The 66,190-nt window shown below is 47.2% G+C and overlaps 2 protein-coding genes across 2 annotated transcripts; one reads left to right on the top strand and one right to left on the bottom strand.

Annotated features, from left to right (window-relative positions):
* The first annotated feature begins 7,387 nt into the window (after window positions 1–7,387).
* LOC142774407 (uncharacterized) lies at window positions 7,388–15,474 on the top strand. The gene is made up of 5 exons (XM_075874770.1): window positions 7,388–7,504; window positions 8,437–8,584; window positions 9,650–9,832; window positions 13,925–14,041; window positions 15,070–15,474. The coding sequence occupies exons 1-5, from the start codon at window positions 7,425–7,427 to the stop codon at window positions 15,226–15,228; spliced, it is 687 nt and encodes a 228-aa protein (XP_075730885.1). The 5' UTR covers window positions 7,388–7,424; the 3' UTR covers window positions 15,229–15,474.
* Window positions 15,475–23,150: 7,676 nt separating this feature from the next.
* Window positions 23,151–51,459, bottom strand: LOC142774405 (uncharacterized). The gene is made up of 7 exons (XM_075874769.1): window positions 51,119–51,459; window positions 45,642–45,792; window positions 43,373–43,497; window positions 34,512–34,659; window positions 29,392–29,562; window positions 25,764–25,886; window positions 23,151–23,385 (listed from the first exon to the last, which is right to left on the bottom strand). Exons 1-7 carry the CDS (start codon window positions 51,277–51,279, stop codon window positions 23,209–23,211), a joined length of 1,056 nt encoding a protein of 351 aa, XP_075730884.1. The 5' UTR covers window positions 51,280–51,459; the 3' UTR covers window positions 23,151–23,208.
* Window positions 51,460–66,190: the final 14,731 nt, after the last annotated feature.

Below are 66,190 nucleotides of genomic sequence, written 5' to 3'. Positions count from 1 at the left end.
AGGCTGGCCATGGGCAGCGTTAAAAAGCAAGGGAGATAGAACACTTCATTGTGGGACGCGGAGGGAAACGCGTCTGTCTTCGCTCGTTACATTTCCAAGCTTAACACAAACACAGCGGTCTCTGAGAAATTAATGTACGAACAGAAGAGCATTTCCCGACACACCCATGGCTTGGAGCCCGTTCACGATGCCTGCCTGAAGCACACAATCATATGCCTTGGCAACGTCCATGAAGACGGCGAGTGTCGAGAGTCCGCAGACGTGGTGGTGCTCGATGTGGCTTGATAGGTGCAAAACACTGTCCTGGGCACTCAGTCGTGGGCAAAATCCGTTCATACACGATGGCCATCGTCTTCCTTGTTCAAGGTACCAAGTTGATCGTGTACATATTAATCTTTCCATCAACTTAGATACTGTGATGGTTAAGAGACGTTCGTCACTGTGTTTGTTGATAGCGGACGAGAAATGATTAACATGAACTTTTTATTTCATGGCATATGTGGAACGGCTGACGACGCACGGATACGCTACCGTGTGCAGCGCCGTTGAGTCGGACGTCGCGGCCAACCCTGCAGTCAGGGTCGCAACTCCGGAGGTCCAGGATCAGGCCACGGCTCACGAGGACCACACCCGGTAGGCCTCGCCCACAAACCTGCTTCCGGCCACTGCACCCAGGCAGGAGCCGTTTGGCAAGTCTCGGCCTTGGACCTTGAACAGACACACCGGAGCTCGACCTGGCCGACACGTACGGGTCTCACGTCCGGCTCAGGAACGCTGCCATGAACTCGTCCTCTCGAGCGGCGCACCGCTTCCTCTGCCTCCGTGGCCTCAACCCTCGAGCTCTCTCTTCCGCACGTTCCTTATTCTTGGCCAGGGCACCGCCAGGTACCCTCGGGTGCACATTAGCTCATGAGTTCGCGGCCCACGTCCGAGTCTGGCGCGTCGCTCGGTACGGCTCGGCACCGCTCGGTGATCCTTGATTCAGCCAGAACTCCCCTGGCACCTGGATCCTCGGCCACCCTGAACCTCGCCCGGCTCCGTGCTCCTCTGTGCGCACTCCCGCGTCTCGCCCGGCAGAACATCTCACTCGTCCCTTGCCGAAATGCGACGCTCTGGTGACACCGGCGCTTGGTGGCATGGGTGAGGCCATGGAGCAGTCAACCCGCATCGGAGACGCGATGCTCCATGCGGGGCATAGCCAGCCAGTCCAGCGAAGAGCGTGCGCCGTGACGCGATGCTCGACGCAACCGTGACCATTAGCCAGGCCACGTTCATCGCTGTGTCGAACGGCTGACCGTGGAGACGCCTCGCCGAGATCTGCGATGCCCTCGGCAAGGAAGAGAACAGCAGGCCAGGCCGCGCCCCGAGATGCAGTACTCGTGCCGGCAATGTCGCCCCAGCTGTGGTGGTTGGACGGCAGCAGCGTGGACGGCCGCGTTCCCTGGCCGGAACCTGGCTCGCCTGCGTCCGACGCTTCGGCCCGCTGTCTCCCGTCTGCCGCGGCTTCGGCTCGTCCCCAGCCACAAAGCCCACTGCCACGTGATGGTCGCCCGTGGCCCAATCGTGGCACGCCACCTCTATGGGCCACCACAGGTCATCAGCTGATTCACTGACACTCACGCGCACATTACACGCGCCTTGCCCCGCACTTCCGTCGTTGTTGTTTTCTTCACTGATCAATCAATCAATCAACTTTTATTTCTCATAGAGAAATATGGGGGTGACGGAAAAAAATCATAATAACCCCCCGCTCAAGAAAGTTGTTTCAGTCAAACAACTTTTCTCACAATACACAGTGATGAGGAAGAACAGTCCCGTAGACTCACGACTCTCGAGCAGTGGTGACGGAGATGCCTGGACCAGGGCGGCCTCGGGCCTCGTTTCCGAGCTCTCTGGTCCCTTATTCCTTTTTTCCTCAGCGCTCACCCATGCCAGCAAAGCCTCTCCACTCAGCCCCATCTCCTTTCCTAGCTCAACTAGCTTTCTCTTGTCAGTAATTCTCGTCGGCCACACACAAACAACGTGACGCTCTCAGATGTAACGCGAGAACTTAATCCTGGCAGCCTGGCCATTTATTGTGATGGTTAAGGGACGTTCGTCACTATGTTTGTTGATAGCGGACGAGAAAGGATTAACATGAACTTTTTATTTCATGGCATGGGTGGAACGGCTGACGACGCACGGATACGCTGCCGTGTGCAGCGCCGTTGAGTCGGACGTCGCGGCCAACCCAGCAGTCAGGGTCGCAACTCCGGAGGTCCAGGATCAGGCCACGGCTCACGAGGACCACACCCGGTAGGCCTCGCCCACGAACCTGCTCCCGGCCACTGCACCTAGGCAGAAGCCGTTCGGCAGGTCTCGGCCTTGGACCTTGAACAGACACACCAGAGCTCGACCTGGCCGACACGTACGGGTCTCACGCCAGGCTCAGGAACGCTGCCATGAACTCGTCCTCTCGAGCGGCGCACCGCTTCCTCTGCCTTCGTGGCCTCAACCCTCGAGCTCTCTTTTCCGCACGTTCCTTCTTCTTGGCCAGGGCACCGCCAGGTACCCTCGGGTGCACATTCTAGCTCATGAGTTCGCGGCCTACGTCCGAGTCTGGCGCGTCGCTCGGTACGGCTCGGCACTGCTCGGTCGATTCAGCCAGAACTCCCCTGGCACCTGGATCCTCGGCCACCCTGAACCTCGCCCGGCTCCGTGCTCCTCTGTGCGCACTCCGGCGTCTCGCCCGGCAGAACATCTCGCTCGTCCCTTGCCGAAAAGTGACGCTCTGGTGACACCGGCGCTTGATGGCATGGGTGCGGCCATGGAGCAGTCAACCCGCATTGGAGACGCCATGCTCCATGCGGGGCATGGCCAGCCAGTCCAGCAAAGAGCGTGCGCCGAGACGCGATGCTCGACGCAACCGTGACCATTAGCCAGGCCACGTTCATCGCTGTGTCGAACGGCTGACCATGGAGACGCCTCGCCGAGATCCTCGATGCCCTCGGCAAGGAAGAGAACAGCAGGCCAGGCCACGCCCCGAGATGCTGTACTCGTGCCGGCAATGCCGCCCCAGCTGGTGGTTGGACGGCAGCAGCGTGGACGGCCGCGTTCCCTGGCCGCAACCTGGCTCGCCTGCGTCCGACGCTTCGGCCTGCTGTCTCCCGTCTGCCGCTGCTTCGGCTCGTCCCCAGCCACAAAGCCCACTGCCACGTGATGGCCGCCCGTGGCCCAATCGTGGCACGCGACTTCTATGGGCCACCACAGGTCATCAGCTGATTCGCTGACACTAACGCGCACATTACACGCGCCTTGCCCCGCACTTCCGTCGTTGTCGTTTTCTTCACTCATCACAGATACGCATGATGTAAGACATACCGGCCGATATGACGCGAGGCTCGCAGGATCCTTTCCGGACTTAAGGACTGGCACCACCCATGCTGTCTTCCAAACAAATGGGATCTCTCCCGTGCTCCAGACATGAATAAATATGTCCAAAGGGGCCCTTTTTCGCTCATATGGTAGATTTGTCAGCATTTGATTGCTGATCAAATCGGGACCCACGGCACAGCGTCTTCCTAATTGGCTAAGTGCCATATCCAGCTCTCCAAAGGTGAATGGCGTATCCTTCGTGTGAAAAAACTGGGGTGACAGAGGAATCGCTGCTCCTGCTGATCTACCAGATATGTACACGTCTGCGAAATCATCTGCAAGGGTTTGCAAATCTATCTCTTGTTTTACAGCGAGTGCTTCGAATGGCCTGTGTGTTCGGATCTTCCAAGAAAGACTATTTATTACTGCCCGTACCTTTGTAAAGGACGTAAACGTTGATAAACTCTCACAGAAACGGCCAATTGATTTTGTCTTAATTTTTTGTATGGCGACGAATCACAGCGTTTATCTTGTTATATTCGGTTTTCGCAGACGGATTTCTTTTTGTTCTCATTAATTTCTGCTTCGCCCGTCTACGTGCTGCGCAGAGGTTCTTCAATTTCAAGTCAGGAGCAGGAAAATGGTCGGGCAGTTTCAGCAACGAAGTTGCTGCTTGCTTGCTTTGCAACATATCTGCGAACAGCTCACCAGTGGATTTGTCCAACGCTTCTCTGTAGGTGTCCCAGCGTGTTACATCGCAGAATTGTCGACCAGCAGTTCGATATCCCAGGATATTGGTGAAGATGGGGAAATGGTCACTGCCCATCCTGTCTGGAGCCGTGGTCAATAATACGAGAATGTCCATGCAGTGAAGTACAAAGTCTACTGCACTCCATGAATCTGGTGGCCAGAAAACTGTTGGTTTGCCATCGTTCGCCACACATACGTCGGCAGCATCCGCAGCTGCTAGAAGTTCCTTGCCTCGAAAATCTACACTCTTATCTCCCCAGAGTGAATGGTGCGCGTTAAAATCACCACAGATTATTCGAGGAGCGGTACATCGAGTGCAAAGTTCCTTTAGGAAAGACTCCATGGAGACCTTTTTTCGTAGGCTTATGTACACCGATGCCACACTCAATTTTCGGTTTCCCAGGAACACTTGCACAGCAGCGACTTCCAGTGAGTTGGAACAGAGGTCTTGCACTGGTAAGGTGACGTGAGGTATTTCTCGCCTTATGTATATAATTGCGCTTCCATTTGCAAACGACGTTATGCTCGGGTTGCCGTGTCGAGTGTACCCTGAGAGCGTCCTTGCATTCGGTAGACCGGCTTCGGAGAAGGCTAGAATCGATATTGGAATGTCGCGCAGGAAACGGATGAGTTCGCACAGACGTTCTAGAAGACCGGTGCAGTTCCATTGCATTATTAAGGGCACTTTTGAAGGACGAAATAGACCAGGTGGGCGAGACATTGCCATTATTCTACTGTGTGTTTGTGGAAGTAGAGCAAAGTAACACTGACTCTAGAGCCGAACTGCTTCCAACATACATTTCGTTGAACTCGCAGGCATCTCAGCGACGTGTGAACGCAGTGTGGTGAACAGAGTGCGAATAACGTGCTCGAGGTTTTCTTGCTGTTTGCTTCCAGATGGTACTTGAGGTGGGCTCAGTGCATCAGCGTATGTGCGCTTGGCGGACTCTTTCGTGATACATTTCTCACCAGCGTTGAGCACTTGCGTTGACTCAGTACCAGCTCTTGTCGGATTTAGGCGCGGAAAATTTCCTGCGTACTCGTTATCCAAACCGCCATTGTGTGGCGCACCGGACGTCTTCTTTGTGAGCGATGGTTCGTTCACAGGCTTCGGGCCGAGGACAAACGTCTTATTTCTTCTCTGCGCAGCTGTTCGTGCTGGACATCGGCCGTAGCTAGCTGGGTGGTCGCCGCCACGGTTCGCATATACAAGTTTTTCTTTACTTGTACACGTCTAAAAATCATGAGGCCCCCCCACAGCACTTACACCTTTGTTCTCCACGACAGTGCTTAGCAACATGTCCAAAACGCTGACATTTAAAACCGCGTGACGGCGTCTCCATGTAGTCTAACAGCTCGTGTCTGGTGAAGCCAAGGTTGATCTTCTCTGGACGTTCCGAATTGGGAGCAAATGTGAAAACCACAGAGTCAGTGCGCCTTGATTCCCTTTCGGAGGAGGAGGTTTGGACCCGTCGTATGATTCTTCTTGCCTGGTATACTCCCTGAGGTCTCAGGTAGGTTAACAGCTCTTCGTCTGAGTACCATCTTGGGACCCCTTTTATAATGCATGTATTTTTCATGTAGCTGTGTGGTACACGGGCAGGTATGGCAAGGCCGCAGATAGTGTTGGTCTCTAGAAGCATATTAGCTTGGTGTTCTGTCTCTATATCCAAAAGCAGGGCTCCCTGTGCTGTGAAATGGCTCTTAACTGGGGCTCCACCGAGAATCGTTTCAATTTCCGAGTATAGGTCAATAGGATTCACTTGCTTCAAGTTAGTTCCTTCGGATGTTGGAGCAGTTAACACAGGAATGCCCATCGTCCTGTCTTTGCGATGTCGCACAAGGCGGAAACCACCCTCGTGCATGTCTAGATCTGTGAAGTTCGCCCCGTTGTGGTCCCCGACGACAGTTGATTCGTCCTCTGATTCAACGCTGTGTTGTCGCTTGCAGTCAGGAATGTTTGCGCAAACCAGCTGGTGCTTCTGACCTGGTGTCACATCTTGTGAGGTCATGGCGGTGCTCTCTCTGATGCTTGTTTTGTTTCTTCTAGCACCTTTCGACGCGGTGGGCTGCGCAGCACCCGTCGGTCGCCGATACGGCAGGTACCTTTTCGAGTCGTCCGACGTCTTCAGCAGTGCTGAGCCGTAATATAAAAAAACGATAGATGCAGACAGAGCCACTTAGCCAAGCAGCAAACAGCTTTGTCGTCTTCTCAATACATCACTAAAGTCTCAGTAGATCTTTCATCTTTCAACAAAAAAAGTGTTTCATGCTAAAATCTACTGAGACTTTAGTGAGACTTCTCAATACATCACTAAAGCCTCAGTAGATTTTAGCATGAAACACTTTTCTGTTAAAAGATGGTATGGCGACTGCTATCTATGCTGCCATAATAGTATTGATGCGAATATATTTGATTCTTGTTTGAGCTACTGACTTTAGGCTCATTCACACGTGCGACTGGCGCCGGTGACGCAACCATTTGCGACTGGCTACCAAAAAGCGGCTCAAGGCAACCGACGTTCACACCTATTTGCGACTTACACCCATCGCGACACGCAATTCACACACCCACTACTCGTACGCTTCACAGTATTCACGTGTGCTCGCATTGTCGTTGCCCCACAAAAGAAAGCTACCGTCCAGTTCTTGCGCTTGTGATTGGCTCAGAAGTTGGCGGCTGCGATTGCGTGACTGAAAAATCGGGTAGCGAGCAATATAGCTTAAGTGGTCGCTTTGCGACTAGAGTGGCCTTTTAAGATTATTGGTTTGGCGACTAACTTGGTCTTCTGACCGATGCTGGTAGCAGGTTTGAAGGAGCCTTGAGGCGACGAACGATGGCAACGTCTTCATGCTGCTTTTCACCGTGCAGAAGGGCAAGAATGTTACTTCTAACCCTTTCTATATTTACTCGAAAAGAGAATTAGAGGTCTCGTGCAACGGTGCATCACTTCGCACGTAAAACTCTGAAATTTGGAAAACTGCCCCACCGCGGTGGTCTAGTGGCTAAGGTACTCGGCTGCTGACCCGCAGGGCGCGGGTTCGAATCCCGGCAACGGCGGCTGCATTTCCGATGGAGGCGAAAATGTTGTAGGCCCGTGTGCTCAGATTTGGGTGCACGTTAAAGAACCCCAGGCGGTCTAAATTTCCGGAGCCCTCCACTACGGCGTCTCTCATAATCATATAGTGGTTTTGGGACGTTAAACCCCACATATCAATCAAATTTGGAAAACTCTGTTGGAAAGTAATGGACATTGTTATTGTCTTCTTTTTGGCAGACATTGAAGCGGAAATATATAAAAGATGCTTGGAGCAGAACAATGCTGGCCTTCGGTATCCTGAACTTCCTAGGTTTCGAGTCCAAAAAAATCTTCTCGGAAATCTTCAAGGACGCCATGGAGTAAGTGCTTCACAATGCCATTCTTGCCGCTGAAAGCTAGAGTACACGACAACTCAAGGCTGCGTAAAGGAGTACGAAAATCCTGTGTGACTCCAGCAGTGCATTTAAGCAGTTTCAATTTACCCCAGGCGTAGATTCGGTTAGACAAAGCTACGTTTCTCGTCTAGTTACGTGGAATGAAATGCGCGAAGGAATGAGGATAGGAAGGGTAAAAGTAGTGCTCACGTTGAGAACGGGTGGTATACGAATACTTGTGCAAGACCAAAACGTAACAGAGCAAGGTTGTTGAAACAACTAGCCGAAATTGAAGATTTTCAGGTTTCTGCGTTTAGTAACTTCTGAAAAGCACTAAAATTGAAGCTGTATTTCCCATGTCAAGCTGCACGCGCAAAATTTCAGGCAGATTGCGTTCGTAGACAAAAGGAGCCCTTAGCGATATTCTTCGGCACACCTCACTTATCACCTCGCCGCCACACCACTGAATTTGCTTGCGCTTCGGCCCACCAACACCAACAAAGAAAACCTCTTTGAAAAGCAAATAAACACTCGTTTGCGGCACTTTCCCCCAATCGTCGTACCTGTCTAGTGAAAGTAAAGGTCACGCTAGCGCCAAGGTATATGTTAACATGTAGCGTTACTTCGATAGAAGCCCATCTATCCAGTAGACGGTGGTTCGTTGCCACCGTCTCCAACTACGTATCAAGAGGACAAGTAAGAACAACCAAAATAATAACAAAAATGAAATTTGACGCCGCAAACGGAAGCGGTAGTGACGTCATGGATTGGCCTTACATGGGTAAATATGTTTTTGTACTTATCGCTTTTCCGTCATACGCACCGTGGTTGTGTATGTGTTACGACTTCTTTTAAATCGCGGTCACATGTTTTCGTATGAAGACCGCCCAAACAGTGCGCATGTTTTCAATCCGCAGCAACAAAGCGGCAGACATCATCGTTCCTCTGAGCACCGTGTCGACGATTGAGAGACAGGCCGACTGCTTCAGTTTCCCGCCTGGCATGTGGGACCTGAAGACGTTAACTCCACCCGCCAGCAATGAGGCTGGGTTTGTGACTGATCTCGTAAGTAACAGATGGTGGGCACGGCGGCCTCTGCTTTGCTTGCAACAGTCCTGAGCACTGTCTTCTAAGGAAGCGAGGCTCTGAGCTTTCGCAGGTAACAGCGTAGAGATCCGGTAGAGACGTATCATTAGGCGCAGAAGTATTCCAGCGAGGTTTCTTGTGAAAAGGATTTCGGGCGCGTTTCTGTACGCGAGAGATTACGTAGGCGCAAAACCTGGTGCCCAACACCCGCGAAGGCGTGCGAAGAGCCGCGATTGTTCAGTGCTCTGCTCCATCGTGTATTTGTCGGTGGTCAACCACTTTTGATATAACGATTCGGTTAAAGAACCCTTGGTGGTCAAAATTTGTGGAGCCCTCCACTACGGTGTCTTTCATTGTTATATCGTGGTTTTAGGACGTTGAAACCCAACATTGATATCTGTGGTATTAATAATAAAACCACAATCTGGCAGTTTATTGAGGTTGCTTGTCAGTTCACATTGGCACATTTCATTGAAGTTTTATATTTTCGTGCACCAACGCGTCTCTGTAACCTCCAGCAACAGAGACGTTGCGCTTGTAAGCATGTGGTTCAAGGTTGCCTTCGCAGCATTTAGGAAGTAAAAATATGCTGAAGGGAAAAAAAGGTTATGAAGCGTAACCACTTTTAATTTCGTATATTCAGTTCGCAAAAAAAGGTATAGAGAAAATAAGGATGAAAGAAAAAATAAAGAAACGAAAAGAAAGAAAGAAACAAAGAAAGAAAGAAAGCAAGAAAGAAAGAAAGAAAGAAAGAAAGAAAGAAAGAAAGAAAGAAAGAAAGAAAGAAAGGAAGAAAGAAAGAAAGAAAGAAAGAAATAAGGCTGGTAGGCCATGCACGCACACGCGAATCTTAGCTCATCCTCATTTTCCGAATCAGGCACAGGTTTCTGAATTCCTCAATCATGTGCCCAATGTCGGCTTTGATCAACGCCAGGCACCAAGTGCTAAGCGCTATTGTATAAAATACGTCTCCCAGTATTCACGGACTGACTCATCACTTGAAAGTTTACCTAATTGATCTTTACGCGTATATTTTATGCGCAGAAATTTACCACAAGTATGATGGACAAAACCAAGACGTACAATACCAGCTCTCAGATGGGCTTCTCTATCGAGCTCGGTACACTGGGCTACCTGTTAACGAAGCAGCCGGCAAGCACAACCATGGCCGGCGCACTGGTGATGTCGAAGTGCGATCGCTTTTTCCTCACCAGCATGGACGCAATGGTAAATGTCTGCTTCATCTTTTTTCCTTTTGGTATTTGCGGTCGTAGCTAATCCAAAGCGTCTACGTAAAAACCTGGCAACAGTTGTGAAAGAGCCATGGGTATTGCTCGCAATAAGTACACCCCGAACGTGATCACTTAGACAAATCGCACGGGCTATTCAGTTGCGTGTCAAAAAAACGCCTATGGAATAGAAAAATTTCACCATCTCTAACTAAAGGAAAATTAAACCCTAAGTAGCATGCGAAGAAGGGCATCATAGGTTGACTTAAACTTCCGTTCATCACGAGCTCCTCGCTCGATGTTAACGCGTCCTTGTGTGTAAAGCACACAATGAATTGACAGTAGTTTCTGTTGATGTTACTCGTTGTGATCTTGTCAGAGCATGCCACGCGATTTTATCGCCACGCCACGCGGGAGCAACTACGTTCATCGCATGTTGGCAGAAGCTCCTTCTCCGACATCATGCGATTGCTGAGAGAGAGTAAAGAAGTGGGGCCACAGCATCCTACTCAGCCCCTTACGGAGAGCAGCTAGCACGTGGGCGCGTTGTGTCAAAGTTTGGACCAGCTGTTGCACCTGCGCAGTTTGAGGGGTAACACACACCAGATTGAACTCCACCATAAGATGCTGCGTATTACACGTCTCAAAAAATGTAAACTAAAGCGCCAGGCCAGCGCAGCGCAGTCGCAGTGACAACTGGAAGAGTGGCCTTTTAGATGTGAAACATCTATTTGACAAGCTCAATCCGGTGTGTGGCGTGACCACCATTACTGCGCATGCGCGCGCTTCTCCCCCATCTCTCGACTCACAATGCCGATGCGAGCAGCGTTTGCTAGCTTGTGGTACGCTCACTCCCCCCTCTCTCTTCTCAAGACATCCCTCCCAGTGGTGCTTGCACCCTCAGTGCGCATGCGCGCCCCTTCTCTTTCCTTTTATACTTTCCTCCTCTCTCTCCACGCAACGTCGACGCCATCAGCGTCTGCTAGAGGTTTTTTTTTTTTAATAAAACCGACTACTTGAGTTTCGCAGCCTTTAAGGTAGTGCTGCTGGGAAATTTCGTCAGTGTGTTGTTGAACACTAAATATTCGCGGCATGCGCATTAAATATAAGCGGAATAGGGGTATCTGTGTCCAGTTGGAGTCGTATGTCTCTCATTGCCCATCAGTAGTGAGTGACATGTTCCAGTAGCAAACACCGGTACATCACTGCGGGCTTTGCGCCTGCCAGGGTTTCCCTATTCCATAACACTGCGACGAGCGCCAGCGTCAATGCCAATGCCAGTGTGTACAAGCCTTAGTGCCCACTGCTTTGCTTCTACATATGGTTTATTTTAGCGGGTGATGGTGCAAGTTTTTAGAGCCTTTTTGTGCACTCTTGGCGCAAATCTACAATCGCACTTGCACGGAACCCTCTCCGTCATAAATGATCATAAGTTTGTGTATTGTGGAAGCATCTACCATGTCATTATTCTTCATTTTTTGGAAATCGCAGTACCCGGCCTCTGCACACTTAATGGACACAGTCTCCACTTTGTTCATGGTGTGACTGAAAACAATGAACACTTATGCCTGAGGTTTTTGTCACGAGGTGGAAGATTTAATGACTCACTCGCCACGCAATTTGCATAATGCGACGCCCGGTTGTTACTTCACTGTTCTAAAACACTATTCTACATATTAACATGATTCCTTGCTAGAAATGAAAGCTGCATACTGTCGGTTTGCAACTGAATTGCAAGCATTGGGGCCATTCATTGGTTTCGTACTGGGCTGCCACGCATAGGGCCTGGCTTCAAATCCCCTTAGGTCATCGGTATTTTTTATTTAGTTACTTTTTATTAATTTTGGCGATAGTGGTTTCTGATACCAGCGGTGGACAATTACGGTGCTGAAAGCGGTGTCTGTTGTGGTCGCATGACAGTTTTCACTGTGAAAAAATTAGTTTCTCCACAAAGGCGAAGCAATCAGTGCGATAGCAACAAATTATCATGTCGTGCGAAGTAAGGCTGGTAGTCATCAATATGATTCCGATATCGTGTAATTGTACGAAGCAGTGGCATAAAATAACACAGCCCCACTGTCTCCTCGCATCAAAGTGTAACATGTAGAAGAGTACACGAGCCGACCGCTCATGTCTGCCGAACCATCACGCGCGGCAGCAATCGCAACAGCGCCCTTAGAACTGATGTTCAAAGCTGTTATTCCGGAAATTCCCCCGCACCACCACCCATGTTATTCCACGCTCGTTCAAGACGGGCGGGGCATTTCCTCTGCTTCAGCATTCGAAGACGAGTTTAACAGGCGGGGACACGCCATTGCATGCGCCCTCTGAGCGACAGAAGCGGGCCGACGTGATTGGTCCCTGCAGCTGCCGGGTTCATCGTCCACGTTTGCGCGTATCTACTCGTGGAAAGATCATACGATGTGCGGGTGAATATTATAATAGTTGACTTGATGCGGGACATGACGGTGACAGTGACGGCAAAAACAAGTCAACCCGTGGAGAGTAGCTATGTAGTTGCCATATAGCAATTTAAAAAAAAAGCCTTCAGACTGTACCCATACAATGTAGGAGTCGATTTGATGTGGAGCTGTCAGCCACTAGGTGCATATGCTTACCTTATATTATTTCAATGAACCGTTACGTGGTTTTTCGACACCTTCGTTTTAATGAGTAGCTGTGTGCTCGTCCTTTGCCAAAATTACTGACAGCATTGCCATTTCCGACTGCTATTCTTACGTCTGACCTACAGACGAGCCTCGACCGATTCTGTGTGGCTCCCTCTGGTGTTCTCATGACGCTCGGTTCTATTTTGTCGCATAAAGCTTAAAAACGCAGTGTATTTATTTGACCTCGGGTGGAATTATACAGAAAGAGAGATATCTTTCATTGGGTAGTGTTTCTTCTATTCACACTTATGCAGATAACGTCCCCCTATAGCCAATTCTAACAATTATTGATGGTTCGTCTATTCTATTCGATTTATTGATTGGTATGAGGGGTTTAACGCTTCAAATTTAGCATGTGATTATGAGAGACGCCGTAGTGGAACACTCCGGAAATTTAGACCACCTGGGGTTCTTTAACGTGCGCCCTTATCAGAGCACACGGGCCTACAGGATTGTTGCCTTCGTCAAAAATGCAGCCGCCGCAGCCGGGATTTGATCCCGCGACCATCTGCTGTGCAGCCGGGTACCTTTGTGACTAGACCACCGTGGCGCGGCTATTTTATTGAATATAGACAAAGATTATCATTCTCTCCTGGTAACATTGTATTGATAACTATCTGTATCTATTCATTATGAACAACCGTTATTGTCAACTCAAAGATTGTTTTATCTTTTCCTGCAAAGTTCCTACCCCCTGTGGACTTCGTCATCCAACTCATAGGGTGGCCAACCCCAGGGAAAGGCCGTCAGTTGATGGTCAGGTCGGGCCTTGTGCTAGCTATTACATATTCCCTCGTCACTAACCTCACGGCGTATCTTTTTACCATAGCTGACAGAGCTTACATCTTCTTGTTTCAAGAAAAAATGATTGTAAAGTATTGTCCTGCTGAAAATCCAGAGGCCGAAATGCTAATCTTTTTGTAACCCTCTCCAGCGCGACTTATGATCGACTGTCTACGAATTTGTCTCAATCGAACAACAAAGTTTGAAGAGCACTCGATATCAAAGAAAAAAAAGATTTAGTATGTTGTTTCGTGCGACTATCAGGTATTCTTAGTTTGATTATTTACTTAATAATATGCGGTCATTTATAGTAATATAAGCATATATAAAGCACATATGCAGTAATTCAGCTTCTTTTTCGCCGCATTCATTTCCACCTTAAAAAAACATTTTGCGCATCGGTTCCAAAATACTGTACGTATAACATGAAATTGCCTTCACTGGAGTAATTTATCGGCTAAAGTCATGCGTAGCACTCTTGCGTAACGCAAACTACATTGACTACGCAAAAGATTCCTTTTATCCTACGCGCAATGTACTTGATTTCTTGTTCAATGGCCCAAGGAACAAGCTCAAAGAAAAGTGTAAACACAGGTCAACATCATGCCTGAAGGTGTTGACCTTTTTTTTTTTTGCAGCCCTGCCAAGCCGACTACATTAAGAAGAAAGTGTTTCCTGATGTCAACCTGGCCTTCGCAGAGAGCAATCGTTCGTACATTTTTCTTTATGAAGACGAGGATTCGATCAAATACAAAGTGAGTCCTTTAAACGCCTCCAATCGGGGGGGGGGGGGGGGGGGTGTTTAGTCTGCACATACGCGGGGACGTCTAAAAGTCACGTGATTTGCTTCTTAGTGGCTACAGCACAATGAAAAGTGAGAGGCGAGTGACGCCTGGCGTCGTAAGGTGAACTACAGTGCGAATAGAAAACCTTTGAGATTGTCTACCGGCACGCGGTAGACAATCTGCCTTTGTCATTTTTCTACGCTGCCCCATGCCATTTGAGTAAAAGCTGGTAAAACCAATATTGACAGAATCAAGTACTCTGAGATTCAGAGGCATTTTGCGACTTCCCTTCAGGGGGAAACGAGCATTCGTCGTGGCATTGCGAAGAAGCGCTAGTTTACAAGGCCAAGGGCCAGCAATTAGGAGTATACGGCACTTTCCACTGTAGGTGCTGTAATGGCTCGGAAAATGTTCATTTTTGTAATTGCGGAATTGGCGCACTAAGCAATAGAAACGTTACTGAGTATGGCAAATATTGTCACGTGCTTGCTCAAGATAGACGATGTCAGTTGTGCATGTGCCACGAAGGTTTACGAAATTGACGAAAAAGGAGAACTCGCTTGCGCGTTTGAATTAAAAGATCGACCTGCTTCTGGTGTCTTAATCTTTGTGGCAAGACCTCTGTTTTGATGTCGTGACAATATACCGATAGCTTGAGCAACGTGACAGCCTAATAATAGTAGCGAGGAACATTTAACTCTTAATATGCGTAATGTTTACATAAGGCAAAAAAAAAGTTACCATTCGAGCAGAAACCGGCTAGCATGACCACCTTCCGCAGATGTAAGCATCATATTTCTGTGGCCAGAGTTTATTTCATTCTTTGGTTTTAAAAAGCAGTTTCTTTTTCTTTTAAAAAAAATTGCATCCACGCTGTCTCTATTTTCAATAGCAGCGACGTGCGTCAGCCACACTCGTCTGTCCCGTCACTGATGATTGCATGCACATCCATTTCATAAAATTCTCCGCGCTAAGCATTCTTTATCTCTACGGTGCAGGCACAGAAACTCAAGGAACTATCGACGAATCTGCGCGACAACATGGTCCTACTTCTGGTGGACGTCAACCTCGGCAACTTCATCAAAGGCTGCAGCTTACGCAGTGACGATGCGTTCAGTCGAATATCAGTTGCCAAAACGGAATTCGGGGTCAAGTGACAGCGGGCCGAGAAAACTCTCGGGAAGGGGAGCACGCGCGCTGCCAGTGGCGACTTTCGGCGGCAAGTGACGGACAGAAAACACGTCTTCGTGTGAATATTAAACTACGAAATCATCAATGTCCTTGAACTTTGATGTAAACTATGGATCTGAACAACTCGCAGTCTTGTAAGAAAGGGCATCAGGCAAGTTGCAATTGCCACTTATATTGGCGAAGTCATTGCTTGACACTTATACAGCTATAGCCTAAAGAGATTTAAGAGCACGTTTTTTTTCATGTCAAATAAAGATGTACTGCTATGCGTGTGTGCACTTTGAAAAATTTGCCTCGTGCCTGCGTGCTTTGCTGCAAATGTCATCGAAAGGTGATGGTCTTCTGCCGGCCGTACTAATGAGTCCTGCAGTCTCATGCGTGTGAGAGATGGTGCTGCGTGAGATATAGATGCCACCTGGCAGTAGCATGAGGAAACGTGAGCTTGTGCGGTATCCCGGACCACTGTCAGGTGGCAGCACCATGTAAGCAGAGAGCTTTTTTAGGGGCGAAGCTCCTCTAAGTCTAACCTTGTCACGCGTCACGCGCAACCGAGTGAAGAAGAGACGAGAGAGAAAAGGCAGTATCTTTCGAACAGTATAATAGACGGTGCTGTCTCATAGAAGTACATACAAACTGGAGTTGAGTGAGGATATTCTAAAAGCCGCTGTACCGCTACTTTTCGATTCCCTGCTGCACGGGCTGTGCCTGGGTACACGAAGAACAAGTGCCTCTCTCTCTCCTAGATAGTCGCTGTACGTGACGGATCGTTGGTGGGGCATGAACGAGGCAGAGTGGTGGGCGCCTTGACGCTTGCGCTCGGCTGCCTTGGCTTGCGTCTTGTCGGTGTTACCCACGCGACGTCTGCATTCTCGAACGCGATCGGACGCATGGGCGCATGCTTGCATGGACGGACACATGAACGGATGGACGCTTCACCCTACTCATAATTTACTCTGTGCTTAACGTTGTATTTTCATTGTGCATAATGTCGCAGCTTTAGCGCAGCTTAAGGAACGCCACGGTCTCAATTACGTATTTACTTACTTTTCAGTTAAAGAACACACCCGCTGGCTTTTAGGTATTGATGTTGCGCCTCGTGTATGCGTAATATCTGCTTTTAATCGACAGTGTTCACAAGTATGAAAGCCACCACCCCAGATTGCGGAGCGTTCAGCAAGTGCTTAAACCGCGTGGCTGAATCACGTGACAGACAGACAGCTAGACCAAAATTTCTGCACTCAAGTATCCCGAGTAAGACTATGTCGTCTTTAAAAACAGTTACAATTGAGCGTACTAGAATTCTAGTACACACTAGTGACGGTAACCGCCATTTTCAGTTCCTACTGTACTTTGAGGTTTAAACACGGTATGAGCTTCTCGCCACGCGCTCGCGTAAGGTGGCGTGGTGTTCGCATGGCCGCTGCGTCCCGTGGCCTCCTTGGTGATGCACAATGGGCCATTTCGGAATTTTTGGTACCTGAAGTAATACAAATTACCCTGGCTGCCACGGGAGTCGTTAGAGTTAGTGCTGACCGATGTCACAACGTGGAAATAACAGGCGACAGGACCCCGGTAAGGCAAGGAGAAAAACGGCAGGCCTGCGCGGAAGGCGCAGCAAAGTCACAGCGATAGCAAGAAAAGCGTCCTTTCGGAGTCTTTTCCAAACACTATTGGGTAACTGTTGCAAGCACATTGTAGTAGGCTGGCATTCATTATGCAATGTTTTGTCATTATTCCAAGACGCGTGGTATCCGCTAAACACTTGCTAGGAATTGTTCACTTGCTAGTAAATTGTCCATGCAGTGGCTGACGACGAAGATGAATTATGCCCGAAGTGGGTAGGCGCCACAGTTAATAGTATAACAAGAACAAGCTTTTGTAATGGCTTGGAGCATTGGATGACCCACTCGTTACGCTATTCGTATTGTACGACGGCTGGTTCTTCTTTACCTCTTTTTAAACGCTTTACAAGTCGTATTAACGCGATCGCTTTGCCAACATCAAGCCTGCTTAACGCAAGTTTCCCAACAAGTCCTAAGCACCGGCGTATAGCTCAGTGGTAAAATACTGGGCAGGCAACCCGCGGACCCGGGACCACTGTGTCATTGGTACTAGTTTTTTTTTTTCAATTTTGTGCGACGTGGTTACGGACAACACCGGTGGCGGCGGCGGCGGTCAACTACAGCACCGGTCTGTATTCACAGATCGAAAAAGACGAGCAGAAGCTTCAACACCGTCTTTTCAGATCTGGGTGGTTGCTGCTGGTGTTCTTTACTTCTTTGTCCTCAGTATACCCTGCCAGATTTTAGTGATGACATCAGCCTCCCTTCCAAGAAAGCGTAGTCCCGATGCTTAATAATCGCAATGGTTTGTACTCGCTTGCAGCGCATAAGTTCATTCCGAGAAATACGGGTTCACTCCAACAACGTGCATGACATCTCGCGCTTTGACGCTTTGAGCAGTGCGCACTATCGAGAATGACTTCATAGTTAACGTCACTGAGACACCACAGAGCCCTATACGGCCCGAAGTACTGTTCTAAAAGCTTTTTCGAGAGGCCACGACGCCGAATTGACGTCAAGCTAAGGTCGATGTTGGTAGGTGCGCCATGGAAAAATCACCTTATGTACTAAAATTATGTTATCAGCACTTGCCATACTTCACATTTGCTGAGAGCCGTCTCGGTATGCAGAAAATTTCCGTAGCAGTATTCTCTAAGGCCAGTTCACACATGACGCTAAAATGCTTAAGTGGCTGGAAAACCGCGTTCGTGTGCGCAGGCCACTTAAGACTGTTTTCAAGTGTTGCTGAAAATCAATATTGAATGATATTCAATCGGCATCACGAATTCGCCGCAGTGCATGCCCTGATCATTGAAATTGTTCAGGCTTCTTATGAGTCGCACGATCCCGCGAACTTTCTGCAGTACGTTTTACGCATAAAAGCCTTAAATGAATTTTAAGTGAAAACAACCCAATTTTCTTTGTTAAATTTCGGTAAACAAGCATCGTGAATTTCAAGGAAGAAATGCATGCGAAGCAAGTCCGAAGCTACTTCTCGTCATTCCCATGGCGGTTCACGTGCCTCTCAAAGAACCCGCCTGAATGCTAGTCCCCGATAACCCTCTGTGCATTGTGTAATGAAATTAAACGCTCTCAAGGAACGCATCCTCGTAAGCATTGCATTTGTCGCTCAGCGCAGGTAGTTTAGGACTGCTACAGTGCATTAGCCGCCGACTCGGTCACTCCTAGGTTAAATTGTAAAGGGGAAAATGAAAAAGTTTCAACTTGGCTGCACAACACTATAGATAATATTGAAGCTTCAAAGTAGTAACTTGATAGCGTTAAAGAGTTCGTTTAATCGAAGTGTCAGGGTCGGCGTTGTTGGTTGTGAGCGAAAAAGTATCTTTGCGGGACCGAAAAATTGGCCCTCTTTGCCTGACCGAAAAATCGAGAAATCTGAAGATAATATAACAAATTCTGGGTCTGAGTGGCAATCGAACCTAGGTCGTCTGAGTGGCTAGTGGAGCAAATAACTTCCTCTGGCTGCCAATGCAGTGAAATTATCTTTGAAGCTTCACACATTACGCGAGTCATGTGTAGATGTTTCACAATGAAATACTGCCGTAATAATGCGTGGCACAAGCGTGCACTACCATGTGGCGTCAGAACACACCAGCCAGTCACCCACAGCAAAAGACACATTCGCTACTGCAGCCTAAAGGCAACGTAGGGGGTTCACAGCAAGTTTGAACAGATTTTATGTACTAAGTCTTTGAAGAGCGTACTAGGAAGAAAAATTGCTATCACGTTCAGCTGGTGTAGGCAAATCTTAAGGGTCCACCAGTTTTTTTTAAAAATGAGCTCAATCTCTTAGCGCATCACCCCACGAATACAATGCCATCATTCTTTTCGCCAAAGCTATTTCTTTTAGTCATTGCGAGAAAGTGAATGTTGTAGTTTTCGGAATTTATTTATTAATTTGATACTGTGAGGTTGCTTAACAAGCCATAGGCAGGAGTAGATAAAACAAAACAATGTTGGAACAAACTGTGAATAGACTTCGAAAGAAAAATCAGCGGAACAAATATGAAGTCTGTCTTGAACAGTATTCAGAGCATGTGAAACATAGTAATAAATAAAATATGGAAGATACAAGACAATACACAAGGGTAACACGAAATGGGCTCGTCCGTAATGATTGATTTGTTAGAGCAGAGACAAAAGTGATGAAAAGGTTGAAAAAACAACGTGCTACACTGCGGTCAGCGCCGTGTGCCATAGTTTGTTTTTCTTTAGTTTCTTCTCATTCTCGTCCTACAGTAACAAAAACAATTCGGTCAATGGTTACTGCAAACAAAAGAATAAAGTGAAGTAAGTCCTGCGGAACAACCAGCAGCTCAGCGACAACTTTTCTTGACATAAGAGATATGGCTACAAAGCCGGAGCGGCTCTGCTACTTGCGGTAGTAAGTAGCAGGGCAGTTTGCGGCCGATCTTTGTCTTGCCACTTCCCATCAATATTGCATATAGAAAATTATATACACAGAAATTTTGATAGGAGGAACGTTTCGATGGTTCAGTGTGAATTTTGGTGTCAGAATGCGAGTGTACTTTTCTTTGACTACTAAACAGCACGTATGCAGCCGCGCTCAGACCCAGAACGTCATGGTAGTCATGTTTAATTTTGAAAACTGGTGAGGTGCAAAAGTTGCGCTAAGAAAACCAAAGAAAAAGAAAGCTTTCTTGCAAAGTGAACAATAACTGCACTTTGCCTGCAAATTCCCGCCACTGTCCGTGTCTCGAAATAAGTGAAACAATCTTTATTTTCCTGACACAAAAGAAAATATATCAGTAAAGCTAAGTACTGTGTTTCGGAGTGGTATCAGAAATGAGCTCTTCTTCGGTAGGTTCCTCAGCACGGTCAAGAAAAGTTGTCTCCGCGCAGACAAAAGTATTCAGGTTGAATAAACTAAAATTTTTTTGACACAACATTAGTCGAGACGGCGGGAGTGTTCAGATTGTCACCTATTGAACAGCAAAGTTACTATATCAAACGCGTTATTTTGTGTTTTGCCTCGTAGTTACCAGATGGTGTGACAGCCTGCTGATTCCCACAGGATCAGCCAATTTGGTTTGCGGGTTTGATACGCAATTTCGCAGCTGGTTTAATTGAATACCTTTGGAATAAACTAATGGAGACGTTGGCTGCAAGCTGCTGCCAACGTCTCCTTGACTGGTACTAGCGAAAATTTCTTCGAACAATGTCTTCAGTAAAGATCCAGTTGTTGCATAGAGGCGGCTGCGGACAAGTGTTTATCCAAATCTGAGTCTACATAGTGAAATCTCTTTTGCAAAATATTACACCAACTGTCAGCTACGTGAGGAAAACCCAACGCTTTATCTCGTTGCATGGACTTGCCAACTCGCAAAGGTGGCGGCTATGAACAACACGCCAACATGGGAGCAGTGGGAGGTTGCACTGTCCTCCTCGACGCCACAAAAATGGCTCAAGCTGATCAGTAGAACTCGCACGTGGACACAGGCTACATGCACTCTAAACTGAGGGCTCCACTGTAATCGTAAGTCTTCCTTCGCCAGACAGAAATTCATTCATTACAGCACTGGCTAACTTGGAAGGAGGATCTTTATTGAAAAAACAAAAACGAAAAAAATTTGCCGGCGTTCACATTACCGCTGGCACACTTCTCCGATGGGAAATTGGAATGAAAGGTTTTAAGAGAGAGTGAAAAAGATAATAAAAACAGAATAAAAAACTATTATAAAATGTGCTCTACAAATAATGACATATTCTATCATAAAAGTCTTTCCACAATGTCTATTTCTGAATTTTTCAAAGGCAATTGACTAGTGACTGTTAAACCCACCTGCGCTTTAAAATGCCAGGAACCGGAGCTAAAATGCGGCGCAACAGTGATGATTTATGAGAAATATGCCCACTTCTTGCTAGAACGATTGTTTCTCCTCGTGGTACGCGAGACGTACAAGCCTGTACAATAGCCGATTGGAACGACTGATTCGGAGCTACTTTATGCAGGCCTGACGCTATCAATAATATGAGTTCTTGAATACGTCAGTTCTCCTTGCGCATATTCTGATACTTTGCTAATATATTATTCGGACCTATAGTACCGTTGTGCAATTAATATATTTTGTTCTCTTCTGCTTCAAATTGTTCACTTTTGCCAACTGCTTTACGTCCAGATAAAGATTTTGCTTATTTTCCAACCATAACGTTTCTTTTATTCTCTTTTTATATATCTTTACAGTATACTCTTCTGACCCTCCTGCTTGGATCCTTACTGTGTCTGCAGTATCTTGTAAATAAATAAATAAATAAATAAATAAATAAATAAATAAATACATCAATAAAATAAATAAATATGGTCTCCGCTGTCTTAGGCTGCAACAGTCTTCACAGCAGGGTCTAGTAAAGTCCTTGAAAAACTAAAGTAGTGTCACCCGCGCCAGTACTTGGCCTAGAATTCACAACAAATTATCAAAATAAGCTAAAACTTCCTTTCTTTTCTCTCGAAAAATGACGGAAGACGCTCAACAATCACTTGTAGGAAGGCCATCAATAAGCCATTAGTTTATTCGAACATGGCGCACTTGGTCGTTACAGAGATCGCGGCGGGAGGCCGCGACTTGTCCACGCGTGCGCACGCGATTACACTGACAAAGCCTCGCATTCAAAGAAAAGAAAGAAAAGTGCTCAAGGTCACCAGGCACGCGTGACGTATTTTCTTTGCCCCTGGCGTAGCTCCCTGCTTAGCTTTCAGTGCTTTGACGGGACGAGAGAGAATTCAATTGCAGCATGCGACAAATCTTTGTGTAACTCCCCTCGCACTGGATGGATTCTAAAAATTTTGCGGGGTTGAGTTCGTGAGGCTCTTCTAGCGAAATCAATTCATGTTTACTTGAAAAGGTGTTTCAGGACCCTTTAAAGGTGTGAAACTCACAAAATACAACAAATTTATTCATTTTTTTATTTGGATAGTAAGAATCTCTGGCTTGTAGTAATGCTACACGAGTTTAACGATTGACACACTCGTAAACTCTGTATTAATAACCGGTGCGTGAAGGAAATATCTTCTCAAACAGCCTAGCACAGTCTGCGTCGAGTTGAACATTACATAAGTAGTAGGCCGATCACGCGCATGTACAAGCGCAAACGGCACTAAGTTACTTGCACTGCAAAGAAACGCTACACTTATTCAAAACGTTTACGAGTTCATCAGCGCGCGTTTACAGTGCTGGGCAATTGAGCGCTATATTCAGAGAACATGGAGGCTGGACGCGAGGCTGACATTGAAGGCGAGAACGTTTGCGAATCATGGTCACTGCATTTAGTAGACAGCCCTTCAATTGTGTGGTTCTCGGTTGCACTGTTGGAGCGCTGCAATCGTTCATAACACCATGGCTTTAGCCGCTTCGCGTGGCTTGGCACGTTACCGTAGGTTTCTTTTATGTTAGAGCAGTGTTTCGAAGCTATAGGGCAAGCAGTGCTCTGCCAGCGAGTGTCTGCCAGATGCTGTCAGTCACCGTGCGCGTCACGAATGTTCTTACCCTGACCGCTAGCCGACAATTCGTGTACCGCGCTCGAATCGCCCAGCACTGAACCACGTGTCACTGCTGCCTACACTTCACACTTGCAGAGAGTTTGATTTCTTAGCAATTGTGCCAACTTTCCCCTGCCGCGTTTAGTCGTTTTGAATGCAATCCACGAATTTCACACAATTATCCTCTACGAGTCTTCTGGTGAACATCCTCAAATAGGCGTTCAAAGTAACTGCTATAGTTATATTTGGTTTCATAACAAAGAATAGTAAACGTATGAGTTCTATATAGCACGTTATAACGCAGCTGTAACAATAAACGATGCTACGCAACACCACTCTGCGTACGAAGTCGTAAGTCCCGGGCTTCATGGAATGTTGAGCTCGGTCCTAATAACCTTGATGCGCCAGAACGGATCCTCCCGGTCTTTCTCGCCGTATGCCGCACAAGTGCTGTTAACGGAGAAATCGCCGAGGTGTGCGTTCACCAGGAGCAACGCCATCCCGAACCGCAGGTTGGTGGATCTCAGGGCCAGCTGTCTGCACTGCACGCGTGCGCAAGTGGAAATACATAGTAGCATTACAAGGAAAGAGGATGCGAGCCATGCTTCCCTTTCACACACACCCTCGTCGAACTGTTTTAGATGAACTTTTTGCTCTCCGAATTGGTACATGTCTAACGAAGGATATGCCGAGTGAAGTACGGATAATTACAGGAAAAAGTCAGCTTCGTCGCAAGGATGAAACAAAACCATATATTTTAATATTATACCAAGTAAAGCTGGCAGCTAGATCTTTCAGCTACGGTCTCACGTTACTCTACAAAACGCTGGTCTGAACGAAGACGACCACACCTAGGAGAGAAGAGCTTTCCCCCACAGTCTCTTCACGTTGACAGCGCTGCAGGTGGAATAGTAGACGTGCCGCCTGGAATGCCTGCCGAGATAGCGCGCGTGCCAGCCAATGCGACAGCACCCTCAAAGTCAAAGTTCACAGTTGCTGCTTGCTCAAGCAGCCCTATACCCCCTCCCCCACCCCCCAACCCCACGCTTCTTTATGCCCATGGAAGACGGACGGATCATTTCCTGTCTGCTTGAGTTGCAAGCTTTGGCAGGCCTCGAACGCGGGGTGGTGCTATGCTTTTTACGTTCAAGGAGATGGGTCAACTCCTTATATCTCTACTTTAACAGCGTTCATTGGCTTCGCCGATGAGCTTTTATTCGCGGGTAAAACATACCTTTGCAAGGGGACGTGATCGATGGGAAATTTACGCGGAACATAGCAGCCACAGCAAGAAGCTGTCCTGTTGGTTCTTATAACAGCAATCGCAAAAAGAAAAGTCACAGTTTTACCGCAAGAGAGATGCAATAAATGCGACAGCAATAACTTGCAACGTAATGCTTGAACGACTAGCAGATCGAAACATGCAGCGCGCTGCTCACGCACAAATGACGCACGAAAACAGCACACACATGACGAGAGCTAACTAACAACGTTTACAACTCGATGCCTAAAACTCCGTTTGAACAAAAACGACGAACAAAACGTATTACAGGTACAAGTATGAATGCGAACTACCGAGTGCCACAGGTGTTACTTTGGTGTGTTTGAAAAGCGCGCTCTTTACGCAAACGGGGCCTGCCCAGCGAGCGAAGTTGACCTTTGTGGCCCAGGCAAGTAACGCAATCATTGCGGTGAAAGGCCAAGGCACACGATTCTGCCCACCGAAAAATAAGAGCGAGTGCACAAGCTCCTAACCCTTCCGACCCCTTGCGTGGGGCAAAGTATACGCGTGGGAGATGTGCGCGCGTTGGCGCATCGCGACAAGTTGGGTGCCGAGCGCGGGCGTCTTTTTTTTTTCTTTCTGGAGTGTTTCTATATATACATATATGGTGCAGGACGGAAGCGTTGGCAACGGTAAAAAGCAGCCGAGACTGTTCACATGAATGCTATCAGAACAATACAAAAACCAACACATGCAGATAATTGTTGGGGTTTATAGACCCAAAAGTGTGATCTCGTTATGAGATACGTCACAGTGGAGGGCTCAAGAAATTTTGACCTGGTGGTCGTTCTATAACGAGCACGTAAATCTAAGTGTTCACTTTAATAATGCGGACACCTCGGCCCGTATGCGATCCCATCACTTTCGCGTCGAGCACAATAACCACGCGGGCCACCTACGGAAAAAGCGACCTTGACAAAAAAGAGCGTCATTTCAGTCTTTCTATCTCCATCACCACTTCTGACTTTGCTTCGCGTGGCACGGATTGTGCGTTCCTCGCGTTACATTTTCTACCACCTCATTGTACAGCTCTGCTGGCTTATTCTAAATTAAACTAAAGTATAAGGGACATAATTTGTACTTTTCAACTTAGAATTAGATCGAGCGATCCACTTGGTACGTGTTCATCCTTACTCTACAGCTTCTAATTGAAATACAACAATTATGGCATAAATTGAAAATAAATAAAGTGCATGAAAACGCAATGTGGCATATGTTGGGACCGCAACTACCACCCTCGTATCACGTACTCATTGCTCTAACGATTAAGCAAGGACGGGAAGTGCTTTCCTACCAACTTTCTAATCCACAAAAATGGATGGAATGTTACCGCCACTATGGCTCAAATGATGAAGCATCGGCACTGTTATCTGAAAGTTGTAGGTTAAATTGATAGCTGGGGCGAGTTGATGTTTACCTTGGCCTAATTACTTTCATGCTATCTCACAATCATCATGCTACAGTGGAAAAGAACGTCTCTTCTGTTATTTTAAGGTTCAGTGTTTCTTGGTTTCATTAAAATATAATCACGGCTTCCACGTTGGATGAGTGGTTACGGTCTCGGAAAATGCTACAGCACGTATTCGGAGCAAATTGTGGAGGTGGAGCCCTCACCAGCACATTCGGTCGAGAACTCACCTTTTGTGCGATGGTGATGTCGTCCTCAAAGAGAATGATCGTTTTCCTGAAGTCTCTGAGTTCAGCCACATTGACGCCTTGAAATAGCTCGCCTCGCATTGAATACGGATCGTTCCTGCACGGCTGAAAATCATTTGAACATTATTACTCTTTATAGCAACGACCACGAAAGAAAGAATACAAAATACAAATAGAAGTAAACGCGAAAAACTAGCAGTTGTTTCATGTATGAATGAGACGTCAATGGCTATGCGCCTGATCTTGCTGCTGGCTTTCGTGAAGGTGGTAGGGCGGGAAGCAGGTCTGCTGCGCGATCGGAGGCTGGGAACGGCTGAGTGAGTGAGTGAGTGTGTGGTGCGTGCCGAGCAGCGCGAGCCTGCCCAAGCAATGAGCCAACCACTTGGCGAAGGGGGAACTCTGAAAATGACACGGCGTTCAAGACGACAGGGCGAAGTGGCGGTTTCGCGCGTTTGCTCCGTTGAACGAAGAGGACAGAAACGGAGAAAGAGAATGCGAGTGGCAGGTGGGTGACAGGTGCCAGCGCTGATGCATCGGCGATGGCGGGGTGAGGGCTTAAGGAGCTTCACTCTTAAAAGTTGTGCGGCACGCTCCGCTTCGCAAACATTGCCCGGAAACAGTGAAGCTGATTTCGCTCTTCAGGCTCACCTTCAGCAATATACGCGTGCCTGTTATCGTTTCACTCGATGCGCCACGCTTCACCCTCATCTATATTGGCACAGCGCACCCGTGCCAGTTCCACCAAGTCTCACTCTCTCCCAGCCGCAAGACCACGTGAGCACCGCTACGCCAACGGACAGGGATGTCTCCACTAAAAACAGCTACGATATGAAAGATGACATTCCCCCAGAACAAACACTTTCTGAGCATACACAACTAAAAGGTTATTTACATCTAGATTCAAACATATTCTATCCAAAGTAATGCCGCAAAATAAAGTGTGCCAAACAAATAAAAGCTGGTTTGTTGGAACACACCTGCACGAATTCAAAGTGACGAGCTGTGGAGTTACAAATACCAATCCACGTAAAGATATTAATGACTGTCTTCCTGAAGGCAACGTCACAACACATGCCTTGACAGTTCCACAGGCAAACGTATGTGACTACGAAGCAGGTGACCATGAATCCAAAGGCACTCGCAATTCCACATACGCTACGCGCTTAACAGAACACTAAGTAGAAACAAAAATGGTTTACATTTATGAAATATACTCTGAGAACTCTAATGCAATATTTTTCTATTATAAGTTGATCATTAGCGTAGAAAATAAAGTTCACGTTTCATTTTTTTAATTTTCAGGCTTTTTTATTCTCAGATGACGTCAAAAATTGCAAAATGAACTTTTTCAGTATTTGAGTGACGATGGCTCACTGAAATGTCTTGCAGCCTAAAGCTAGGTGTTTGGCACGCCCAGATGACAATGTACCTCATTTTCCTTGAATAGAAGTTGCGTTGTGTCTACTAGACACGTTCAAAATTTATGACGTCATGGTGTTTGGTACGGGAATCTCCAAGCGGCGTCTCCATTCGTAGTATTTTGTTTTCGCACGTTCTCTCACATACCAAGCACCGTATTGCGGTAAGAGGCTGGTTTTTATCATTACGTAATTAAGCTTTGCTAATACGCAATAATTGTTTTCCTTTTTAGTATCTCCGAGCGAATAGCATCTTCATTTCTTTTTTGAGGGGGATTTAATAATGCGAAAGTCTTACATGCCTCATTGGAAAGGAAAAGAGACTATGACGTAGTCATCCTACAAATCAAACGACACCAAAAATCATGGTATTCATAGCCAACAACATAATGCTTCTTTTCGATAATAATGATGAATATAGCAAGGTAGCCCAACCCATTGGCTTTCGCCTTCGGGTGTCCAATATACAAATCGTGGCGCACAGATGAAGAGTGAGCACAGCATGTAAAATCTTTTCGATACCGCATGCTAGCGACTGCTTCTTGTTTGCTTCCTGCGCCTCCATTGAAAAGATTATGCGTTTGCGTTGCCTTCGTCTTCTTCGCAGCATACACACGAAACCGTGTGTCGCAACTACAGGTTCCGACATTCGCTGATTTGACAAGCTTGTTACAACACTCTGAATTTTTTCAAGCTCCAAAGTTTGTTTCAGTGACAGGATTCGAGGAAACTCCCCCATGCATACAGAACAGACAAATATGCTCCCCCCCCCCCCCCACACAAAAACACGAAGAACACATCCCGCCTACTCACAGTGGAACAACGCACTGCAAAGAGGAAGCACTGCCGCATCTAGACACTCATTTGCCGTGCATTAAAAATGGGCTGAATGTGCCAGCTAATTCTGCACGAAAATGATCATGGGCATGTTTATCCACTGTATTATGAGACATGACCCTGGAGCAATATTGCGGAGCTGTGGATGTTTCATTGTCACCACTTCGAAGACTCTAGAACGCCTTAAAATGAAGTGGCACTGTCATCTCTACTTATTTTTTTTTTTGAAACACAAGGTGCTCGGCAGCTTCGATATTTTTCCACAGATGGCTCCAGAACTATCATGCACCTGCGAGCGTTCAAATTTGGTAGCTGGAAGCGCTGAGCAGCTATCAGTAGCTGGGACCAATGAGTATATTAACACAGAAGTGGGAGCCTTTCGCAAGAAGGCAAGAGACAACATCAAAGAGTTGAATGAATCACTAGCAAACGTCAACGTCACACTATTCGGAATTACTTTTTTAGTATAACTTCTGACTACGCAAGTACACATTCTTAGAAGCAGTGGTATTTACTAGCTTTGAGGTAGTAAGCGCTCGTCACGACATTCACCGACATAGAGTAACTACTGAGTTTGTAACTTTATCACCATGACACTTACTACTTGCAGTTACTAGCCAGAGGGAAATATTCATAAAACGTTTGTCGTTTTACTTCGCTGACAAACATAGATAAAGTCAGGCCATGTTTTATTGTGTTCTCTTAGTACACCACAATGAATTCAACAGAAAACAGTGTGCACTCACGCACATACGAATGTAAATACAATCAATGCTTCTACGTCTTCTTCTACCCAAACAATAATATGTCTCTACTACGGGGTAGCACACGTTGTACAGGTTGAGCTAACCATGGAATCAGATTTTAATACTTGCACGTGACGTGCGGCACACGCATTTTCATACCTCGCTACCGGCACCTATAGGCATGCCTTGGCGTAGAATGAAGCTGTGAATATATACGACAACTACGAAAATTGTAGTTTGTCGAAAGTTTCATTTGACTGCCAGGATTATAGAATGACATGCAGCATTCGAAGAAGGAAGCAACGCTTACTAACTCGTCACGTACGCAAGTTGTAACGTCTAACCCTTCAACACTACGTATTAGAAAAAAAATTTACTATTTCTCAAAAAGAAAACGTTAGCAAAAGGTAGTAAAAATGTTAAGAAGACAGCAAATGGTGCACTTATTACTTTTCTAGAACTTCTTTAAGGTGTTCAACTTTGTATCGTTCATGCAAATAATTCAAATAAAAGCGTTTTACCGAAAATGGTACAACGCATCTCTGAACAGAAAATGAGCACTTTGAAAGACTGCGCTCATGGTAGAAAGAAGAATGACAAAAAACTTACCACAGCGTCCAGGCTGGCGACGTACAGTGATTTGCAAGGCGCGTTGACCATATCGAAGTTAATAGCCTTCTCCTTCACCTCGTAGATTAGCGTGCCCAGCTCGAATGACAGGCCCACCTTAACGGCGGTTTTGAACCGCTTGTCTGCCGTCATCAATCTTGAAACAGTAAACTGCGCCCAGAAATTGCAGCCGAATAGAAAAACGTTTGTGACGTTTCACTACGTGAACTTACTCTACACACGCACACCAATGAGAGCTTTCCTCTTATTATTTTTTTACTTAATTTTTTTCATTTTAGCATCACCGCAACAGGTGATAACGAAGAAAAAAAAACAACGGCACAGGTCCTTGCTTGGAAAAAATTTATTGAAAAGAACACATTTTTTTACTAAACGTCACGTGCATATCAAAGAAAAAAATGAAATGAGAAAAAACCTTAACATGTACACGGCATAATACCTTATGCCATGTGACGCCTGAAGATAAGCCAGTTTGCTCTGCGACAATGATACTAAATGGTGCCTAATGCTCAGATCTTTTTAATTAATGCGGATAAGCCTCATTGATTTCTTTCATGAGTGGGTTATTTAGATGCTGAATGATTGCGGAACCGGCAAAGCATGGCTTATAACATGCACCACAGCGCGCTCCGATGAAGAACAATTTCTATTCTGCTAAACATTATTTTATTATTTAGCCTAAATTAAGAACTGAGCCTTTTTGAAAGTGTTCAGAAGAAGCCTGAGAGTTGTATAGTGGAAACCGATGAAGCACATTTGAGCAGCTGTGTCTGCGCATTCACGCAAACCAGACATTTTGTTGTGAAGAACAAGATGTCACTTAAAGGCGGTAGACGACGCACATAGACAGGTTATTTCATTCCCTAATAGTAAAAAATACAACAAAAACTTGGGTGTGATAGCTTTTAAGGTATTTTCTTCCAATGGTCATTTGAATGGGATACGTACCATGGGTTCAACACGTATAAACTTTGGTGATTGTGAGTTTTGTCCCCCCCCCCTCGAAAATTGAGTAAAAATTGTTCTTCGGTGTCGAACTATGTTCTAACCTGAGTCACTTTCAAGGCACATAATACTGGAACCCAAGTCGTAATTGGCACTAACAGAGCGTGCAGCACGACTTTGTATGAGCTCCAGTTCAAGAATTAGAGTTAGATTTTGCATATCCTGTACTCTTCATGCATATTCAATGCTTGATCATACATAAGTGACATACAAAGCTTCTTGAAGACTCTTGGAGCCAGGCTTGATACTCCTTTTAATGAAATTTAACATAATATTGGTTCTATCGATTGTGTAAACTATATGCGCATTCCAAGGTAAATCGGTAGACTAGTGGGCAGTGAAGTATTTGAAGAGTTCAACAAGGCCAACATGTGCTGGTGACAAGCTGGGACAATGGTTTGCGTTTCTTGAAGAAAACTAAGGAGCGAATACCTATTTACATTCAAACGTATTTATTATTATTTTCCACCTACGTCACCACAGTACTAAGATCACGTGTGTTTAGAAAAATTATACTCACAGACAGTGAACATCAATAACATTTTACCAGATCATTTCAACAGAACGCAAACATACGCAGCCACACAAAACTTTGATGCGAAAAGATTTGTATACATATGTGCAGCCACCAGCATCGTTAACACGAACGCTTCGACACGTGTCCTCTCGTCTGTACATTCCTGTCGATTGCACTCATTTTAACTCATAATCATGTTGTACCCACACGCCAAGTCGTACAGTTTTCCTAGGTTCAAATAATCATCATTATCAGCATAAGCGTCAAGAAAGCCTACTGCTGCGAATGGCGCGTACTGTCTTACGCACGCGTGGTGGGTACTTGATCCATTTCCAAAAGGAATAACTGTAGCTTGGTTGGCATATTGCACGCAATGCAAGATAGTTCAAAACGGCCAATGTTACGTAATGGGGGTGCTAACACCCTCTTTAATGTTGCTGGCGCCTCATGGCGCTTCTGTCCTGCGCAGAAGCCGCAGCAGGGGTCGCAACTTTCGAGTGGTAGGCGGCATTTTGCTCGTAAGCGTTTGTCGCCACCATCATCATCATGGTTAGAACGGTGGCAGTGGTAAGGACGCCTGGTGGAAAGCTTTAATGGCGGCACGCGAGAGAGGAGCGGGTCTCTTTGGCAGGTGCCGGTTGCGCGAACGGTTCTCTCTCGCGGGGGCCCGCGGAGTATGACTTAGCGGGTCGTCTGCCCGGGCCCTTCGTGGTGAGTCAAGCGTTGGCGAAGCCACCCTGTGAGTGTTCTTTTGTTTATTATGTTGTTGAGTGTTTCGTAATGTTGTGTAAGGTTGTTTTTAGCGTGTTGTCACAATTCATGTATATAAATTCGGCTGACGATATTGTCGATCTAAAAGTACTTAAATAAATGTGGGCTGTTTGGGTCGTTCCGACTGCGTCTACTGTGTCCATTCAATCAAAAAGCGTGAGGCTCTCCCAATATCAAGACCCCACACTGGCTGCCCAACGTTGAGCTCTTGGAGCATAGGGTGTCAGTTTTCGCGGTTCGGGATGCTTGTTTTTAGATATGTGGTAGAGTAGACCTAGGGGGACTTGCGCTGCTAGCGCCGGTGGTGTGCTTTGTTGAGAGCAAGGAGATCACTTGTTGTGACGTGTTTGAACTTGTAGGCACGTTGAGTTTTTTTTTTCCTGCTCAGAAGTGTTTTTTTATTGTGATTAGTTTTGAAGAACGTTGTTCAGTTGGGACGAGATCCATGCAGTCTGCATCCTGGGGTGAGCAAAGCTTAGAACACATGTACTATAGGCTAAGTCCTAAGCGAGTGAGTAGGGGAGCCTTGTGGGTGGTCTTAATTTTTTTAAATAGCTTCTTGTATCTCTTTTGCGCTCAGAGAGTCAGGCGTCGTTACTGTCTTGTCTTCCGGTTCGATGCCGGGGCGTCGTGACACCGTCCGGGACGGTGGGCGTCGATAGCTCGGTGAGCTGCTGTGTGGGTCGAACGAGTAGGGCTACCTTACTGGGTGAGTGTCTCCTTGCGGCTGCCTCTTCTGCGCCTAGGCTGGGCGTTGGGTGGATGGCGGTTGTTGTCGAGCGACTCATTAGGCCAAAGTCTCTGCGCATCCACCTGCTGCACGTGGCACAACTAGGTGGATCGTGGCGTTGAGGCGTCGCACTCTGCTTCTCTCACTTATGTTTTTATCTTGCGATGCACGAGTTTAGAAAGTAACCTTTCTTTTCTTGGAGCTGAGCATCTCGGCCGCCACCGATGTAATTTCTAGAAGCACTTACCATCGTACCACGGGGGTGAGGAGCTCGAAGCTCTCTTCCCTTTGCCCTACTGCATTGTTCCGTGTAGTGCTTTGAGTGTACACAGCGGGAGTGATGTAACCCGCGGCTCACTGTCTTCCGGACGTCGTCTTCGCCGTTGGCTAGAAATGTGAGATTGGGCGATGGACATGCCTGGAACCTGCGCGACTGCCTGCTGTCCGGCGCCCTCGTGTGTGCTAGTCGCAACCAGAAGACGCGTTCTTCGGCCCGACGGCAACGTTGCTGTTGCAAGACTGGTACTGGGGTGAAGTCGTCGAGCCGGACAGTGCAGCAGTGTCGACCGGTGGCGGTGTGGTGGTGCAAGGACATTCTTTAGGGACGTGTGTTGTCATCTTTTGTTAAAGCTTTTAGCAGATTTCTTTGTTCGTTTCGGGATATGGTTTGAAATAGGGTAGGGAGATGTGTGGGTGCTAACACCCCTTGTAGAGTTGTTTGTGCCTCTTGGCAGGTCTCGCGAGGCCGCAGTCCGGGGTCACAACTACCGGGTGGTAGGTGGCGTTGTGCTCGTGAGCGTTTATCACCACCATCATCATCATGGTTAGAACGGTGGCGCTGGCAGTGATGCCTGGTGGAAAGCCTTAGTGGCGGCACGGAAGAGACGAGCGCGTCTCTTTGGAGGGTGGCGGTTGGCGCGAACTGTTCTCCCTCGTGTGGGCCCGCGGAGTAAGGCAGCGCGGGTCGCCTGCCGCGGGCCCTCGTGGTGAGTCAAGCATTGGCGAAGCCACCTTGTGTGTGTTTTTGTGTTTATCATGTTGTTGAGTGTTGCGTAATATTCTATACGGCCGCTTTTAGCGTATTGAGCACAATTTAAGTGTAATATTTTGGCTGACGATGTTGATGACCTAAAAGTAGGTAAATAAATGTGGCCTCTTAGGTTTGTCCCGACTGAATCTACTGTGTTCGTTCACTTCAAGAGCATGCAGCTCTCGCAACATCGAGACCCCACAACCTGAAAAGACGTTCTTTTCGTTGTGGCCCGGTTAGATTGTTCTACGGTAAGCGAAGCAAGGCTAAATGGCCTACGCTCCTACAACCAACTCCGAATCATTATCTGAATATACTGCCCAGATAAAAAAAACTGTGAACATAACAGGCGCCATGTATGCATCGTCAGAAGGGAACTATGCACATAAAAGACGCAATGTATGCGTGGTCATCAAACCAGATTCTAGTCAGTCAGGTAAGGCGATAGAGGTTTTTCCCACTGTCTTGTTTCCACATCCAATTCACGATAGCTTCTCCATTTCTAATTAAGCTTTCGGTGCTTCCAATACAAGTTTCTTCTTTTTTGTGTTGTTTTCACTGCGATAATAATAATATTATTTTGATTGTTCACTGTTCATTAGAGCTCCATAAATTTTCCTCTCTATTGCCTTTCGGTTTGATCATAGCATTGTATATTATCTATAACTCGCATATTTCTAGTTATTGCACATGTTGAGTATTATAAGTACATGAGAATTTTTATCGTAATTATCATATCCATTTTCTATTATAACGCTTAAATGTATTTGTTCCTATATTTATTTTTATATAATTTTAGTTAAAAAATTCTTCTATACTTCTACTGTAACGTTCTCAATTAATAGTAGCAGTAATGCAAATACATAAATACTGTGAAAACGATGCGCACTGAATCCCATTACGCTTTCGCATTCTACTCTTACAGGCGAAGCTCAAGCACCCCTCAGGTTTTTTTGGCACTTTTTTCTGATGGATATAAGTATCGTCTCAACAGGGTTGCATAATTTCCGGGGGCACTGCATAGCTCATGGCGCATGCTTACTCACAATGTCGGGGGCCCGGCCAGCTTGCTTTCGAGCCCCGGCGATGTACTTCGATTTGTTGAAGATAGACGGTGGGTGACTGAAGCATTCGCTCGGTTCCTCGATCCATCCCACCGAGCTGTAGGCAATGACCGTGTCCGCCACGGAATTCCTGCATTTGAGCGAAACACGCTTTTTAACGGTTTATGGGGGAGGATGGGGTGGGGGATAAATATTTGCTGTCAAAGAGAACAAATCATCTACACTGATGTGCTACAAAAAAAACACGCAAATACCAAGCATCCGGAAGGAAGTTGACTGTTCAATTAGCACAACGTTACTAAATTATGCTTAATATAAGTAGAGGTGATGTGTGTGCAGACATATGTTGAACACTCACATTTTTTTCTATGTAACCAGTCATTTACATGGCGTAACGATGCCAACCGCAACAAGTGTTAGCAACATTAAAAGCAGTAAGCTGCACATGTAACGCTTGTGCTCGTGAGGATGGTAGCCGTCGACACGGCAACATGAACTAACCACAGTGGACGGTTCTTAAATACAAGTGACATTAACCCGACGTGACGTCTGAACGCTAAGAGTACACACCATATTGGACCTATGCAACTATGCTTCTTTGCACAGAGGGCGGCAGCAGGGTGGCGTTTCGGAGGCATGGCCAAGCCAAATGCTGTCGCAGCACACTTGAGGAGTCCGCTCAAAAACAGTGAGCAGGGAATATTCAAAATGTACCACACCATCTGTCGACCATCCAGAAAGCTCGGTCCACGACATCTTTCTTGTTGGGCACGAAAACGAAACCAGTCTCATAACGCAGCCTTCTAGGTGTTATTTACTGATTATTTGTTTTCGCTATGCGATAACTTAACAATTTTTCGTGGGATGTTGGAGCAACAGTGGAGCCCTTGCAGTGCCGTGAACATGGAAACAGCAAACTTTAAATCGTTTTTTATCAGTTACATGAACGAATAAGAAGAATATATCAAGGCGAACTGGTTTTCGTAAAAAAAAATGGCCACTGTGTGTCGGCTCGGATATGACCAGTGCACACACAGCTCTTGGACACCTGGTCTTACTTTTCTGGGATATTTAGTCACTCGTCTGCAGCAACGGTCACCTACAATAGTCGCTCGCCTACAATAAAAGTCCCTCGCGCGTCGACCATTATTGACAACCATTACCTTGGCGATGTTGCAGATCGACAAAAGCAAGGACCTACCTATATCTACCCACCAGTGCCACAGATGCTGCTGCAGGTGCGTGCGCACTAAATCAGTGCTGCCACTAGAGACTTGATCGCAAACATCCAATCGCTTTGCAAGCATCACAAGGCAGTGTGTACTAAAATACCTTGTTCTCACACCGTTTCTCCTGTTCGCTCTATCCCTTCACTTTGATTTTCTTTCGCTTCCTGCGGTCAACGTGCGCTGCGAACACTGAGTGAGTTCGGAAGCCGTATTGTAGATACGGCTGTTTCTTCGCTAGGTCTAAGTGGTTGCCATTGACGCTTTATGCGAAGGTAGCGGGTTCAGCCCTAACAGTTGCAAGTTATCTTTTCTTCCACTTACTTTTTCACATTTACACTGCAATTACTTCTAACAACACGTCTATTCTCTCCTTGGCATCATTATCTGTTAGTTGCCCTTAATATTGTGTCTCCAACACCGAGATTCACACTACTGCAATACACAAAACTATAGAACTAGTGCCTACTGGAGCGGCGAAGCGTGGCCCTTCATCGAGCATGGATATGATAAAGCGTACATGGATATGCCTTTCGTTCACTCTTTAGGCTCCGTAGGACCTGCCGTCCCATGATTGAAGTCTTGAACAGTCCGCTTTCATTACACTTAAATTATTAGCCTGGCCAGTTCATATTAGCTCAAGAGGTGCCCAGCGAGTAATTTCTTCGTCCAAAATTATCCACAACACAACAATGAGCAAAAGCACAAGTGTGCACGAACCGGAAAGTATGAAGACTACACTCGGCAACAGTTGTCCTTGACACTGTAAAAGATACACAACCGAAGTGCTTGCCCGCTACGGACCCGAGAAATAGCAGCTAAAGGAGCCGCGCAACCTTGTGAAATGTATTCAATAAAGAAACTTGCTGTCTCACGAAGTTACCACCGCAAAAATACCAGAAGCCGCCCTAGCAGACTTCAATGACTGATCGCACGCTGCCATTTGCATTCTCTCCTCTCGACCCCACGCAAGCACTCAAAGCTAAGCAGCCAGAGATCGCACGGGAAAAAAAAATACGTCACACGTGCCTTGGGACCTTAAACATTTTCTTTTATTTTCAGTACGATACCAGACGCACGCGCGGTCAAGTCACGGCCTTCCACTGCGAGCCCGGTAACAATCCAGTGCGCCATGCTCAAATCAGCTGGTGGCCAATACAATGGCTGTGGCCTGTCATTTCTGAGCTTACTCCGTGATTTGCCGAGGGAAGAGAAATACATTTTTTAGCTGACTTTCAGAATTTATTGCGCCTTCGGGGTCTCACACTGCACTATAGTATTTGGCTCGCAGGATTTCGAGAACGTCGACTATCGATCGGCCGAGATTTTCCTGGCCACGTTCAAAAAGAGTTGCAGGGCCCTTTTAAGTTTAATGAAAATTTTCTCATTATCCTTCCGGCAAAAAATGCTACTTCGTTTATTACGAGAGTCACACCGTTGCTGTAAGGCGGAAGTCAAATACAGTTATTGCTCGATTTGCAATAGTGTGTTCTTTTTGTTTCCCTTTCTGAGACAGCAACACCTTTTCAGGTCACCCATTTTACAAAACCAACAAGGCAATCATGACGTAGTGGGTCAGTGTGCGACTGTAAATACGCTCTTTGAGTCTCCAAGAAAAATATACTCGTAGTTTACACTACAATATTGCCACCAGCACGTAGTGGGTCGACAGCAAGAGCGGCTCTCAATCTGGAGGAAAAAAAAGATCGCGTGCCTTCTTCTCTGCTCGAGAGCCAGCCACGACTGACGCATCGTCCTAGAGCTAGCTACCCGGTCATTCAATAAATCCCCCAGTACTTGTGACTCATCGTGACAAACTGGTGGAAGGTGCTGGGTAGTCTCACGGGTGCTGCAGACCCCCCCAGAAAGCCGTAATACGAGTCCAGTGCCAGTCAATACTCCCGTGCATCGGACCAGCCGCCGAATCAGGGGATTGCCTCCAGAAGTCAACGATACTGCTCCCATCACGTCAACAAACATGACCAGCTTTTCGGTACAAACCTTGCCAAGCGGCACGGCAAGCACGTCGTCGAACCGCTATACGTTGGAAAACCCACGGGCACCGACGAAGTTCCATGGTACGGAGCGCCAAGACGATGAGGACTGGTTGGCGGACTTCGAGCGCGTAGCCAACTTGAATCAGTGGGACGACGCGGCGAAACTGGATCGTGTCTACTTCTATCTCGAAGACGGGGCTCGCACGTGGTATCAAAATCGAGAGGAGCAGCTGACGACGTGGCCCGAATTCTCTCGTAGACTTCTGCAGACATATGCCAGCGCTGACCGCCAAGAAAGAGCTGAACGAGCTATTCTTGCCCGCGTCCAGTCGCCAAACGAAACTGTGACCGCGTACGTCGAAGACATGACGCGTCTCTTCCGATGGGCAGATTCAAGAATGACGGAGGACAAGAAGTTGCGTCACTTGATGCGCGGTGTCAAGGACCAGCTTTTCGCCGGCCTCGAGCGAAGCCCTCCGAAGACGGTCGCGGAGGTCTTGCCTGAAGCCGTGACAATGTGAAAATTGCTGCAGCAGCGATCAAACTTATACGACAGGCAAGTCAGCGGCATGTCCACTGCTGACATTTTCGCCGCCGCTGGAACCAGCAATGACTCCTTACGTGAACTCATCCGTAATATCGTACGTGAAGAGTTGCAAAAGGCTGGTGCAACACCTCATCCTACGGTTAGCTCTATTGCAACTGTGATCAAGGATGAGCTGCACTAGGCCCTCCGGGACACCTTGCCTCCTGATACAGCTGCGTCAGCTCCTGCCGAATACCACCGTGGGACAACCTACGCGGAAGCCTTGAAACGCCCTGCTGCATCGCCGCCATTGTTCGTTCATCCTTTCCCTGCAGTTTCACTCGAGTCAGCACAGCACATACCATACTACGAAGGCACGTACACGCCACCGCCCCTGCCCTTTGTCCGTGGTGCTTCTGTCGCCCATCGTTCGGTGCAACCGGTCCAGTACATCGACGGCCGCCACTCGTCTCCTCGGAAGTCTGATGTCTGGCGCACACCCGATCATCGGCCTCTATGCTTTCACTGCGGAGAAGCTGATCACTTGTACCGCCAGTGCCCTTATCGCCGTCTTATCGCAGTGCCCTTATCGCAGTGCCCTTATCGACGACCTCCCAGCCCCCGCCGGGAAAACTAGCCGAAGCGACCTCTGGGGGCGGGGTCGTGCACGTCGAAGCGCTGAAGACCTCCTATTGACGCAGAACCGTACAGAAACTGGTCCGACATCACCTGCTGCTGCAAAGGATAGCCGGCTTTCACTCGACATAGCAGTAACAATTGATGGTTGTGTAGTTAATGCGTTAGTGGACACCGGCGCAGACTATTCCAGACTGAGCGGGAAACTGACAACGCAGCTGAAGAAAGTAATCACACCGTGGCATAATTCGCAGATTCGGACAGCTGGTGGCCATGTCGTTACTCCACTGGGCACCTGCACAACTAGAGTACAGATTCAAGGGTACACATTCGTAGCAAGCTGCCTTGTTCTACGTGAATGCTCCCGTGACGTCATTCTGGGAGTTGATTTTCTACAGGAAAATAGAGCTATCATTGTCTGCAAGAGCACCGTGTCACGTTCTCAGCCTAGCGAGCAATCAACGTGCAGGATGACGGAATGCGTGTCGACGTACTCCGTATTTCTGAACAGAGCGTGACGCTTCCTCCCCGAGCCAGTGTTCTACTCGACGTAACATGCTGTGGTTTGAGCGATGGCGATGTGGTGGCCGAGACAAATTTAGAACACCTCCTGCAGCAAGGCATATGTGTAGCGAGAAGTCTAATAGACGTTCGTGACGGCCGATCTGAATTGCTCGTTACCTACTTTAGCAACGAGCATCGACACCTTTTCCTTGGCACTTCGATAGCGTTTGCCCACGAAGTAGCAAACATAACCAACTGTCTCACGTCAGAAATAGTGGATAACGATGACACATCAATGAGCAACATTGACGTCAATCCTAATCTGTCCACCGATAACCAGACTGCGCTGCGAGCGCTCTTGTTCGAGTACAGGTCTTGCTTCGCAACTTGCTCAAAGATCCGCCAGACGTCCATCACTCAACACACGATCATCACGTATGAGGACGCACGCCCAATACACCAGCACCCCTACCGCGTGTCGGCTAAAGAACGTGAAGCGATACGTACGCAAGCTCGCGAGATGCTTAACGATGGCGTTATCGAACCATCCAACAGCCCGTGGTCATCTCCAGTCATGCTTGTCAAAAAGAAAGACGGGTCGCTACGCTTCTGCGTCGATTACCGTAAGTTTAACAGCGTGACCAAAAAGGATGTGTACCCGCTACCGCATATCGACGATTCGCTAGATAGACTTCGTCGTGCCCATTATTTCACTTCTCTCGATCTCAAAAGCGGGTACTGGCAAATTGAGGTAGATCAGCGAGACCGCGAAAAGACAGCCTTCGTGACTCCAGACGGCCTATACCAATTTCGAGTACTCCCTTTCGGCTTGTGTTCAGCGCCGGCAACTTTCCAGCGAATGATGGACGCTGTCCTTACAGGGCTGAAGTGGCAGACTTGTCTTGTCTACCTTGATGATGTGGTGGTCTTCTCTGCCACGTTCGAGCAGCACCTTCAGCGCCTGCGCAGCGTGCTGGAGGCTATCCGATCGGTGGACCTCACACTAGATTCATAGAAGTGCCACTTAGGCTATAAAGCACTAAAATTTCTTGGACATGTAGTTAGCGCCGAAGGAATCCGTCCCGATCCGGACAAGCTTGCCGCTGTTGCCAAATTACCAGCTCCTGTCGATAAGAAAGCCGTCCGGCGCTTCCTTGGTTTGTGCGCCTACTATTGCCGATTCATTCGTGGCTTTTCACAGATAGCAGAACCTCTGACTCATCTCACAAGGGACGACACGCCGTTTGTCTGGGAAAACGAGCAACAAGCAGCTTTTGATGAGCTGCGACAGCGCATGCAATCAGCGCCCGTTCTCGCTCATTTTGACGATGATGCTGACACGGAGGTTCATACCGACGCTAGTAACATTGGGCTCGGTGCAGTGCTCGTTCAGCGTCAAGAGGACATCGAAAGAGTGATAGCCTACGCTAGCAGCTCTCTATGCCGTGCCGAAGCGAATCATTTCACTACGAAGAAAGAGTGCCTCGCAGTCGTGTGGGCAATCACCAAGTTCCGCCCGTACCTTTATGGTCGTCCCTTCAAGATTGTGACGGAACACCACGCCCTCTGCTGGTTGGCAAGCCTGCGCGACCCATCAGGACGGCTAGCACGGTGGAGCTTGCGGCTGCAGGAATTTGACGTCACCATCGTCCATAAGTCTGGCCGTAAGCATGAAGACGCTGACACACTGTCACGTGCACTCCTTCATGTCGTCAGTCAGGAAGCAGAGGAAGACGAAGGCTTCCTGGGCGCTATTAGCTCATCAGACTTAAGTAAACGGCAGCGGGATGACGCAGAGATTTGTCCGATCATCGATCATTTAGAGGGCCAGGACACAATCATACCACGTCATTTATTCCGCTCGTTGCCGTCGTTCTGCCTTCGAGATGGTGTGCTGTACAAGAAGAACGCTCGTTCGAACAACCGTGCCTACCTCCTGGTGGTTCCTCGAGACATGCAAGACTACGTCCTCTTCGCTTGCCATGACGAACCCACATCCGGTCATCTGGGCTACTCACGGACACTTGCCAGAGTGAGTGAGAGGTACTATTGGCCAGAACTTTCGGCAAGCGTCAAGAAGTACGTCAAGAGCTGTCGGGAATGTCAGCGCCGAAAGCAACCATCTGTTAAGCCAGCTGGTTCGCTTCAGCCCACTGAAGCACCTTGCACGCCATTCGACCAAGTCGGCATGGACATTCTCGGGCCATTTCCCCTGTCTGCGGACAGCAACAAATGGGTGATCGCCGCGACAGACTATTTGACACGCTACGCTGAAACCCAGGCGATCCCACGAGCCACGGCTTGTGAGGTAGCACAATTTTTCATGCGCCACATCGTGTTACGACACGTACTCCTTCCAGTGTAAAACGGACAGAGGGACGGCATTCACGGCGCAGCTTACGGACGAAGTTTTCAAACTGAGCAACACCAGACACCGAAGGACAACTGCGTACCACCCGCAAACCAACGGACTTACCGAGCGACTGAATAAGACCCTCGCAGACATGATCTCAATGTACATCGACGTACAGCTCAAAACATGGGACCGGATCTTACCTTACGTGACCTTCGCGTATAATACCGCCGTGCAAGAGACCACGCGATTCACGCCATTTCGGCTTCTCTACGGCCGTGAAGTGCAGACCATGCTAGACTCTATGCTACCGTGTCAAGACGAAGACGAGTTGGCAACTGACGCCGAAGAATTTGCAGAGCATGCTGAGGAAGCCCGGCAGCTCGCGCGACTGCACATCGGCCAGCAACAGCAGGCAGACGCACGACGCTATAATACCCGCCACAGAGAAGTGTTTTACAGCCCCGGAGATCAAGTTTGGGTGTGGACGCCCGTCCGCCGCCGTGGCCTTAGTGAAAAGTTGCTGAGCCGGTACTTTGGCCCATATAAAGTGTTACGCCGCGTCAGTGACGTGAACTACGAAGTGGTTCCGGACTCAACACCCCATGCACGGAGCAGGACATGGCTGAGGCCGGACATCGTTCTTGTGTTGCGCATGAAACCGTTTATTGCACGTTGCTCGTAACTTTTCCTTTACCGTACAGCATTCTTTGTGTTTTTTGTTTATTTGTGTGAACTTGCTTTCTCGTTCATTGACGTTTCTTATATTGGCATGCTCTTCAATTTTTACTTTTTTTTTTCACGTGCCTATGTAGCAGCATCGCAGTGATACTATGTACTTTTCTTTCCTCTTTTGGGGACTTGTTCTTTTTTCTTTTCGGAAGGGGGGATAATGCCACCAGCACGTAGTGGGTCGACAGCAAGAGCGGCTCTCAATCTGGAGGAAAAAAAAGATCGCGTGCCTTCTTCTCTGCTCGAGAGCCAGCCACGAATGACGCATCGTCCTAGAGCTAGCTACCCGGTCATTCAATAAATCCCCCAGTACTTGTGGCTCATCGTGACAATATACTCTCAACAATAGAAGTGCTCCTTCCGTGCCCATTTTGTCCATACAGTTTTTTAAACGGGTCAACAATGCCAGCTAGCAAAACTAGAATCAGATGCAAGCTGCCGCACTACTCGCGAAGCAACACAAACGGACAAACAGACCTCGCAACCACATTTTTTGCTCCAATGTCAAGATAAGCTTTCGTCAAATACATGCAAATCCATGCACAACACCGCAATCTCATGATGACTGTACGATCATGGCGCCACAGTTCAATACAGTAAGTATTCAAAGAAACTATGGTCACTTCGTTGTCATATCGCGTCACCACAAAGAAACTGCCACCTTCTCAAGCGGTGTCGCGCAGCGATCTTTTACTAGGCATCGCTATCCGGGTACTTCCGGCTGCAATAGGACGTTGTGTGCGTTAACGTGTGTGCGCCCGTTCGCGTGATTGTTTCGTGCAGCATAAAAACAAAAAAGCAGCATGTTTTTATGGTTTTGTTAGCATACAGCGAAGAGCAATTATGTTTCAAGACGTCTCCAAACTCACTCGACGGCCGAAGTGAAGACTTCCTGGAGGGTCTCCCACGCTCTAGGCCCGAGGTAGTTATATATGCCAAATGCTAAAATGGTCTTCCCATAAACGTCGCGGGCTTCTTGAAAGCGCTTCAATATCTGTAAATATGTATTAAAAGCAAAAAGTTAAGATACACTAAGGTGAATTCTTCGAACATTGCGAGAAATTTCACCATTAATTGCGTACAATGATTCCTTCTAAGTTACTCCTTCAATTTAAATTAGTGAGGCTGTCGAGGAGTTAAATTTAACAAAATACTTCGCTGCTGAACAAAAGTCGCAGACGTCAGCAACAATGCACGGGAGTGGTTGGTTTGATCCCGGCTACTGCGGCTGAATTCAGATGGAGGCGAAACGGTAGAAGCCAGTGTAGTCGGATTTCATGGCACGCTAAGGAACTCCAGCTGGTGTAAATTTCTGGAATACTTTGCTGCATGGACCTTAGGCATGCACACAGGGGAAGAAAAGGAAGCCTTTCCCTATATTGACTTCAAAGGAGAGTGTAAAGTCTTCCCGTACATTGACTTTATAGGAATGGGGGCGCTGGGACAAACCTTCGCACCCTCCTTCCTCAACCCACCATGAAGGGAAACCCTGGCCCGCCTGTGGTCGTGACCCGATAAACGTGATTTTAACACCTAATGGCTTTAAACCATTCAAAGTTACTTCCAAATATCTGCAAGCAGAAGGTGAATCGGCACCAATTGAAAAACGGAAATAAGGAAGTTGTCAGGCAGGCTAGAAGGTGTAAAGAACGTTGGCTGTGGTCACGTTGCATCAATTGTTTTCCATAATTTTCACGCGACAACATATTCGGTTTTATTTTTCAATAGACAAATTTGGTTTCACATACACGACGTGCAGATTGCAAAACATTCTTTCGTTTTGTAGTGTCACAAAATAGACACATCCTCAGGGGCCCTAATTACATTTTTAAGCGCTAGTTGCCGTTCTTACTGAATCCTGATATCGCGATGCCGTGTATCTCATGCTCGTAGAATATATCGAGACATGGCCGCTGCGCTGCCTGCCTTTGTTTGTGATGTACAAGTGACCATATTGGATGTTTTGGTGCCTTACGTCATCACAACTGGCCATCAAGTAACTAGAATATACACTGTTGCCTGAAATCCCACTTTTGTCAACTACAGTAGGCACGCCATACAGAAAATTGTTTTTAATTCAAAATGAAATATGTTAGCATTCAGTGAGCTTCACACTTTTTTTTTATTGATATGATATATAAGGAGATGTTGGCGCACCATTATGGCGTGAGCTTCACACTTGCTAGGAGAGCTATGCATACAGGACTTTCGTAATGACGGAGTAGACACAGATTCAAAAAATGTTGTCTGTATAGAACATACATTTTCCTTAAGTTAACTAAAGGGGACTCTGGCGTTGCTATCGTTCAGCCACCACGGGAATGATGGGTAGTACACGCACTCGCTTAGTCCTCGTGATTTCGGGTTTTGAATGCACTCGCGGGTCCGTTTATTGCTGTGCTTTGGTTTTACTTCGAACAAAAGGAAGGATCACTGTGAACCTCGCGAGTCAATTCGAATTAGTCTGCCTAAAAAGGTCAAGGAGCTGAAGCGAAACTGATGAACCTTTGATGAAATTATTCTTTTGGCAAAGCGGATTCAGTCCACGCGGAGCCAAATGAAGCCGAAAGAACGAAGATTAATCCATGTACCGCACATCATTCCCATGCTGGCCAAAGCGCCGTGCATTGCATGCCCCATAGACACTAGCGCCAGAGTTCACTCTCGTGTATCTATAGGAGACACTATGATGTAGGCTCATTTACATTTGAGGCTAGCACCTCTCTCGCGACCAAGCTAGTCGCAAAGCGACTGGTCCCGAATGGCCGCTTCGGTCACCAAGTGGCTGCTTTGGAGCAGTTGCTGGCTGCTCGACCTCAGAGTCACACGAGTGCAGTGGCAGACGTCTGCAACAATCAGGTTCGCAGGAAAAAGACGTCAGCCTATTTTACCGGGCAATGGCAATAAACCCAGGAGGTAAATACGTGTGGCGACAGGTATGAGCCAAACACAGGTCAGAACATCGCTCGCCTTGAGTCGCCTTATTTTAGGGCCGCTTTCAAATAGTCGAATGGCCGGCTGAAGTCGCATGTGTAAATTAGCCATAACTCTGAAGAACGACGTACGATAATGCACAAACCAGGAAGGCGGCCTTAGTGTTTCTAGTTATCGCGCTTACTGAGTCACTGATGTACTTACTGTAAGAAGGCGTCTCGCTTTATTGAAGAGATCCTTCAGCTTAGAAGACGTCTCGAGCACATTGAGTATACCGTAATGTCTGACGTTATGCGGATTAAGTTTATACAGCTGCTCTCGCACTTCTGCTTGCAAGTCCACTTCATCGACGTACCTGCGAATGAATCGACCGATTCGAAGTCTGGGCATATCTCACGAAAATATCCACAAAAAAGACAGAACCTTGACACATGACCTTCAAAAACGATACGTATCTCTTGATATCGTGCTGTTTCGACTTCGAATAAATACAACAATGCTTAAATCCCTACAAAACTCAATGGAATACCTTAACGGATTTACCTATGTAGACTCGAAGACGAAAGGTATACCTTTTTTTTAATTCTAAGTTGATGTGTTGCTCTTACTGCGTCACCTCCTGAAAGCGCCTAAAGGTCTGACTACACGCACGCGCTCTAGCGCGTCAGCGCATGACTTTCTGACGCGGCGCCGCGCCTTCTCTCCATATAAAAAGCGCACATAGCTTCGCGTAGTCGCACGTCCTCTCTCTCTCTCTAAAGTGGAGGACGTGGCGCCACGTCGAGAAGCTACACGCTGCCGCGCTTTAACGCGTACGTGTGACCAGGCCTTAACGCGGTGTAGCACCGCTTCCAGGCTCGCGGGACACTTTGCTGGTTTTGCGCGGGCTCCGCGAACGGCCCGCATTTGACCAAGCAAAAATGTCACGTGGTGACGTCCCGAGTTTCGGCCATCTGTGACGTCGTGCTGACGGCATTTGTCGATGTCAACGGGTGTTAAATTTTTGCGTCATTTGTGTTGGCACTGCCTACGGGACCCTCCAATGCGAGACGACGGTGCATTTACTTACCACCGCTCTCACTTTACAAAAAAAAAATTATTGCATAATGAAAAATTTAGCCGGCGTAGGTTCTAAATCAACGACGTCCTACTGCCTCGAAACGGGATTAGCCGACCCCTTAAAATGGTTCTCCACCCTGAATACTCACTTTGCCCAGATGAAGCACACAAATTGGTCCTGTCGTGTGACTATACGTTGGCAAACTCGTTCATGTGTTGACAAGCTCAGACTCAAATAAAGCCGTAAGTCTGGATAGGAGTGAGTGAGATTTTGTTGACATTGAGTCAGGCTCGTAGCTCGGAATTTATTCGGGAGGGGTCCACTACATTGAGGTCCTGAGAAATCCCTATGTTTACTTCTTAATTTGCAAAAAAACCTGCTCCATCCGAACTTCGGAGGGGAGTGGGCGGGATCCTAGGGCATCCCTTTGCTACGGGCCTTATTTGAGTGCGAGTGAGTCTGATTGAGGAAGATGTCTCGCGAGGAAGTACCAGCGAATCTAGTGAAGAGAAGTATCACCAAGTCTGAATTAGTGTGAGCCTTATGCGGAAAATACATTTCGCGAGAGTCTGAGTGAGCGCACCAACTGCTGACCTATGCATGTGACCAATTGAAAACAGGTTGCGAAGTCACATAAGGAAGACTTGGCATCACGTAACAATAACAGGTGATGTGGGGGTTAAAGTAGTGTAAACATACCTTGTACCCGCATTAATTTTACCTATACATATATAGGTTAAAATGGTTTAGCGAAGTTTTCCATGTACGCTGTCAGGATGTCTCTGTGGTAACACCGAAGGAGTGGCCACGGTAAATTATAAAAACGAACTACATGTTGATGGCATAACATTGCTTTGTTTTCATTTTTCATATTCGAGGCACAATTTTTATAGGCCTTTAATATATGGCACTGCATTGAACAGCATAGCGAACTCACCAGTTACAGCACTGCTATAGTTTTTTTGTGTGTGTGCAGCTTTTTCATTGTATTTTTCAGCCTGAAAGGATAATGAAGTACAAAGTTCTATAAATCAACTTTCAGAGATTATTTATACCAAGAGCACTTCATGGTCGCTTATTGTCGTTAAATTCCCTAGAACAGGGGAAAATGAAAGTCACATTTCTACATCTCAATTTCGTCTGACAACTTTTACAAATGATTGGCAGCGTTAAGTCACGAAAGTCCAATTTTTATGCGTTTTTTGACCCCATTGCCTGAATTACCACTTCTGAAACTTGCCATATTTACACTTTCTGGCTATTACGACGCAATGAGTATAACTTTCTTAGCTACGAACCATCACGCAACGAGAAGCTGTCGAATTCTAGCCATCTTACACGTGATAAGCCTCACCTGGTTGCATATGACACTAAATGACAAACAGGCCAACTGCGGGCGTTGCGAAACCACTAAGCATGTGTAATTCAAATGCATTGCTTTGTACTAAAGGTGTGCGACACCTTGTACGGCTGGCTTTTCGAGTTGGAGCAGCATCAGTGTCGAAAACAAAATAACACCACGGTTGTGAATTTAACACTCTTCGTCAGAAAGTACGTGACCTAGAGACGTCAGTGCCAAGGAGAAACTCGTCGACAAGCACAGCGAGCAACGTACCCAGCCTTTGCATGACATTTATCATATTGTTTTCGGATACCAAAACCAAACTGCTAGCCAGCATAGTTTTCACTTTTCCTTTTCGGCAAGCGCACACATTGCGCTCGTCAGTGTGCACTTCTTAATTACTACGCCCTTGTTTGTCTCGCGCTAAGTGTCTAAAACATGAAGTCAAATACCTAGTTGACGAGCTAGAAGCAGGGGATAAAAACTCCCTACACCTCCCATGTATTCGATCTCGGCAGCGCCGCTTATTCTACTGGCGTTAACCGGGCATCCTAGAAATAAATCACGAACATAGACCTTCTTTCGTGACGTCTCTGGGGACGTCCCAAAATAGAGAGAAAAGAAGAAAAATTGATAGGAGGAGGCTTTTCGCGGAAGCCCGTCTTTCCCAGTTCACGTGCGAGCGGAATGCGTTCGTACCTCCTTTCAGGACCTCTGGCCGTCTGGGCAGTGCAGCCATTCGTAAAATTTTGTTAATCTTTTTTTATTTTGTTCGTGTTTTCTGAAGAGGCGAAAGTTGAGCTAAATGATTTCAAAATATGACGAAAGTCGAATGGCACAAATAAAACTAACAAATAAAATGAAAAAGAAACATACGCGTATTGTGAATGTGTCATTCTATAAGGCAGCTTCAACTTACAACTGACATACGGACATAACGAGCAAGCATTGAACCCAGCATATTCGAACCAATTCGAAAATTATCAAGAATCGCGAGTATAGGACACGTCATGTTTCACACACTAACGCTTGTTATGAAGGCGCGGAAAGTTTTCTTGCAGAACTTGAGTAACAAACGAGACTGAAGTTCAAGCACGAAGAGGCTTGAAGGGATCAGAAGTTCTTCGAAAAAAAAAAAAAACGTCGCTAGAAACAGTGTTTCGGCAAGTTGACTTCTCTTTGTCAGAGCAACTGTGTTGCTTTGACGAAGAAAAGTTCACTTGTCAAAACGTTGGCTCAATCGACATTACCTGTATTAATTTTTAGTAGCATTTAGTTCATCATATGTATTTCACAAACTTTCAAACCGCGGCTACAAGAATTTTGTGTGCAGGAAGCAGCCTATATTTACTTCACGTCATTTGAAATCCACGCCAAAAGTGAGGAGCCCTACCAACTCGAACTAGAGTCTTTCAATAAATGCATTTTACTGACCGGAGCTTGGCTGCCAGCTTCACCAATTAGTCAAGTGACACTGCACTTCTGTCAGTTCTGTTAGGCTTGCAGAAAACTGGGTTTACTCATATGTACTCGTGTAAAATCAATACCTGCTCAAATAATGGGTCCTGGCTCTTGTGCTCACCCGTTGCCTTTAGGAAATGTTAAAAAACCTTTGCGGAACTAGAAATCTCTGGTTTCGGGCACACCGCAGAGCCGCGGAAAACGTGTCTTGCCCGATTAAGCGATTTTCGACGAATGCATAGTTGACCTTTTCGGCGTAGCTCATTGCGGCTTCCGTTCACTGCCCGCCACAATCTGCTGCCTTTATCTTTCCCGTAGTTGACGCACAAACCGAGCGAGATAACTGAGCACGATCCAGATTCAAATATCGCTGAGCGAGGGGTGAGAAGGAGAGGAGGCAAGCGACACGAACACAAGTCAATCACTTGCCGCGCTTCGCCCGATTTAAAATTCGCAAAATAAGGAGTAAGAAAAGGCGTATAAACGAAAGAGAAGTTCTTTAGGGGTATGCAATTTCCTTTCAACATCAACCTTATTTTGTTCAACCGGATCTTAGGATGGCCGGAACTCGGTACGAGCGTGCATGTTCCTTTGAAACCAAAACACGCGATTGGCTTCCAGGGCCTGCTAGAAGTATGTAGTGTCGATGCCTTCTTAAGGCACTCGCACGTTTTTTTTTTTGTTGTTGTTGCTCACATTACAGGGATGAAAAAAAATGAATTTCCCGCGACGTCATACTGAGTTCAGGAAAAGAAACAAGATACTTGGCTCCCTGTGCAATACCCTTGTTCCCCTTTTCTTTGTTTGTTCGCAGTTATTTGAGAGATATGATGTAACGTTTCTTTCTCTAGCCCTAAAAAGCGCACGGCTCAGCGTTGGAGAAGAGAAGTAGGAAATAAAAGGAATAGCAGAAGAAAGATAGAAGGATAAGCAACAAAGGTGTCATTCATTCGAAAGGGAGACCGATGGGAAGGACGAAAAGGAGAAACATTTATTGACCCATATACTCGTAAGCTTTTGTTTAGCGTGCCATAGTGCACTGCTAATCAGGCATCCAGGTGACCTTGATCCCTAGCGGCTTCTTCTGCCTGCTCCACGACTGGCACTTGTGTTTCCGGGTAGCAGCTCAGCAGCTTGGTCTCCCACTGCTGAGGCGTAATGATATGTGTAAACTGAGGATTATTCAAGTATATTTGCTAGTGTTTGTAACCGAGTACGATACATGTATTTTGCCAATATTTTAACCAAGCATGATTTTGGCACTTTTGCTACTGCTGCAGCCGAGTGTTATTCGAGTATTTTCGTTAGGTGTGTGACCGAATATGGTTTGAATACTTTTTTATCCTGTTTTAATCGATTGAAACTGCTCAAGAACAGGGCCTCGGCGCGCCGCATGCCACGTCCAGGGACATTCCTCTTGCGGGACAGTCTATGAGAACCTCTAACAGGCTCCCGTACAGTGAAGAACGCTAACACTACGCCCACGAGGCCTCCAAGCTATGCGTTCGCTATTCTACAGCTTTCTTGTCTCTCGGGAACTCCCCGTTGGTAATCTTCAGTCCCTTCTTATATCCTCTTCCTGACACGTGGAACATGCACACTGCTGTCGGGTCATGCCCCGTATAGTGGTCAGTAATAGCGAGAGTGTTTATTGGTGGCAATTCCCATCTATGTTCAAACAGAGCATTATTCGAATATTTTGCTAATGTTGTAACCGAGTATGATTCGTGTACTTTTGCCTATGTCTTGACTGAGTGTAATCATGAACCGAACCCTTACGTAAGTCGCCCGATATCGGTGCTTCGAAAACCAACTCACCGCACGTCGAATCCTACGCCGCCGACAGTTTTACGGAATGCCTTGACGGCGGCCTTGAACATGTTCCAGCTTAGGGAGATCTTGACGGGAGTCAGCACGCTTTCGATAACCATTAAGTTGGTGTAGTAGACGTGATGACAGAGACCGTCTGTTGGCACCATCTGCTGGAAGACGGCGGTGTCGCTGACAGTGCAGATCAGCAGACTAACTCCGACTGCAAACGTGGGCGACAAGAAATGGATGAAGACAACTTAAACAACAGCAAAAACAAAACAAAATGGCAAAACCAGCACTAGTAGCGCCAGGCTTCAAACCAATGAACACACTGTGGTATTGGGCTACTCGAGGTTTCACGAATGAAAAACTGGTCTATGGCTACTGCGCAAAACGAAAGAGGAGAAACGAAACGAAGTGGACAATACAAGCGCAATACACAACACAGACTTGTATTCTGGACTTGTAATTCAAAGTACGAACTTGCGCTTGTATTGTCCACTTTGTTTCGCGTATCCTCTCTAACGTCGTGTTTCGCAGTAACTATAGCGCACTTTGTTATTCATCTTCAAACCAGTTTTCTACTCGTCCCTCTAAAATGCTAGTGAAAGCTCATTGCTTCTCAACTTTGGCACGAGTTCCTGTTACAAGTTGGTTTACGTGAAAAAAACTCCTCGCAGTCACATTTTCAAAACAAAAAACCTAACGTGTCATCACGCTACATTTAGCTTTTCAATGAAAATATAATGTAGAATCAACCTCAGGCGAATTGAAGAAACCAAATTAAAGCTCTCATCTAGCTATATATTATACGAACTTGACATGTTTTACAGCTTTTTATGGTTAAATTAAAAAAATAGAAATAAATGCTGTTAGACAAATGTTTTTATACATCACTGGCCATAGCGAAAAGACAAGACATAGCTTCTGCTTTCGTATATGTGTATTAAGAGTCCAACATAAGTCACACTTTTCGAGTCAGCAGCCAGTCCGTACACCGTGCTTCAGTTATTCAAATAGGTATGTGCACAGGTGCACTAATTTAACTAAATTTCTTTCGAAAGAAGCTGCTTCGATAGGAACAACACTTAAGCATTTGATGAGCGCACATGCCTTCAACATGAGTTCAAAAAGCTGTCCAGTGTACACATTTGCAACTTGATAAAATGCCGTGTTCGTAGTCAGTGAGCATATTTTCGTATAATTCCAAATAAGGGACTTCGAGCTTTCAGGCTTAACAGCCCCTCCCTTTGCTCTTTAGGCTATTTTTAAGCAAGGCTTGGCTGGTAGGCTGAGAAAGGCCGCCATGATCCGCTAATCATTCAGGTCTGAGACCATCAGTGCGAAGTTGCTCTTCTTGGTGCTCGCATACAATAAAGACATCTGTGAGATACAACTTATACGACCGACAGACTCAAAACGGAGCTGTTTGCGCTGCGCGTATTATTCGGGCTGTCGTTTTTGAACCAAATTTCGTTTTCCTCGCGTCATCATGGTCGCTGAAGCGGTGGGAGTCAGCCGAACAGCGTTCTTAGTGTATACGCTTCTCTTTTACTGACAAACACGTCATTTTTTATTTCATAAGTGGGGTTTAACTTTCCAAAACCACCATACGATTATGAGAGACGCCGTAGTGGAGGGCTCCAGAGATTTCGACCACTTGGGGTTCTTTAACGTGCACCCAAATCTGAGCACATGGGCCTACAGCATTTCCGCCTCTATCGAAAATGCAGCCGCTGCAGCCCGGATTCGATCCCGCGACCAGCGGGTCAGCAGCCGAGTACCTTAGCCACTAGACCACCGCGGAGGGGCAAACACCTCATTTTAGTAAAGCTGTCAGAAGAAGCAGATCGAACCTGTTCCTATTCCGTAATTTTTATAGTGAAAGTGTACATGATGTGAAATTATGATTCAACCGACGACGAAAAAAAGCGCCGAATGAACGGGGACAGAAGAAGAAGACACGCCACGAAGCTCTTCTTGTATAAAGTGTTGATGCGGTTTTCTGGGCGCGCACTAAACTTCGAATAAACAGCGCTATATAACGCGACAAAAAAGGAAGGGGCAGGACCAAGTCCTGACAAGAAGGTGTTAAATGCGAAGCATTTCTTAGCGAGCTCCCACGACATAGAGGCTATCTATCTATCTATCTATCTATCTATCTATCTATCTATCTATCTATCTATCTATCTATCTATCTATCTATCTGTCATCTATCTATCTATCTATCTATCTATCTAACTATCTATCTGGCCGCCTACGAATTTAAGGTCTTCTGCAGGTTTCAAAAATGTCATCAATACCGATATCGATATTGCAGAAGATGTCTGTATGGCGAGTATAAATGACCAGTCATAACATGAAAATTATGACATCTATGCCATGATATAAACTTCATGGTCTTGCTGCTCTTGCGGTGGTTTCGTTCACCTGACATGTTGGAAAACTGGTATAGTATGACATGACTGCTTGGCGAGCATAAGTGACAGACCCTAACGTGGAAATTATCACATGCATGTCATGTAAATCATGATTACTCGCCACGCTCATGGTGTGATAGCAGTCGTATAGTTAACCACAGATATAGTATATTTGGTATTACGGAGCGTGAATGAATGAGGAAGGTATATGACTGGTGCAAACATGATAATCATGACATGCATGTCATGTAAGAATATGACTACATGCCAAGCTCATGATGCACTCGCGGCCGTTCCGCTAGCTTCGAATGTGCCAAATTTTGTATTACGTGACTCCAACGGACGACGAAGGTAAATGAGAAGTCCAATCATGGTAATTACGATATGCGTGTTATTTAAAACATGACTACATGCTACGCTCAAAATGCGCTCGTGGTCGTTTCGCTATTCCCATATAGTAAATTTGGTGTTACTTGACGTCAATAGATCACGAAGGCATATGGCTGGTACAAACGTTATAATCATGACATGCGTGTCATGTAAGAACATGACATGCCACGCTCATAATGCGCTCGCGTCCGCTTCGCTAGCTCCACATATACAAAATTTGGTATTACACTACACGAAAGAATTACAAAGGTAAATAAAACGTTCAAACATGATAAAAATGACATGCATGTTATGTAAAACATGAACACATGCTACGCTGATAGCGCTCTTGCAGCCGTTTCGCTCCCTGCATATACACCAAATTTGGTATCACATCACGGGAATAGACGACAAAAAGAAATGGCACGTCAGAACATGCTACTTATAGTATGCGTTTCATGTAAAACATGACTACATGCTACGCTCTTAGCGTGCTCGCGTCCGTTTTACTAGCTTCACATACACTAGATATGGTATCACGTGACGAGAATAGACGATGAATGTAAATGGCAAGTTTTTAGGGGCGAAAAAGGGAAGTTTATTGTACACTTAACTTGTACGTACACAAACGAAACATCGAAAACAAGTAAAGACAGTGTATACATCTTACAAATGTGCACTAAAATCGAATTGATCACTGAGTATCCAATTGTTACATGGGAAAGAAGAATTAAAAAGAATCATGTTAATCACATTTAACAGGATAACACTTATGCATGCGTACTAGAGTGGGCGCATGGCTAGTACGGGTCAACTGGAAACTTCAGCTGTCCCTCTCTTACTTTGAAGAAACGTGTGTGCCATCATCGAAGGAAGGCCTCTTCGCCGTGCGTTTCCAGCTGCTGATCTAGGTAATTCCACACAATGAGCTGAATTTTCTGTAGTGCGGGATAGGCGCCTCTATGCGCCTTGTGCCGTACTCCTGCTAAACAGCGTCGCCACCACAGTTCGTAGAAGGTTACTGTAAAGACCAGTCTTGCAAACAGCCCACGTTCTGTTCCATTGCGCGCCGTGCGAAAGCCAAAGAGGCGTTGTACCATGTGCCAGACGCCCCTCGCCACCAAGCACTGAAAGAGAGCATGTTGGGTCGTCTCTCTTTTGCCACAGTTTCGGCAGCGGTCATTTGGAACAACTCCCCAATGTGCTAACCGGTCGTGCGTAGGCAATGCCCTCTATCTTCTCAACCAATCCAATTCGCGCACCTGATTAGGTACGCGATTGCGACGCCACAGTTTCCATTTTCTCGTGGAGGATGCTGCTTCTTCCTCTTTGCTCAGTGTGCTACTTGTCACCATTTCGCTTATTTCTTGTGATGAAACATCTTCCAGATTGCATGAACCTATTGAATCCACTGTTCGTTTTAAGCTTCTGGTAGCTCTGTAAAACTTAAGCGTAATTTCTGTTCGTCGTCCGATGTACGGGTTGGCCGTGAAAGTACCTTTTAGTGTACTGCTCCAGTACATCATGAGCCTGTACTCGGGGTAGTTGCTGTCATTGAACAGCTTCTGTGTTGTTTTTGCAGCCAGTGCTCTCGTGAACGTTGCTATATCTGGGAGGCTCAAGCCTCCACGGTTTGTGGGAAGCTGTAAAAATTTCCTACGTACCTTTGCTGGTTTTCCTCCCCAGAGGAAGGTCCCCGCCATAGCGGCGAGGCGTCCTGCAACCCCGCGAGGTAGCAGGGTGATGTGTGCTATGTAAAACGCAAAAGTGCAGGCCTGTAACTTAATGACTTTTGCTTTTGCCGTTAGTGACAGGTTAAAATGAGTGGCTGCTGCTAGGACATCGGTAGATCTCCTAAGCACGTCATCCCAGGTCTTTTTTGATACATCTTCTGCTTCAAAGTAAACGCCTAACACCTTAACAGCTTGAACGTATTCTAAGTCTCCTGGCAATAGTTTTCTGAAGCCTCCAAAGCGCAATGCCTTACATTTGGTGGTGTTTAAAAGAGCACCAGGCAGATAGGAATACTCAGCAAAAATGTCAAGAAATGTACTATAGCTAGACAAGTTACGAAAAAATACCGAAATATCATACGCGTATGCGACAATTTTGAAGGTTTCCTTGCCTGGCATCGGGAAACCCACTATGCGCTCGCAGTTTGCAACCTTTCTAATCAAAGGCTCTAGAGACAAAATAAATAATACCGGAGACAACGGACAGCCTTTCCTCACCCCTTTTTGAATTGCAAAGCTTCAGGTCACTTCATTGTTGAAATAAAGACAGCTTGAGAGGTCCTGATAAAGTATTTCTACCAGTCGCACATACTGCTCTGGGAGGCCAAATATGCGCAAAATAGCGAAAAGATACCCTTGTTCAACTCTATCAAATGCTTTGGCCTGATCAAGAGAAATATATACTCCTGAGATTTGTTTTTCTTTGGCATATGCAAAGAGGTATCTGATGATTGTAAGAGGTACGAAGACGGAACGTCCTGGTACTGCACATGACTGCAAGGGGGACACAATCTCTTCCAAGAAAGGCCGCAGACACCGTGATAGCAGCGTGGCTACTAACTTATGGTCTGTGTTTAGAAAGGTAATGGGCCTCCACGCTTTAGGATCTGACGGCTCCATACCCTCTTTCAGTAATAGAATCACCCTTCCTTCGCCGAAGGACTGTGGTTTATGGCCATCACGCAACAAAATATTCACGAGATCAGTGATCGCATCTCACAAGATATCAAAGAAACGCAGATAAAATCCCGTGAGTATTCCGTACGGGCCTGGTGACGTGGACATATTCATTGATTTTAGGGCGTACCATACTCCTTCTTTATCACTTTATGCATATAATACTAAACAGTCTTACAAGCCTAGCGGTGGCAAACCTTCGCAAAAGGCTGAGAGTTTAGCAGTAAACTTGCCCTCCTGTGCGTCATGGTCTGCGGTAAACAGTTTTGCAAAATATTCTCGAAAAACTTTTTGAACTTCATGCGGGTCATTAACAATGGTACCATCCTCTTTCAGTGCCTCGTCGATGTAGCGGGGCTGACGTTGAGGATCTCGGTTTCTTTGCGCATATGTCAAGTTTTCAATTTCATCTGTCGATAAGTGCATTTCTCTTGCGAGCCTTGTAGCCTGGGACCTCTGCTTTAGAAGATTTTGATAATTTTTTGTGCTTCAAGGTATTCGAGCATAGCGAACGTAGTTGACCCACCTCTTTCAATTTTTTGAATGTGTCGGAGAATTTCATTCATCTTGGCGGTGAGGCGAGCATGGCGCGCTTTTCCTGCCTGTTGAGCTATGAGGCGCAAACGAGATTTCAATTGGTCTCATGTAGTTGGAGTTATTTCACTTCTGCCAGTGAGGCCGCCAGCTCAGTTTGAAGTACGGAAATACTTTCGTCGTCATGAAGAATAGCTGGGTCCATACTTCATTAATTCTGGATTTTCGTTGTTGTGTTCACGTTAAACGTGAAGAGTAACGGAGCATGATCGCTGGGTATCTGCTGGCTTGGCGCAAGCTGGACCACCTCACATGCTTGTAGGTTCGCTAAAAAGCCTTCGGGCACATCAACTCTATCAATTCGGCTTTGTTGAATGCCACAAGCGCGGGTTGCGACGAATCCGACTCCATGTAGAGTTAACCACCCATCTGACAGCTTGAGATCTTGAACTAATTGCTGTAGTTCTCTGGCGTAATAATTGTTGGCGCCTTGGCCGGGATCCCTGATGTCTCGTGTAGTATCGAGCACGCAGTTGAAAATTCCGACAAGCACATATGATATCAGCTCGACCAAAAAAATTCTGACACCTTTATAAAACCAATTAGTTTCTGACCTTGTTACGGGCGCATATAAGTTGACAAATCTGACTCGTTTGCAGTTAAGTACCACATCTACTGTTATGATGCGGCCTTCGTTGTCAACTAGACAGTGAGCACCCCTCCTTAGCGTTGCGTTCATGAAAACAACTCCTGTGCCACGTGCACGCGCATCTGTGAGTGAGAAGAAGGCCTCTACATGAAACCTTTCCTGAAGCTCTGCAACGTCAAGCTCAGTACGAAAGTTTGTCTCCTGCAAAAAGAGCATATCCACGCGATGCGCCCGCACGAGGTCAAGTACTGCGTGCTGCTTCACCGGATTTCGAAAACCGCGAACATTGAACGACATAAAAGAAAGTGATGTCATTGTTGAAATAAAGGTGGGGAAGTTGCTTAAAGGAAAGAAAAGGAAAGAGAGTTGAGAGCCAAATGCCAAAAGTACATATCGTCGTCGCTCACAGTTGGTGACGTTTGCTTTGGTGGTGATCCCACGCGGGGTTTCTTAAATGTTCCCTGTTTAGCGGAGTCACTGCCGCTGCTCCCACTGCATGGCTTGGATCGGCGTTGTGAACTCGAAGGACTCGATGCGTCTGCAGATCGTGCAGGTTTTGTAGAAACCTCGATGTCCGCCGGTTTGCTCCGCGTTGGTGGTCGGCTTCTTAGCTGCTTCATCGATGTCAAAGTCATAGCGTTCGTGTTCTTCAAGGTTGTCGACATTCCAAGGTTAGCGTTTGGTGTGCTGTCACTGGCGTCTGTCGCTGTCGCGGCAGAGGAAATCAAGCCCAAACCTCATAAGCGTGAAAATGCACGCGACAGCGATGAGCGACGCGACGTAGATCGTCTTCGCGCGATCAGTCGCTAGCGCAGGCAAACCTCGTTCACGCGACAGCTTCGGCGAGCGAATTCCACTGTTGCTGGCATGAGGCCGTCTACTCACACCAAGAAAACCACGCAGCGAGCGGTATGCAATTTAAAAATAAGATATATTGTTGTGTAATGAAACGGAAAGTGTTTATTATTGCTTTGCAGCACTTTTTTATATGCACATGCGTAATAAACATTGCGCTATTTCTTGTTGCGCATACGTGGCTCGGGCAGGGTCACGTGCACCTATGTAGTTTATCTTTTCCGGTTTTTCGCTATTGGCTGCTTGAGCCCAGCACTTCCGGGCGATGAGCGACGGTTTCCAAATCTGAAGAACCGAGTGATCGCGCGAAAACGAGCACGCGACACGTCGCGCGAACGCCCTGTTTCGTCGCTCATAGCGTCGCTCGTCGCTGTCGCGTGCATTTTCGCGCTTATGAGGTTTGGCCCTCAAAGCAGTGCTTTCTGCGACGCCTCTTGTAATGGGTACCTGTTCGTCCGGCGTTTGGCACTTCTCGGACGCCATTGATGTGCTGCAGTTATGTCGAGTTTTCATGCTGCCTACTAGTGAAGAAAAATCACTGGGCGTTTCCGCGGAACTCCCATTTGGGTGTTCATGTTGCGTCTGAGCGGGCTGTTCATTTGAAGTTGCCCCGCCTGGCGTACCGGCCGGCTTGACGCGAGTAGCGTCTTCCGACTGCGCGTCTACGAAATCATCGGACAGGCTCTCTTCTTCCAAGTGGTCTGGTGTCTTGACTAGTGTCGTTTTCTTTTGAGGACGCAGTACTTCATAGGTTCTAGATTGCGTGGCCACACTTGAGGAGCTTGAAGAGGATTCTTCAATTGTTGGGAAGTCTTGGGCACTCGATGATGACGTCTTCTGAGCTGCGTCTGCGTATGATCTGCGCTTGAAACATTCTTTGGTCGGGTGATCACCTCCACACCTTCTGCAGGCTTCACTGCATTCTTCCACAGCCTGTCCATACGCGCTGCACCTATGACTAAAAGGTGTTTCACAGGCCACGGCCATGTGGCCTTCGTTGTGGCAACGCGCACAGACGCGACGCATGCCACGGTACTCCAACATAACGCGGTGTCCGTGGATTGAAATGAAGTTCGGTGCCAGCTTTGCCATTTCCATTTTCACCACTTGTGTACCGATAAATGTAGACTGACGTCGTTGCAGAGTACCATATGTTATACTACGCACTTTGCCGAAAGGCTGCAAGGCAGAGACGACCGCGTCATCGGGTACGTACGGTGGCAACCTGTACACACTCGCGAACACACTTGGTGGGCACACGACATCCACTTGAACTTTTTTCTTTTGAAGGACAAAACCTTCATTCACCCTGAGCTTGGTGGCTTGTTCCGCTGTCCTCGTTGCGACCAAGAACTTCAAAGCGCCGAGGTGTTGCAGGAACAACACCCCTTCGCTACCAATCGTCTCTTCGAGACACTTGATGATCTCATCGACGGAGACCGCGCCTTCAGGAACGGTAAACGTGAAACAATGTTCTTTTGCCGGGTTGCATGCATACTGGCCTCGATGCCATCTTCCCAGGGGCCCCAGGGGTCGGCGACTTCTCGGCCGAAGCCCCGGGGAACCTGAAGGCGGGTTAGACGCCGAAGAGACGCCGAAGACACGCCGCCGAAACACTGGACGCACGCGTCGGCGAGAGCCGCACACACACAATAAAACACGAACGCTGATAGCGAAGCTCCTTATAGCGGCACCCTTTCGTCCCTCGTGGCCGTTGTAGTAGTGTGTAACAAGTCCAACATTTTAACCTTTAAGGTGGTGCCGGTGAGACATTTCTTCTGGGCGTTGTTGAACAATAAAAGATATTGCTAAATGTACATGCCAATGGCTGCTAAGGGGGAATGAGAGACAGGAGAATTCCGCTTTTAGTTAACGCGCACGCTGCGAATTTTTTATTGTTCAACAACGCCCAGAAGACAAGAAAGTGTTACTACGTTATACTCGCTGGGCGTAACCTCCTAGGTTTCAAAAAGGTTTAGCGAGCACTGGGCCGCAGTGAAGTGACGTCCCGGCAAACACGGACTGAACCCCGGTCCTTTCAAGATGTTTTCGCTCGTTTCTTAAACCCACACAAAAAAAAGGAAAAGAAAACCTTCGGTGTAACGAATGGGCATTCCGGAGTGGAGTACCTGAAAGGATTATTTCTACTCTTCTCGTGGGCTTTGCGCGCAAACACGAGGACTGGACGGCGCCTTGTCGTCTACATACAGTGTGACAGTGTACGGTGGAGATAATCCGCGCGCACCCTTCAGACTTGTGGCATGGGGGAGCAGCAGAGCACCTTTTGTTGGTTCGGAAAATGCGACCCTGCCGTAGCGCCTGTGCCGGGTCCAGCCTGACTTTCCGTCAGCCTCCGTGGCTCCAGAGCTCATTACTGCGTTCTGCGCGGATGGCCACCCGCGGCATTAAATGACGAAGAAGCGGCGGCTACGTAGAATTTCGCGGGAGACACCGAGCTGCATGGAGACGTCAAGACTCGTTCTGCACATCGGCTCATCAAGTACCAGAAACCGGGACGATTGGCTCGGCCGAAAACATTTTGGCACAACATTGCAAACTCCGGACGTTGGCCATTATAGATGACGCACTTTGTCGGAAGCATCGAGACCATTGTTCGCCCGTAATTAAAGTGTCTTCGGACGGCTCGCCCATCACTCTCCCTGAGGCTTGAGTTTGTACATTGTTACTTGCTCGGCTTTGTATGGGAGAGGGTTTTCTACTGGTGCGGGCCACGGGAGCAGCCGTCGAAGATGACACACACCGACTGACAGAGAAATGTGTCGTGTCAACAGTGGCAATTGGTTAGGTGCCACGAAGGGGCGGAGTCGGGTCCTACAAAAAGGGACTACGAGACGATACGAGGAGGTCAGAGATACGATGCGAAAGGAGTCGGAGAGATATACGATGCGATGAGCTCGAGATGGTAGAGAGGCAAGGACGGTACGATGAGGAATGAAAGTTAGGCATAGGAGGCGAGTGAATGGAGCGTTACGAAAGAGGGCTAAGATAGATATCACTGAAAGGCACGACGTAGACGACGATGACGAAGACGATGAAGACGCTGACGGATTGGACAGATCAGGCCTCGACGCCAAGAACCAACCTTCGGCCCCAATTCGAGCAGCCAACTCCGAGGATCCGACTACATGACATTCTGTGAGACGAACTTCACCTCCCTTACTTAAACGAGCTTTGCGGGAAGGGATGCGGCATATTGAGACATTGCGCGGTTTTTTTAAATAATGACTCTATCATTTGTGTTGTCCTGTGCTTTTTTATATGCTTACCCTTGTATTGTTACAGTTACTTTCTTTATGTGCCTGCCCTGTGTCGAACGTCGCGAGTGTCTAAATCATCTGCTATAATTTCGTGTAGTGGTTGATGTACGCGAGTATACAATCTTTGCAGTTAGTAATAAATTAAATGAATCAGTGAACAGTAACAGGTCATAGTGTCTTTTACTTCCCGGCCCCAGCACGAATCCCTGTATGTGGGAAGTGATTGAGACACGTAGCCAAGAGGGAACCGGATAGAAAAAAGGGTTGAGTGTTCTTCCCTCTCTTTGGAAATCGGTGGCGTAGCAGGGGACGTCTCAAGTGGTGGCCGCCGTGGGATTACTGCTGGGGCAACGGTGCGAGATTTCACCCTCGTACTAGGGAAGGAGAGGCGGCAAAATGAACGAGCAGGCTACCAAGATGAGCGACAGAGACGACCCACTAGAAATGAGCGCGTTAATGTTAGCGGACATGGTTTCATCGTTTACGGGAGGTGATACGGGTCCGGATATTGGGGTTTTCTTGAAAATTTTGGAGCAGGTTGGTCGCTTGGGTGGATGGCGGGATAGTGAGCTGGTCTGCATAGCACGATGTAAGATGGTAGGCGCGGCGCACCATTTTGCGTGGTGGGATGATGGCGTCGCTGCGGCTTCAACTTTTTCTGAGTTCAAATATTTGGCCCCCAAGAGGTTCGATACGGAGCCACTTATTTTTAAAACGGAACGGTTTTTAAACGCGAGGAAGAAGGCAGATGAGGAGGTGTGGTCATTTGCAAGTCGCTTGCGCATCCTCGGGACCGCCACCCTGGCGAGCTCCGATAGGCAGGATCCGGTGGAAGCTTCACTGCGCCGCAAAATTCTAGCCGAACAATTGCTCTCGCAATTTTCAATAGGCCTGAGGGATCCGGTCCGCAGATTTGTTCTCTCTCTGGATCCAAAAACATTTGACGAGGCTATTGCCATAGCGGCCAAGGAGGAACAAAATGAGAAAGTGTCGTGGAGCCATACGTTACCCGTTCGATACGCAGAAGAGAACACGAATATTCATGAGATGCATAGCCGCCTTGAGTGCCTCGAAAAACTTGTGGAGAGCTTGGCAGTACGCAATAAGGTCGAACAAAATTGGCAGGAATCCCCGAAGCAACTCCCTTATCCCGGCGGGTGCTATAACTGTGGCAGATTTGGTCACTTTTGGCGAGAATGCCACCGATACCGGCGACGAAAGTCGAATCCGACGGGTGGCAGCGGCATTTACAAAGGCAAGAAGATGGTGGAAAAATCCGAACCTGGAAACCTAGACGCAACTCCTCCTCATGACGTTGACGCGCAGAGGTCAATCGCGGTCGTAAATATTCGCGAGGAAACAAGCTCCTTAAAAACGAGTCGCGGTTCACCGTGTGCGGATGTGGTTAATGTAATTTCCGTCATCGAGGAGGATGTTCCGCCAATGAGCGAGTGTGTGTTTGAGGGGAACGCTCGCACGCCGGTGCCACTGGGTGAAACAAAAGTTGTCGAGGTTGCTAGAGCTAATACAGACTGTTTAGCTGCGGTTTCTGCCTCGAAGGTCCCACGAGACGATGAGGCATTACCAATAGGAGTAGCAGATATAGAGTTGGACGAGAATGGGTTCTCTGAGGATGCAGTTGTCGGAGTCTAGGTTGACACGGTGGTAGACAGAATGTTAGAGAGAGTGGATGAGATCGAGGAATGCCTAGATCGCAACGGGGTAGTTTTTGTGAGGCCAGAGGGGAACTGCAGCACACTCGATGTACACCGCACCAAACCCGGGCATGCGCAGCGGTGTTCTTATAAGATAGCTTCGCACATGCCCCACTCCGCGACTGAGTCGAGTAGGTGGAAGTTCGGACCATCTAACGAGGGTCCGAGACTCCGAGTCGGGGAAGAGGTCTGCATACGTGTAGACTCTGAGCGCTCGGGGATCGGCTAGGGTCATAAGGGTCCGCAATGTTGTATGCCATTTTATGTTCTATAATTTCTACTCGGTCATTGTGCATGTTACTTTAGTAAAGACCTTCTGTCGAAGTTTAAGTTTTTTGTTTTGCTTTGGCTTGTACACTTAGTTTATTTTGTTGATTGTGTTTTGAAATGAGGCCAGGCAGGAGATGGTACGCGAGGGTAATTCATTATTGCTGCCTGTATGACCTATGTTCTCCCGCCATCCCGCTTTTCGTTTGGTTTGAAATGTTCAATAAGGTCTTGAAATTTTGTGCATGCGTGGAATGAAAGCGTATTGAAATGTGTGTATCCTCTGTTCGGTTGTGCCGAGAGTGGACAGTGCAGGCGAAGTGTGTGATGTACTCGCATGGTAGTGAACCTTCCGCACACATGACTGAACGCTGCGTGCCAAACCATCCGACGAGCAGCTGTGACCAGTGTGCGTTTTGTCCACGCGTCATCCACGAGTTTCTGCACGGATTCTGAAGGTTTCAAGTGTGTTGTGCGCGGTAGAAATACGGAATCAAACAGCTTCATGGTGGGTGATGATTCAGCGACAATCACAGATTGGTTCCTCTCAATGACGCGCCACCGCCAGGGCTGAATCACAAGTGTGCTGTGTTCGCGTATCGTATTCCTAAGACTGCCGCATTGTCTCAATTTCGCTGCGCAACACGAAGGCGCTATCCGCCCGCATTTCTCCTGTTTGAATTTCCCCGCTGGGAAAATTCTTCTGCAAGATGAAGGGATTGTGACGTCCCCGCAAACACGGACTGAACCCTGGTCCTTTCAAGATGTTTTCGCTCGTTTTTTAAACCCACACAAAAAAGGAAAAAAAAACCTTCGGTGTAACGAATTGGCATTTCGGAGTGGAGTACCTGGAAGGATTATTTCTACTTTTCTCGCGGGCTCCCCCGCGCAAACATGAGGACTGGGCGGCGCCTTGTCGTCTACAGACAGTGTGACAGTGTACGGTGGAGATAATCCGTGCGCACCCTTCAGATTTTTGGCATGGGGGAGCAGCAGAGCACATTTTGTTGGTTCGGAGAATGCGACCCTGCCGCAGCGCTTGTGCCGGGTCCAGTCTGACTTTCCGTGAGCCTCCGTGGCTCCAGAGCTCATTACTGCGTTCTGCGCGGATGGCCAACCGCGGCATTGAATGGCCAAGAAGCGGCGGCTACGGAGGATTTCGCGGGAAACACCGTGGTGCATGGAGACGTCGAGACTCGTTCTGGACATCGGCTCATCAAGTGCCAGAAACCGGGACAATTGCTTCGGCCGAAAACATTTTGGCACAGAATTGCAAACTCCGGACGTTGGCCATTATAGACGACGCACTTTTTGGAAGCATCGGGACCATTGTTCGCCCGTAATTAAAGTGCCTTCGGACGGCTCGCCCATCACTCTCCCTGAGGCTTGAGTTTGTACATTGTTACTCGCTCGGCTTTGTTTGGGAGAGGGTTTTCTACTGGTGCGGGCCGCGGGAGCGGCCGTCGAAGATGACACAAACCGACTGACAGAGAAATGTGTCGTGTCAACAGTGGCAATTGGTTAGGTGCCACGGAGGGGCGGAGTCGGGTCCTACAAAAAGCGACTACGAGACGATACGAGGAGGTCAGAGATACGATGCGAAGGGAGTCGGAGAGATATACGATGCGATGAGCTCGAGATGGTAGAGAGGCAAGGACGGTACGATGAGGAATGAAAGTTAGGGATAGGAGGCGAGTGAATGGAGTGTTACGAACGAGGGCTAAGATGGAAATCACTGAGAGGCACGACGTAGACGACGATGACGAAGACGATGAAGACGATGACGGATTGTACAGATCAGACCTCGACGCCAAGAACCAACCTTCGTCCCTAATTCGAGCAGCCAACTCCGAGGCCCCGACTACATGGCATTCTGTGAGACGAAATTCACCTCCCTTACTTAAACGAGCTTAGCGGGAAAGGATGCGGCGCATTGAGACATTGCGCGGTTTTCTTAATTAATGACTTTATCATTTGTGTCGTCCTGTGTTTTTTATATACATGCCCTTTTATTGTTACAGTTACTTTCTTTATGTGCCTGCCCTGCGTCGAACGTTGCGAGTGTCTAAATCATCTGTTATAATTTCGTGTAGTGGTTGATGTACGCGAGTATACAATCTTTGCAGTTAGTAATAAATTAAATGAATCAGTGAACAGTAACAGGTCATAGTGTCTTTTACTTCCCGGCCCCAGCACGAATCCCTGTATGTGGGAAGTGATTGAGACACGTAGCCAAGAGGGAACCGGATAGAAAAAAGGGTTGAGTGTTCTTCCCTCTGTTTGGAAATTGGTGGCGTAGCA

This window comes from Rhipicephalus microplus, chromosome 10 (genome assembly GCF_043290135.1).
Source record: "Rhipicephalus microplus isolate Deutch F79 chromosome 10, USDA_Rmic, whole genome shotgun sequence".
Lineage (NCBI taxonomy): Eukaryota > Metazoa > Arthropoda > Arachnida > Ixodida > Ixodidae > Rhipicephalus > Rhipicephalus microplus.
Note: the sequence above shows the minus strand (reverse complement) of the source record. Positions and strands in the feature narration are given on the sequence as shown.

Excerpts from the sequence above, each read along its gene's own strand:
- LOC142774405 (XM_075874769.1), bottom strand. The coding sequence starts at position 51,279 with ATGGTGCCAACAGACGGTCTCTGTCATCACGTCTACTACACCAACTTA. Across the intron at positions 29,563-34,511 it reads CTGGCCGGGCCCCCGACATT|TTTACTGTTTCAAGATTGAT; the intron begins GTGAGTAAGCAT and ends TTCTGGGCGCAG. Across the intron at positions 23,386-25,763 it reads ACATCACCATCGCACAAAAG|TGCAGACAGCTGGCCCTGAG; the intron begins GTGAGTTCTCGA and ends GCACGCGTGCAG.
- LOC142774407 (XM_075874770.1), top strand. The coding sequence starts at position 7,425 with ATGCTGGCCTTCGGTATCCTGAACTTCCTAGGTTTCGAGTCCAAAAAA. Across the intron at positions 7,505-8,436 it reads ATCTTCAAGGACGCCATGGA|CAACAAAGCGGCAGACATCA; the intron begins GTAAGTGCTTCA and ends TTCAATCCGCAG. Across the intron at positions 9,833-13,924 it reads TCACCAGCATGGACGCAATG|CCCTGCCAAGCCGACTACAT; the intron begins GTAAATGTCTGC and ends TTTTTTTTGCAG.